This window comes from Passer montanus, unplaced genomic scaffold, assembly GCF_014805655.1.
Source record: "Passer montanus isolate IOZ18808 unplaced genomic scaffold, ASM1480565v1 scaffold16, whole genome shotgun sequence".
Taxonomy (NCBI): domain Eukaryota; kingdom Metazoa; phylum Chordata; class Aves; order Passeriformes; family Passeridae; genus Passer; species Passer montanus.
The window spans coordinates 125052-185999 of NW_024363160.1; the positions used below are offsets into that span (position 1 = coordinate 125052).

The following is a 60948-nucleotide window of genomic DNA, read 5'->3' on the forward strand; positions in this document are numbered from 1 at the left end:
TTTCCTAAAATTTTAATATACCTGATTAATGTCAATAAGCTAAGTCATGTATTCAGTGTTTTCAAAAGCATCAGAAAAAGTAAGCCCAAATAATTAATCCATTTACTTGGCAACTGGAATAAGGATAGGCCAGAGAGGTAGGTCAGATCATCATAAAGCAAATCTCAGTCCAGGCTCAGTCCGGAGCATGCTGCAAATTAAACTGTTTGCTTTGGCCTTCAGACATTTTCCAGCCATGTACCAGAAATGCAGATTTCAGTCATTTATCAGTCTTTTCCACTGAACTTCATCAAGTGAACTTCAACAACAAAAATAATCTTATTTCCACTCAGTCAGATTTTCTCATCCTTTATGTCAGGGAAACTGCTTGCCCAGTAAAGCATTCTACCATATGCAGCATCCTTCTCCTCACAACTCATATAGGGTCTGAAGACAGAAAAAACATTAACAGTTAAGCCATTATTATTACATCTCAGTTTTCAACTCACCACTGCAATAAATACATAACAACAACTGCAATAGGTAAATAAAAAAAATAAAAATTTTTAAAAAAACTAAGGAATTGACCTTGATTTTCATGCTTTTCATCTTGTACTATTCTGCTGAATAAAGATCTTGCATACTTTCAAAATGCAGACTCGGATTAAGATTCCCAAAATTGTTCTGCAGATATGAAAGAAAACTGACTTCTATGGAACTGCTTTTGGTTATCGGAAGTGAGGTGCTTGTACACAGCATGCTGCCTCTGCCAAACGCAGCTGAACCCATTTTTACAGAGAAAAAATTCTGTACAGGAATTTCAGACAATTACAAGTGAGTAGCGGTTTTAATTCTGAACATATTTAAAAGCTTAGAATAGATAAAATTACCTTATAAATGTCAAGACTGAAGAAATTATTCAAATCAAAGTGTGTTAAGTACAATTAGAAGTTTAGGTGGAATAAATGCACAGTGTGACACAAGAATGACTCACTTTCCTGTTTCACAATCTATTTTTCCTACCTTCTTGGGATGTGATTACAGATCTGATCTAGTAATGTTATTTTTCTCATCATTTCCCCAAAATTAGTCTAGAGCTACTAAAAAAAAAATAGTTCCAGAAGGGTCTGTTTGGTGGCTGAAGCCAAACAGAACCAACTCCTGTGAGAGCACACCTCTGTGCTCCCACCTGGTCCACAAAATCACTTCAAGAGATACCTCACAGCTGCATGATGACATAGCCACTCCAACTTAGTATCCTAAAAGTATCCCTCTGCCACAGCCAGGGTGCACCAAACTCAGAAACTGAAGAATTTGGTTCAACAAATCAGACATGGTTTGTCAGGACATTTCAAATCTTTCTTGATTCTTGCTCCTAAAACAAATTTTGAGTTTAATCAAGTTTCTGAGGAAAATACACTCACTTTCAATTAATGAACTTAATGGAACATTAACTTACAAGAATTGACTTAGAAAAGCCATTTTCCTCTTCTTTTTTTTTTTTTTTTTTATTCCATGGTGTTGTGAATAAAAGTTGTTCTAACTGACTCGGTCTCAAGATTAATTCAGTACTTCAACAATACTCCTCAGAAATTAGCTGTGGTGACAAAACCAGTACATATTGCATGTATTAAAAGGCTACTGAACTTTCTGATTGCAAAGGAAACATTTCAAGATCCTCATTGAATCACATGCACCTTCACTGGAAAAGAAGAAAAAAAAGAAAAGAAAAAAAGAAAAAATACTCTCTGTGAACTGCTGCTATCTACTGGAAATGAAATAGAAAGGCATGTGGTTTATATATGTCTAGATTAAGAGTCAAACCAAGGAAAATAAAGCAGCATACACCCTACAATACTACGCATAATATGTGCCTTGCTGACTTGATCTAATAAGAAAATAGTTTAGCTACTTGTGCTATTGCTTCAGCTAGATTCATAGACTGATTTGTCTGAACTCCTAGGCTTTGTGGGATTTTCGCGTTTGTTTTTTTCTTAAATGGTCTCAGATGGTTTATTCCCACATATCACCTTCTCATCACTTCAATAAATAATCTGTTACTTATACTAGGTAGTACAGTTCTTCAGTCTAGGAATATGCCTCTTCTTTTACAAGACCCGGAGCATCAAATGTTCCAGCACATGGCGGTGGTGACACTTCAAATACCAAAAGATGCACCTCACCAAACTCCAACTGTCACAAAGACCAGCATCAAGTTCAATGTTACCATTGAGGCTTCTTCTCTGAAGTCAGTGGAGAAAGACAGACACCTCCAGAGTATGTTTCATCTCTTCTGTTCCAGGAGAGGGAAAGCATTCGCTGGAAGTACCTGCCTCTCTCCTTCTGAGGTGACCAGCCAGTCCAGAACAGATAGCTAACCCTCCAACACCTTCACTTAAATGAGATGACTCCCACCCTGACAGCCTGAGGCTGTACCTAATTACCAAGAAAAAAACAGGGCATACCCCAGGATTTTGATTGTTAATCTGGGATCTTCCACAACTTTGCTTGGTTTTCCTTTCTGCAGAAATCAGAGGAATGAGATGAAAGGAGGAAGCAGCGCTCCAGGGTCACAGCCTGAGCAGAGCCAGGATGCAGTCTCTGACAGCCCCTCAATAAGATTAGCAATGGCAGCTTACAGCTGTACAACCTTTCACTGCTGGAGGTGTGCCTGCTCAGCGTGGTGCAGTGCTGCAGAGAGAGCCCCGAGGCTCCTTGGAACAAGCCAGTCCAGAAGCAAGGCAGCTGCCTTGACCCAGCCCTGTGCATCAGCTTTTCATCACAGCTAATTAGCTATTTTAATTCAGCACACTATCCTTGTTATAGGGGCTCTACACAGTTCAAAGACAGCTTGGTTATATCTTCATTTTAGATTTAGCCAGAATGCCTGGGAGCTCACACAGATTTAACTCGCTTGTACTTTTAAAGGTGGCTCTGCAACTAAAGGATTGGAAACACATTTTACCCACATGAAAATTTATTTTCTGGAGCACACTTCAGGCTCAAGGAAGATAAGGGAGGAGACCAGTACAAGGACAAGCCCTGAACTACAGGGCTAGAGACAGTCTACCAAAACACAAGAAAAAGATATTTCCATATTCAGGAACTTACATGACTCCAAGGTCAGCCTGTTCCTAGTACTTATAGGCTCAGATAAGCTTATAAATTAGAGGTGGAAAACAAGGCTCTCTCTCTTCTTTCAAAAAATTTTGAATGCTAAAAATTTCAATCACGTCTTACAACCAGGTATTATGCTTCTTTTTTTTCCATTTTGATCTATGTTTCAATTAAGAGGTTTTGAGAGGGCGGTCCCTTTGTGATCTCCAGCAATGACAGAGCCTTGGCTCCACAATTAGGTTGGGCATGGCTGAGGCATAGGCTCAGTCACCAGAACCAGTGAGTTCTGTGCAGTGTCCCACCCTGCACAGCTTGATTTCTTCCAAAAACTGGTATAAATAGTAAAATTACCTAGGACAGTCAGTGAAGTCAGTGCATAGTGATGGTATATAGGCTGTATGTCTTTCCCACACGTCATCTTTCTTTTGTCAGATTTAGCCTGCACATTTTTGGGGAAAGAAGGCTTCTGGCTCACAGTACACTGAAAGTCAACAGTGCAAAGAGTTTTTTTGCTATTTTTTTCTGAGGTAGAGTTAAATTTTTTCAGAGTGAGGGGCTATGTTAACAGTGTTGATAATTCAGGGATACTTTTGTTATTACTGATCAATGCCAAGGCTTTCTATATCTCTCCCACTGCCCCAGCAGTGAGCAGGCTGGGCATGCATGAGGAGCTGGGAGGGGAAATAGCCAGGACAGCTGACTCCAACTGACCAAAGGGATTTCTGATACCATATGACATTATGCTCAGCATAAAAAGCTGGGGGAAAGAAGGAGGAAGTGGGGGGATATTCAGAGTTGTGGTGCTTGTCTTCCTAAGTCACCATTATGTGCCATGGAGCCCTGCTTTCCTGGAGATGACTGAACACTTGCCTGCCTATGGGAAGTGGTGAATCAATTCCTCAGTTTGCTTTTCTTGTGTGCATGGCTTTTGCTTTACCTGTCACGCTGTCTTTATCTCAACCCACAGGTTTTCTCACTTGTACTCTTTTGATTCCCTCCCTCATCCCACCAGGGGTGAGTAAGCAAGAGCCTGTGTGGGGATTATTGCTGGCTGGGGTTGAGCCATGACATTTTCAGAGTATTCATGAGCAGACATCCAAATGACATGGACCTTAACTTTGATATATACATTTTCTCAGTTTCTGAGGGCAAGGAGCATTTTAATACATCTACAATATGTAAGGCCAAATGCTCCACTTCTACAGTCATGTTCATAGTGTGACGAAATGAGTTGTACATTCCTCCTTCTCATAACCTCCTGGGTAAAGGGAGATCTCAAAAGAAACAGATCCTCAGCATCACCTTTACAAAAGGCTCTAAAAACAGTGATGGGGACTGAGAGGAACAAAATATTTCCTGGCAGTCTCCAGCTAGTATAGAAGATATTACAAACTCATAAAACACTCAGCTTCAAGCTTCATATTGCCCCACCACCAATAATGGCAGCTGAACAATCCTCCTTTTTTCCTTTTCCACACAGCAGAAGAGAATCCATACAAGAAAGATTTGATCCGTTGTCTATTAGAAACAATAACAAAATTTGCTAGAGGTAGATGTGGGCTTTTGATGGTTCACTGAAGTTATTTCTGTGCGATAAAACTACCTAGCTTTGAATTCCGTATTCTAAACATGATTTAAAGAATCAGTATTCTTCCATGAGTTTCTGAGCACAGTAATTCCACATTCTGAAAGCTTCCATTTTCACCATCACAATAAATATACCAGACCCCTCACTGACATCCGCTACTGAATATGCATAAGACTTCAACAAAGTTTACCTTGCTGAAGCCCAATGCACTATGTCAATGAAATCCAAGTGCAGTTTATTTAGTACCTGTAAGAAAGGATTCTGAGGTATATCAGCATACTCTGACTCTCAGCCCAAACAAATTCAGTCACTGACTAGAGTAGTCTTGTCTGCTAACACACTCTTGGAAATAAATGTCAGGCATGCTTTCATCTACACTCAAAACTGAACCAAGTTGTCTAAAGGGACAATATACCCTTTCACATACCCACTCATCTAGAATGAAACACTTTCACCATGGTACATGAGATTGGGGAAAAAAATAAGAAACCAATTCAAACTCTGAGAGGAACTCTTTTTTTTGTTTTTGTTTTTAATTTACATATTTTCGCACATTACTCTCTCTGCCTTGTTTAAAATGTCTGATGGAAATTGGCTTCAGAGTTGATGACAGATCTTGATCTCATGGGACATAAGGAGACAACAGCTTGAGCTACAAATGAAAGTTCAATTAGAGTTAGTTACATCAAGCTTTAATTTTTAGTCACCCCACAGTATCAATCACACATAGTTTATACTGGAAAATAAACACCAAGGAACATGGGTTAAACATGATGTAACTAAAAAGAAGTAAAAGGAAGCATCAGTACCTTTCTAAGTAGTTTGGGGTGGAGGGGTGATTCCCCATGAGAAAAATAAATGTGTGTTTACTGTCTTCAAGAAGGATGCTTTACTTTACACAGAGAGTTGGTCCAAGTCAGATTTAACATACTTAGTCCCTGAAGGAAACACTTAGCTGCCCCAAATATAACTCAAAGTTTTTAAAACACAAATAAGATTTTTTGAGAAGAGATATACAGTTCGTTATAGTCCCTGTATAACTAAAATATTATTTCTTTGCTGTTTGGATAGTTCTAATTCTCACTATCCTCACATAGCTCCTACTAATCATTTATTGGGGAAAAACATGTGTTTATCAATTCATATTTCCTACACAATAATATGAATCCTAGCTCCTCAATGTTCAGGAGAAATGCCTAAGAGCAAGCATTTTGTTTATACAGAACTTGGTTAAAACTAAACATAATGCAATTGCCCATAGGTGATGAGACAGCTAAAATAATCTCCAGCTCCCTTCTGAGTAGTGGGGGGAGAAAAGGGATTCAAAATGAAGAATTAGTTTCAGATTTTAAAATGAAATTATGTGAGTGGTCCAGACATAGTGTAAACACCACAGAATGTTAAGCCAAACAGATAATTTTCTCCCCAGGGAAGAAAAAAGAAGTTCTAAATCAATGTTCAAGTATGGGATTAAGTAAGTAAAATTACAGTCTAACCTCTGTTCCACCAACTCCAATCATAAGCAGCCCAATTCTGCAAAGAAACAAGTATACTGCTTTCACACTGATTGCAATAAAGCCAACGTTTGCTAGAACTGCATCTTGGCTTGTTATTTATACCACGTTCACAGTCAGCATTGACTGGCAAAGACACCAGACCAGACCTGACTCCCAGCTGGGCTGTTTGGCTTACCATCAGTTTAGCAAGACAGAAACAGGGAAGAACTCACTATCTCCATTTCTCAGTAGTTTCTGACAGTAGCTGCTGACTCCTCCTTTGCGGACAGTGGGACAAAGTCATTCCCAATTTAATAGGATTACAGAGTAGTTTCACTTGCACCATGGTAGAATCATGATGAAATCAAAGAAACAGGCCATAAATGAATCCTTCAGTGTGATAAATAGGAACCTCAGCCCAAGCTCCAGACACACTGTGGAAGCAGAACTGATGTAGGTCCAGAGCGCCAGGAACAGCCTGAAGAGTGACACCAATGTGTGAAAGCGTTTGCGCAGACATGAAGAGAAATCCTTTCTCCAAAGAGAGCCCAGGTTAAAACAAAATGTTCTCACTGTGTGGTGATTATCCCAAGTGGCCTTGTACTAAACACCCTTCACAAACCATTTGTACCACTCAAGACTTCTGAACTCTCTTTCCTTGCAGGTGCCCTGTATAGGGTACAAGCACAGGCACACTCTCAGGCTGCTTCTTACCTTGAAAAACCTTCAGTCCATGATCCTGGTCCAGGAAAGGATTTAATGGCATATATTTATATATATATGTGCTCTTTTGAGCAAAGCTGTAAGCACATACTTAAACTTCTGATATAGTGGGATCTAAGTTATGTTTAAACACTCTGTAAAAGAAGCTTTCCCTAGAAGAAGAATGGGAGAAAGGATGAACTATCAACACTCCTCCTTCCTTTTTACAGACCGGGATGGACCAGTCAAAATGTTTATGGCAGAGCGCTTGGTACTAGTCTTGCTGTTGGTAAGTTTAATAATTTCAACATCAAAACATTTTATGTATTAGAAGAGTAATTTTAGCATGCAACTGGATAGAAGAGTAGGCAATAAGGTGAAATGCAATACTCCAACAATAAGAAACCATGCCTCCATCACTGAAAAAATGTGAAAACCAATATAAATGTTTTACTGTAACATACCCATTTTTTAATATTTGGACTACTGATCAGATAGAAAAAAAAAGCTATCAACAGACCAAGACTGTAAGAATTCAAAGTCATCATTAGGGTCTGCAAAATATTACTATGTTAAAAATTCTGAATTTTGATGCCAAACATCTGTACTATTGTGTGTCAAAAAAGTGAAACATTATTTTCTGTGTAGTATCTCAGGTGAACAGAGGACCACACCAAAGGAAATAACTGACAAAACCTTCCACGTACACAAATTAGCCCACAGACATACTTTTATTATTTTTATTTCTTGCAACCTGTTAGTAAGGTTTTTGATTTTAAAATAAATTGCTTCAAAACTTGGCTCCCTCTTTTCACTTCAAGAAAAATGGACAAGAATGGTTCAACAAAAATTCCTTCACATTCATAAAATAAATCTTCCCCTTCAGCTAGAATTCATAAAAGGACATTTTCCTTATGTCAAATTTTGCCACAAAAATGTAATTCTGGCTCAGTTACTTTAATTACTCTTCTCACCTGCTTGACCAGTTCAAATTATACAACTGACAAAACTGAGTCTTGTTAACTGAGCTGCAATTTATTTAGTTCAAGGGCAGTTGGGAATAGGTATCTTCCAGGACACACCCAAAGAAGAGAAGAAACTTTCATATTTTGTTGGGGAAAGCCAGACTACAAAAGTTTTAGAAATAATTAAACCAGGCAGGAATAATGTTCCATTTTGCCAGATGCATTCAACATTTTTAAACTGAATGGCAGAGTTGCATTGAGCTGCAATTTATTTAGTTCAAAGGCAGTTGGGAACAATAGGTATCTTCCAGGACACACCCAAAGAAGAGAAGAAACTTTCATATTTTGTTGGGGAAAGCCAGACTACAAAAGTTTTAGAAATAATTAAACCAGGCAGGAATAATGTTCCATTTTGCCAGATGCATTCAACATTTTTAAACTGAATGGCAGAGTTGCAAGCTCAGGATTTCTCCCTTGCTGCCTGCCAAGCAAGTCAGACCTTCAGCCCTTTCTTTTTACTTCAGTCTACTTAATGAATGGCAACACAACACAAAATCCCTGATTCAGTTCTGAGCCTATTTATAATCCATCAGTCTAAGAAAGAGAGTAGATCCTGAGTTTTTTTGCTAATAAGCTAAATTCAAAATAAGCCCATCTTTGTCTTTAATATACAGACATTAGCAGAGAGGTGTCATTTTCCCAGGATAAATAAAATAGAGTTTTTTAAAAACTGGTGAAGCTGCAGTGAGCTTCTACATAATATATCATCAAGTCTAAACATCAATGTTGACATCCATATTAATACTTCCAATTTTTAAAATCACAAATTATCACTTGTTTTTACCTCAAAAGAGTCAGTAAATGCCTAACACAAAATTCAGTTGCTTTGAAGACAGAGGTCAGAGGCATTACTCAGGTAAGAGGATGTACTAGCAAACTAGGTGAAAAAAAAATGTTAAGCTTAACCTAATTTCTAAAAAAACTTCATTACATGAAAAGATTTCCAGAATGAAGCATTTGTACTTTTGTGTTGGAAGCATGTCTTAGATTTGTTTGCCATGTCAGAGAACAGATAAAGAATGACCTCACAGAAGGGCTAAATGGCAAATTATATTGTGTTGATCTCAGAAAAGAGAGACAACAATGTTTAAATCTTTATTTCAGGCCAAAATTTCAGGAAAGCAGAGATTCAGACTTTTATTATGTACTTTTAGTGTCCTAAACACCTGAATAGTTCCTGTTCCACTATGGCAGGTTTTCACCTTTGCATTCATTATTTTCTAGCAAATTTCAAAATATCTAAAGTGCTCCCTATGTTCAGCCAAGACCAACAAGCAAGGCATATTTCAGATGGTGTTCTGTGCACTCAGAAGCTTTGCAAATACAGCTCATAGCTCACTATACCACGCTTACCTCTGCATAAGCACTTCCATTGACTTGAACAGATTTGTACCCAATTCCTCAAGGTCTGACTAAACAATGATCTCTAAAACACTCTTGAGCAGACCTCAGAGCTGCTTCCAGTTATTATTTTTTACCACCAGCAACTATTCTAGTACCCAACATTAACTTAAAATTAATTGCACAGCACCACAGTCAGTTAGTTATCTAAATAATACCTGAGGTAGGTAAGGAGTGAAGAATACACAGAAGAAATTCATCACCAATTCAGATGGATATCGAAAAAAAGATATAATCTCTAAGGGATTGCAAGAATATATAAGAACTTGGACCCATTTTGTGAGTTAATTATTTGGATTTCATTATGAACAACTTTCAATCATTTCTTTTTCTCATATTGATTAATTGGGTGGAGTGAACAAGACAAAACTTTTTAAATAGTATAAGTCTGTGCACAGAGCCCATGACCTAGTCCATAAAAATCAGTGATTTATTTTTTTACTTTTCTTGACAGAATTATTCCAATGACACACTCTAGCCAGCACACAGACCATCTGGTAAATTCTGTCTTGGCTAGCATCTAGGTGTGGATTTCACTGGTGAAACTCCCCACACAGATTTTTCTCACCATCCTCCAGCCCATGAGAGCAGCTCCAGCAACACAGCAGATCCCAGGCACAGGAGAGCAGATTGCATAGCAGACCCAGACCTGGCACTCGGCTTCAGGCAGAGCAGACCCGGGCAAGAGCAGCCAGCAAGTCACCATGAATGGACTGAGGAGCAGCAAATAAAAAGGGCAGGTTCAGAGCGAACAAAAAATGGGGTGGCTCTAGTGCAAAACCAGCACAGGTGGAAACTGATGCTGTTCTCAAGCCAGGCATTCTGAGAATGTGCTTAGAAATGTTGTGGAAGAGACCAGGAACCTTGAATGAATCTTGACAACTCATTGAGTAAATGACATATTTATTAGATAATAAGAGTAGCTCAAGAGCAGTAGGAGAAACATGCTGAAGGAATACTCCTCATGATCAAGAGCATGCGAGTAGAAGCAATAGGGAGTGGCTCCTTTTCTGCTATTTCAGCTTCCTCCCATGATAATTTTTTTGGGTCTTAGAAGCATTTGGATATTTATTCTCCTTATTTGATAGATGCAAAGACAGCTGGAGTTACAAATTCCTCTTATATACTGGAATTTCAATTTTGTGCCACACATGAGTGTAGAAAGCAAGTAATAATGAAAGACTTTGGGACATCTACTGTCAGTCAGAGCCTCAAATCCACTCCATTTGTACAGTAGATTGGTTTTGTTGCTTCTTTTAATTCAAGGGCAATAAAAAGTTTTCTTTTAGAATGAATAACAGGCAAGGCTTTGGAGCTCTGCATCCAAACAAGGCTTTAGCAGTGAAAGCATACACTCATTTTTTATTGTTGCTATTATTACTATCACTATTACTGTTATGTGATTTTCTTTCCTAAAGCTTTGGTACCTGCCTGAGTTCTACCCTTATCTATCATTGGAATAATTTATCAGTCCCATACCCATGGGAAAAGGAGAGGTTCTCTTTTCTTCTTCCTTGAATGTTATCTGCTCTAAGATAAAATATACCACCTGCTGTTTTCTATCAAATACTTATGAATAGGGAAAAAAATAACACTATATTTTATATTGTATGTCTTTGTGGATGTCACATACTTTTCTGTATAATATACAATTAAGCATACATACAAGAGAAACAAAACTAAAAATAAGGGTCATGATAAGACTGCTTTCCTGAGCAAAAAGAGTAGCAAATGTAGAAATAGGTCATTTTACAGAGGCTCCTGGCCCTACAGGTCTGCAGACAGGCTTCTAATAGGTGCTGGGAGCTCTGCTGCGAGTTACAGGCTAAGGCAGGGATTGCTGGTGTGATGCAAAGCCCAGCCCGTGCCACAGTGGGGATCCCAGCCCTGCAGCACCTGCACATGAGCCAGCCTTTGGGCTAACACAGCCTCAGGAGCGCTCACTGACTGGGATGCTCACCTCACTGCATGTGTTAATGGTGGATTTGGTGCTCTTGGAGGTTTTTCCCAACCTTAACTATTCTATGAGACTATGATACTATGATAGCAAAATGTCCACAACCCTCTGTAGCAGGAAAGAGAAACAATTTAACAGACACTTAAGCAAACTTGAAAGGCCAGAGTGATTCTAGGGCTGAAGAAATTTGACACATTCTGCACCCCATTTTGTCAGAGGAAACATGCTGGACCATGCTGAGGATGCAAGCCTGTGTCACCATACTTCCTTTAACATGCACAGACATGCTCTGGTCCCCTACAAACACCTGCTGGCACTGAGAGTCCTTGTGTCTGACATACCAGTGCCCCGGTGTCCTTGGCCAGATGTGTTTATTCCAGAAAAACTGCAATCTTGAAGAGAGTGCTGAAAGCATCCCATAATTTTCCCGTTAAAAATCATCCCCTCAGCAAGAGCACTTCAATAGCAGAGATCAGCACAACCACACCAGCATATCCATAGCAGCACTGTCTGGCCTAAAGTCCTGCACCCTGACCTCTCTTTCGTCTTCAGCTTCCACCTGCCTGAATTACCACCTTTCACTTTCTCTTACAGCTTTTTCCTTCAGCCTTGATCATCAATTTCCCTGCTGCACAAAGGATGCTGAGGCAGGGTAATGCGCACAAAGATTTATTAGCAGGATCCACTGCTGATGACACACATCGACTCTAATAGACAAAGTAATCTAGAGGGAAAAAACAAAAACAAAAGCAGAAAAAGGCAGAGAAAAGAACGGAGGGAGGAAAATGCAGAGAGGGGGAGAAAAAAGTCCCTGAAGGCCAGTCAATAAGGGCAGCCATGGGGTCCCAGGTGAGCCTCATCCTCTGGACAGTGTCTCCAGTGATGAGGAAGGAGGAGGACTCTTCCCCTCATCCCAAATGTTTCACTGAAACACACTTGAATTCCCTATGGACTGCTACTGCTTATGATGGTGTTAGCACAGACCAGAGCACACAAATATGACGTAAGCACTGTACTTCAACTGATTTTTAAGCTTTTTTCCACTTAGTGTTTACTGAGCATTTGGATTACTATTATCTACTTGTTTTCTCTAATATAAATTAAAGTATATTCATATTTTATTGATTGTAATTATCTCACAGTCTTTCCTAATATAGCTCTCAACTCCTACTGAGGTAGCAATGCCGAACTAGGCATCTGTCTGCAGATTAAAACAGAACAGAGCTTTCTGATTTCCAAAGACTGAAACCAGAATTTGTACCATCCTATCCTTGAATTAAACTAGTAGGCTCACTACATTTCTAGTTATCACAGGCAGGGCAGGTTTGTATACAAAAACAGACTCCAAACCAGCAGGGGTATCTCAGCAAGGAGGCCAAGGACTAAATGCACATGGTGAGTAAATTATCCTCTCATCTTCCAAACTGCTCCCTCTGGATGGCATTAATGACATGCATTAGTTGTGTGCACTAGCACAGAAAAAATTGAGGCATGTTTCTGAACGATTAATGATCACTTTATCAAGATGGAACAGGTGGACTACATAGGATGGCAGCAGCTAGACAAATAAACCAAATTGTCAAATAAACAATTTGTGAACTTAATTTTATTTCCAAGGATTAGCTCTAATCTCTCCATTTGGATTCTGTCCTCAGCTTCCATTACAGCAAGGTAAACTCACAATTGTTTGTGATATATGCAGCCTTGCTGAGCCACTGACCATGTTTCTCTGAATAAAGATAGGATTCAATTACTAGTATCCAAAGGTTAATAGGAGAAAAAAAAAGACAGAAAATTACTCAGAACGTTCCAGAAAATGCACTGAATGTCAAAGACTGCAATCCAAGCTGTTACTTTCTACCATAACATATGATTAGGTGACTAAATCCACCTATCAACATTACAGGTGCCTAAATGCACTGGGAGGCCACCACTAAACCTGAAAGTGAAGATCCAGAGCAGGACAAGACAAGGCAGACGAGCATAGGTACTCCAGCCCCTGAGAAAGTTACAAGTGATTTACTGACATTGGCATGGGAGGATCCATCCAATGGGAGGATAGTGGTCCAGCCCACAGGGCACCATCCCGGGAATCATGACAGGTAGTGACAGGCAGTGGGGCTTCCAAGCAGCCCACTCATTCCACAGATGAAGGGAAACAGGTCACACCTGTGCTTATCTGGAAATCCAGCCACGCAAAGCAGATGCCACTCCCCAGGAAAAGGGCCTGAAATCTCAGTTTCCCTTGATTCTTGTGTAGAAGATAACTTTCAGTGTTCCTTGACTCTTGTGGAAGATGGGTGACGATTCCAACACCAGACTGGAAATTAAGACCACCCTGTGTGTCCTGTGGGTTTCCTATATCCTCAGATGAAACATCCCACTGCAAGTGAATTCCAACACATGCTGGGGATGCTCCCTTCCCTTGGCTGCCAGTAGAGAAAGGAAGGAAAATTTCACATTAGGAAGATCAGATCCTCATTCAATGCTGGTGGCTTTTCTTATGTCAATTTCAAGACATTTCCACCCTTACTTAGAACACTCAAAATTCATTTCCAAAGTGGTGATATTTGTAAATATTGATCTCCTGGGTTTCTTCTAAACAACCCAAACTAAACCTGATACAGCAGTACTCCAGCAAATGAAAATGTTTAAGTGGTAGTATCTTTTGTATTTCATGAAGAATATATGAACTTCATTTGGAAAAAGGACAACAGGACAAAAAAATAGGTCAGAAGAATAATTTTAGAAAATTGGTAACAAAAAGGAAGTCCTTCAGCTCCCACAAAACCCCATACACACAAAACCATTAGATCTCACACTGTGGCAATGGAATAATTTGCCCTTTCAGGTACCTATAAAAAGTCCATTATAAAAATTTTAAATACACAGTACACTGTTAACTCAGAAGATTACTTGTGTGACATCGTAAAAAAAAAAAAGCTGTTATTCATTAAAACAATACAGAAAATGGGACAATTGATTTATATTCCAACATTACTAAAGCTTGGTATAAACCAGAAAGTATCACCCAGTTAGAAACTTTTAGAAAGAAGTCTTGGAAAAGAATAAACATAAAACCACTTCCAGCAAGCCTCCAGGTCCTACTGAGATGTGCACTAACCTTTGAAGAATCAATCTACACATAGTCCTCAGCCAAATTGTGCTAGTGCTTAAAACTAACACACCCTCCCTAAAACTGTGTGATTTAAATTGTCCTGGTTATCTTAAACTTCTCAGATGACCTCCTACTGCACAGCACCACAGGAGTGAATTGGTTTAAAGCACATGACATCCTCCAAGTACAAAGTTACTACCAGAGCCTTGTTTCTGACCCAGAAACTGAGACTGCCTTTTTGTTACAGAACAGATGGTAGCAGGAAATCAGCACTAAAGCACGCATCTTGCAACTGGCATTTAGCACTGTTTGTCGTTTCTAAATGAGGTTTTCCTCTAAATACATGCAACCAAAGCATTGTGAGAATTGCATTTTTGTCTTCTTATAGATTTGCAGGTTAAATATCTCAATATACCAGCAAAATTACTTTTTCTTCTAAATCTCAGGCCCACAAACTCACTCTGGGGAACAGGAAGTCAAGCTGGGTTTTTTCCATCTAAAACATTACTACCAGAAATAAAGGTTTCACAAGACAAATTTAACTCTCAGTTGTGCTTCTGTAAATTCCCTACTTTTAAATCAAGCTTCTAGTTTTGAACACCACATCAGGTTAATCTAAATCTTAGATAGTTCACAGGGCAAATATTTAGGTTTTGGAGTTGAGTTTGGAGGGCTAGAGATTATAGGAGCACAGCTAATGCAGGGACTTGGGACCCTGATGCATATTGTCCTATGAAGGGTCCCTGCTAGTGGTCAGGCCCACTCAGCACACTTCAGTCTCTGAGCATAACTTATTGCAATGTCTGCTGGTTAGTCTTCAAACTCCTTTAGACCTCAGACTCCCGACTCACACAGAATCACAGAATCAACTAGGCTGGAAAGTCATCTAGTCCAGCCTAAGTGATATAACACCACCATGTCAAGTAGACATGGCACTAGGAGCCACATCCAGTCTTTTCTTAAATACCTCCAGAGACAATAACTCCACCATCTCTCTGAGCAGCCCATTCCAACGCCCAATCACTCCTTCTGTGAAAAACTTTTTCCTAATGTCCAGCCTAAACTTTCCCTGGTATAGCTTAAGACTATGTCCTCTTGACCTATTGGTGGCTGCCAGGGAGGAGAAATTGACCCCCATGGGTTACAACCTCCTTCCAGACAGTTGTAGAGAGTGATAAGGTCTCCCCTGAGCCTCCTTTCCTCCAGGCTGAAGACCCACAGCTCCCTCAGCCACTTCTCACAGGACTTGTGCTCCAGACCCTACACCAGCTTCATCATCCTTCTCTGGACATGATACAAAATCTCAACATTCTCCCTAATATTGGGGCCCAGAACTGGACACAGGCCTCAAGGTGTGGCCCCACCAGTGCTGAGTATAGTGGAAGATTCACTTCTCTGCTCCTGCTGGACACACTGTTCCTGATACAGGCCAGGATGCCACTAGCCTTCTGCAGGGGACAGATGCTGAGCAAAAGCAGGCATACCCATGCTTACCTCTCCTTTCTAAATGAACACTCCACTCACACTAAAAATTTACACAGCTCACTTAGTATTCTCCTGCACTCCTCAGAGCTTGTGGGAAACTGCTTTAGCATTGGCTTGGGGTCAGTGAATTTGGCAAAGTCATTTTGGGATCAAGTGCAAGGTCTGGCCCACGCTGGCAGCACAGTCTAACCATTGCACTAAGTAGCATAAAGAACAAAGCTGTTTCATGGGCAAGCAAGGGAAACTATTGCCAGACCTGCCAATGTTGGACATTTCATTTAAACTAATTTCTAAGCCCTGTCTCCAAGTCTTTAGTAAACCCATTAGTTTTAGGCCAGCTCTAAAACACTGCAGCACAAATTCCAGAAAGCCCAGAAATTCTGCGGCATAACATTTTCACCAGTGAAATGCTTCCTAATAAAGCAGACAGTGTCTTGACTGAAGGGAGACCCAGAGAAATCTGGCAGACCTCCTTACTTATTTGGATGCATAAAGCTCCACAGCAATATCGGTACATTTCTGAAAAAGCTTATGGCAAGCCATGTTCATTTATTTGTTTGGGTCTACAGGTTCAAATTGCCTCAACTAACTGATTTGGAACTAATGCTATTATAAATATTTGTAAATGCCAGAGATTATCCTCTTGGTTGATTTTGTATTACTTTCTCTTCAATGCTTTAAAATGATACAGTGCTGTCCTATTTAAAAGTACTTTCTCCACGTACATGCAAATGCACCAAATTCAAGAGTTTCCTATTGTTTTCAAGTTTCTCAAATGGTGGCAAAAATCAGCAACCTGATTTCAGAAAAGAAGCTTCATTGTACTATCATTACATTCACTTAGGAAAAAAAAATTGCAATAAATAACTTTAGACTGCAGAACTGGTAATGTTAAGGTTCTTATTGTCTATCAGGGACCAGACATAATTGAACATGCAATACAGTATACACTAATGGTTTGCTGCAGTTTAACCCATCTACCCCAGTAATCAAAAGAGAAACATAAATAGACCAGTAGCATTTTCTAAGAGAAAAGCCAAGTGTTTGCTTTGAAAAGAACAAATTCTCCCCACTATTTCATCTCTAAAACCCCTTTTAGACAAATACTTAGAAAGGGAAAGATTATGAAAATTAATATAGAAATTACACAAAAAGTAAACCACATAATAATAATACAATCAATCAACACCTACCATCATATAATAGATGTGCTCCATTCATGTTTCAGTGCATATTGTGCTCCATTTTTATTTCTGAGTTTTAGGTATACTATACTTTGCTTGAAATATAAATAAAGAGGGGCTAGAGCGGTCTAAAGACACAAAATCAAACCTTACTTTAAGTACTAAAAATTGCACAGTTCTTGTGTACTTATAATCAGCATGACCCTTACTTCTTAGAGAATGGAGCTATATACAAGACATAACAATAGGAATTCATGTATTGAAAGTTTGTTCATTTTTCTGCTTTTGCTTCATTTTACATTCTTATAAAAAACCTAATAATCAAGGATTCATCTCTCTGTAAATACTTGATAGCACACTAGAACACAACATTCCCATTTTAATCCTAAAATAATGTGAGCAATAATCTATACAGCAGCCCATGTATTTTTCTGTCAGACCACTTAAAGAAAATCAGATTTTACAAAAGCAAAAAGTGGCACTGGAACAAAGAAGCAAAGAAATTACTTTGAAAGAGCACATCCAGAAAAGCATTTCTATAATTTTCATTGGTCAAAAAACTGCATTAATGTTTGGATTTATCAGTTAAGGACTAATTTTGGTGATAACACTAGATCCATTCTTTTAATAGGAGTCTCACCATTTGGAAAGGTGAATGAGGTAAAAGACAGAAAAATTAAGGGAAATAACTTTGAAATTATGTATTTACCAAGACCATCGAGTGTTCTGTATTGAGCAAAGCAACCTACTAAAGCAGCCTCACTCCAACACATACTTCTTCCAAACTAGACACAGCTTATGCAAATCTTAGCACTGACAGACTTTATTATGTTCAGAAAGCCACTATATAGTCCATAGTAATTCCATATCTATAAAATTTTCCCATTTGAAAATTATGTTTACATTGGCAACACTCCTAATCTAGATAACCAGATGTTAAAAACAGTTCTTTGTGAATACAGTTAATTCCATTCTAAAATACAGATTATATTATGATAGCAAAAGAAGTCTTTTCCTGGTATAATACATCTCTTCCTTGGAAGACGTGAGGGGTTTACCAGAAAATCTTTTAAAATTATAACAGAAAGCAATACTTCTGACATCCAAAAATCATAAATATGCAAGACACAAAATAAATTCTTTATTGTCGCCTTGTGAACGAATGAGAATATGAGGGTTTTTATATGCTGGATGAGTTCATAATATCTCCCTTATGGTTTATTTGAACTTTTCCAGAGAAGAAAAATTATTTGCCTGGCCACTTTTTATTACTTATAGCACAGATTAGAGAGACTCTTTCTTCCTCCCCGAGACATATTGCACGTCTCTGTCAATGTCTCCTGAACACCCTTCTTTTGTGGGAGTCTTTCTTCAAAAATGGCAAAGGTGACCTCATGCAGATGAGGGATGAGCTGCAACAAAAAAACCTTAAGCATCATTAGCTATGGAGATCACAATGTTTTAGGCAAACTACCAAAGATGAGCAAGCAGTTTGCTGGAATGTTCAAAGTATTCTCACCAAATGTAAGGAAAGTTAGTGATACATCTATGAGAAATGCATAATGCAGGATCAGCACAAATGCACACCATGCATACCAATTCAAATTGCCTTCCTAAATTCACAGAAGAGCACCTTCCTCATTTGTTTCTCTGTACAAGAATTGTTCTATACAGACAATAACTGATATTAAGAACTCTCCTAGGGCCGCTAGATTCAACATATTATGTAAATTATGGAATTCATAACTTTTCTCCATCTAAAATGCAATTATAACTCTTATTTGTGATGTAGCAACAGAAAATCCTTTCCTGCAAGGAGATGATCCTAATCAGGTTAACCTGAATTTTGACATTGATTTGCATAGAAAAAATATTGGGACTCTGACTACTTATGCATGAAACAGCAGTTATCTGCCTCCAAGACATTTCCTACATTGGTACAGATCTGTCACCTTGCATGACTCTCCAAGCTTCCAAATTGAGCTTCTGAAGTGGTCTAATTTTCATATCACTGTTCCAAAGTCAGCAGCTATTACCCATAACTAATATAATATGACAACACTCCTCAATGTCTCACTCTTCAAATGCCCTTAGTCATTTCCATCACTCAATATTTAGAATTATGCATGCTGGGAAAATATAGCTCATAAGTGTAGAGCCTCTTATGCACAAGAGATTCCTCTCAAACTTTTAGTCTCGATGTTTCAGAGGTAATATGAGCCCTGTGGATGCAACTTCTTCTAAACAAATACACAAAGCAATGTTTTCTTCTATGGGAAACATCCTTGAAAATATAATAAAAGCCATTTTGACCAAATTGCCTTCTGTTTGTCTGCCACCACAGTCAGTTCACATTAGTTAAGCCATCCAGTTGACCTGAATGCCAGCAACCCACTAGAGCTAATCCTGAACTCTGCAACCAATATTGCCAACACAGGTCTATATTACAGAAGCAGAATATGAAAAATAATGAAGTATAATTACTGCTTGTGTTCCTCAAGGTCTGTTATCCTACTGATTTGTTCTTTCTCTCCTAGAATCAAACATTTCTTTTGTGACAGTTCTTCTTCCATAGCAGAGTGAGTTAATATCCTAACACTGGGCTCAAGCACAAACAATCCAATTTTGTCACCCTTTCTCACATAAACAGCACTTTGTCATGTAAACAAATACACTGAACCTATAAGCACTTTTACCTGAAATGAGTCAGGTGACAGAACCGAACCCTTCCTATTTCGAGGGGGCTTAACCTGTAGAATACATGCCACCACTGCCCATTTGCACTGCTCTGGCAGTATAAAAGGACCTTGAAATGGGTGCAAATGCAAATTTCAGATGAAAACCAGCACTGTGCATGCATACTGCACAGTCATTAGCAAGGCACAGACTGTGAACGATGGACACAGGTGGTGCTCCTGTGCACAGCAGACAGACCACTGTGACTGATGGGCATGCATGGCTTAGTAACAGGAATAAAAGGAACCCAACAGTCAGTGCTCCACCTCCTTATCAGAGGTTCAAATGTCCAGATGTAGATCCTTGCAGAGAAAGAGAGGAAAGAAGAGAAAGAAGAGGAAAGAGTTGCTGCCCTACAGCAGCAACTCTTGGACCACCAGTGAGAGTCACTGAGACCACAGGAGCTTTCCTTGTGCTTTCTATTACAAACTTTATAAGTCTATCATAAGCACTGAGACATGACTGGGGCCCAAAGAAGCATGGCTTAAAACTCAGCATGAGAAAACTGTCATTCAAAAAAAAGTAAGCACCACCTGAGAGAACTCACTCTGAAGGAATTTAGCTCATGTTCTACCCACGATATGCAGGATTAAGTTAAGAAAGTTAAGCATGAACTAAGTAAAAGGCAGAAATGTAAAAGTGGGTTTGGGCAAAAAACTATCTCCTAAAAAGATCTGTTTCACATCACCTGACTTCTTGGCGCCTTAAAGTGAGAGTCAGCATTAACAAAAGCAACATTTTCCCTCTACCCTGAAATCTTGAGACTGTGATTTTGTCAGTCAGCTGAGTGATTAACTTACCTTTCCTCCATCGTCAAGTATTTGACAGGGTGTTATTTTATCAGTGCTAAAAAGCCCTGATGTGTCAGTCCATTACAGAGAGGTATCTGAGGGTAGAAATCTTTTCAGCCTGCAGAAACATGTACAGAAGTCTAGAGAAATCTTTAAAGACTTTTTAAAAGTAAACCAGTCAATTTCATGTACTTGACCAGTGCTAAGTTTTTACTGTCACAGTCCTTGAAAGCATCCTCTGCACGGAGGATAAAAAGTAAAGAGCATTTAATTGTATCAAATGCAAACTTACACGTGTCAATGTATTTACTCTGCAATAAACAAAGGTTTTGTGTTTTTTCCCAATGGAAATAATTTAATGGACTCAAACATATTGAAGTAAATTAAGTAGAAACAGAAGACAGTTTTCTCAGAACCAACATGAACCCATTTATTTAACAATATCTTTTTCCTTTTTTGGATACTAACCTAACTAAAGATCACAAATTTTGCTTTGCTTTAGTTTTAAGAGTTAGAAACAGGCAAAAATAGAAATGGCAAATTTTTCAGATTATGCTTAACTGAAAACATAGCCAAAGATCATAGGAAATGCAATCAAGAACAGAAGAATATTAAACTAAGCAAGCAGACAGCACATGTAATTAATTGGGGATAAATTTAGAATGAGACTAGCAGCAAAAAAGCCCACCCTGAACTCTCTGAAATCTCAAAACTTCTTCTGCTGAACAGGAAAATGCTAAGGCCAATATGGAGATAGAGAATAAAGAGAGCAATATACATGGCTAACAGTTAATATGACCATATATTTTTTGTAATAAAAAAGAAAAATTTGTTCTGTAAGTGGGACTAGTTAGTCAAGATTCAAGATTTTGCCTATAACACTTACAGTTCATAATGGAAGTAGTTTCTGGTCGCTAGGAAAAGGTAATTTTTTTAAAAAAGTGGAGACATTTCAGGTGAGATAGAAATCTAGAGTCTTAAATAACTATGAACAAGATCTAAAAGTTTTGGAAAATTGTCCTTTTTTTTCCTCAGTGTGATTAAATTCAGTTAGTACTAATCTTTCATTAGAAACCCTTTCTGAAAACAAATGATGGACAATTTATTACACATTGTTCCTTTTTTATTACTTTATAGAATAGATAATAAATTTATTGCCTTTTATTTTTTAAATCCTGTTGAAGGATTTAAAAGGTAGCTTGTTGCCCCTTTCAACACTGACTCACCTACAGGACGACAGCAATTTTGTCACCCAGGAGAAGTGCTTGAATTATTGATCTGCTCTCGGTGTGGTTGATCCTACATCTAAGTAAATATCCCAGCATTCATCAGCAAATCACACAGCATGCTCTATTCAGCACCTACCACTATATTATCTTTTAGGGACACCCACAGAGATTCCATTAGTCCTATTTCCAGCTTTTAAAACTTGCATTCAGAAACTTCTTAAATCTTCCTTTCCTCTGTGGGGATTCTCAAATTCAGATATAAGGCTTAAAGGAAAGCTCAAGTATGTTTGTGGAAAACCTGAGGGGAGATAACAGATTTTTTCAGACCACCCAGAGAGCTGGGATGCCTCATCCTTTTCTTTAACCACACTGACTAAAAATCACATATGACAATAGGAAGCTAGCACAGAAAAAGATAGTCTTCTAATTTCACACAGCTTTGTGAGAGCATTATTCTTTCACTGTTGTAAAGCAGAAGGAAATGGCACCCATACCTATTGCTCCTGAAGAAGATGTTGAGATATGCGTAGAGATTCACACAATTGAGACTGATGCTGCAAATTGCAAAACAGTATCTCACTGAAAAACATAATGAGCTATTTCAGGAAGCCAAAGTGGGAACAGAGAGTGTTTCAGTGCATTTATCTAAGCAATCACAATTCAGACTTCAAGGCAATAGAAGCAGTAAAATAAGTACCATCAAAGAAACTCACTTGTCTAGGTACATTTAATAAAAAAGGATGGATGTTGTCCTAAAGAAAGAGTGCTGATCTGTTGGTTGGTCTTCACCAGCATATTTTCTTCCCTAAGTCCTGGTAGTGGACAGGCTATATAATATTCTTTTCAATACAGAAAATGTGAATTCTCTGCAATACAGAAAGTACATACAGCTGCTAGGGGTAGAGGCAAAGATGGACCTTCACCCAGAAATCAATCATGTTATGGTTAGTTACCTCTTTCCTCATTAGCAGCACTGGCTCTAGAACAAACATCTGGTCCAGACACATGGATCTTTAACAAAACACGGCAATAATTTGTTTTTCAATTTCCCATAACATCCAAATATATAACCAAGAGCACAGCCCAGAGTAACCCTTCTGCTCTGCGTTTCCCCTCTGAAAATGAAAAAAAAAAAAAAAAAGGAAAAATAAGGCAAAAAAGAAAGCTCGAGGGAGGGCTCAAAAGCAGCAGCTGAAAATTTTCTATCTTGGCTGATAGAAATGTGATAGTTAGGTATCTAGGTCTGTAACACCCACTTCAAGAGATCCTGGTGCTAGTCTGGACCTTTGAACACATACAGCACACACATGCCACTGTTGACCTGTAATTTAACACTGAATTCTTAAGTAACATTTTCTGAGGGAGATAGAAAGTACTGGTTTTCCCATTTTATTGACTCCAGAACTGAAACAGACACTTCAACAACTAATTTGAGACCCTCAAAAGAAAAGTTATAACAGACAAGTTGTCACTGCAGGAAGTCATGGAAAGTCCATGCTCTTAAGTAACAGGAAACACTGCTTTCTGCCTTCAGAGTGAGTTTCATCACTAACATTTTCAGCATAAATACTTAACATTCACTAAAATGTCACATTTCCTATTTTAATTTTCTTTTTTTAACAGGGCAAGTATCCCCAAGAATACACAATACATCTTCTGTTCATCTCTGCTCTTAATCTTTTAGCTCTCATGGAACAGTTTAACCCATATGTCATTTCACTTGAGAGTTCTTGCATGCATTTCCTCTCTGGCTATACAAACAAAACTTAGACCCAGCCATGGATGAATTGGAGCCCAACATTTATGTACATGGAAACCTATGCAAAATGATCCAAAAAGAATCTCAAAGAAAGGTTATCTCAGAAAACTGAAGTCCTCTGAAAATACTTTTGATGAGTACAGGCTACTAGGGATATCCACTTTGAACATAACTTTGTTTAGACAGCTAAACAAAGGTAAGAAGAAGCCTTGTTCCTGAGTGGATAGGAAAGATGTGACAGTAGATGGCACAAGAAACCAGTCAGCAAAAAGGACAAGTTCTCCCACCACTCTGCATACTCTCTTAACTTTTTCCTAAAAGAACTGTCTGTCATGTTAACTAAAATCTTCTTTGCACAATGAATCCTCAACCACTGCTTTTTTCTTGGTATCAGTTGGGTGCTATCACTCCAAGCAATCTTTTTTAATGTAAATATCTAACAGGAATGAGAACAAAGCAATCAGTTCATACCAAATAGACCACTGAATAATCTCCTGGAGAAGACAACTTCAAACCACTATTGATATAGCTGGAAAAGGACTAATGATTTAGATAAGAAAGATGCTTTATGATATTGGCAATCCTTTTGCCCTCTACTTGCCCCTACTACAATCTTTCTAAAACTTTCATCAGGAAAGGAGGTTAAGGAAAGATGGCTTGTAATGCAGTATCAGATACAGTGCACCAAAAACTTCAGCTTCTAATCACATTTCATTTTTAATAGTCATCTCCCAGGTTATTTATTTTTCAGACAGCAGCTTAAGTTATTTGAACAACTTTGTGAGCAATTTCCTTTACCCCATTTCTTCAGATATTTGCAGTAATTTCATAGGTGCTACCTCTTTACATTATTTTCTAGTTCATCACTTTTACTATCATCTTGACTCAGAGCTCATTTCTTTGATGTACAATAATTTGTTGTGAGAGCACAGGATATCAAAGGACAGAAAGATCTTCATCATCTAATGCGCAGCATGATCTACAAGTCAGAAAGAAATAGTAAGGTTATTATTTATGCCTCCTCTCAACCATCTCTCTTGCACAATAGTCAGATTGCTACATTCAAATTACAGCACAAAATTCATTTCACACCAAAGAAGCTCCATCTAATACCAGGCAAGGAGCCTTGTGGTGTAAAATTCTGTAGTCTACATTGCAGAGAGTAAGAAAAGGCCAGCTCCCTTTGTCCCAAATTGTTCACTGCTCTTTAGATTAACCTGCAACACCACCCAGAACACACCATTCAGGTCCTATATGTAACATTTCTTCTTCCCCCCCCCCCCCACCCTGGTTTATTTTTGTTCTTTCCTATTTCACTTGTTCTTTTTGGTGGAAATCTGTTTTAGCCAATCAAGACAGAGCCTCTTTTCATTTCACTGTCAGTCCATGCCCAGAAAGGTAGTTGATGCAGGTTAGCCTGGGTTTTGGGCTGCATGCAGCAATGGTATAATGTACCTGTCATTCTAATTCATGAAGCTGAAAGATAAAAATCAGCATCAACAATAAAAAGTGCAACATCAGCTTTTGCTGTTCTCTTCCCTTTTGTGTCTATTTGTCTTGTTTGGTTCCCAGCAAAATGATATCAGAGCATAAACTTAGGGAAAACAACATCTTGAATCAATTCCAAGTATATTTTCTTTTTTCAAAACAAGACATTTGATAAAGTCTGTAATTCTACCTATAACATAGTTTAACTAGAAGAATTCCCTTTTAAAACCTTTTTCTATACAAAGGAAAACAATTAGGGGATGCTGATTAAATGAAAACTTCTTACTTTTTATTGTATTACATATTTTTACAGATTTTGTTTTAAAACGTAGCTTTAAAAACCCCACTTAAATTATACCTCAAATTTTCCAACTACTTTTCTTCTTTTTTTTCCATATGTTTATTAAAAGATCAAAACAATCTGCAGTGCCAATTGTGGACCTAATAAGCCAAGGTCTTCATGCTGAAATTTCACTATCATACAGTAAGTCAGAATAACACGAGACCATTTAGGAACACCTACCAAAGTAATACCATCAAAAATAAGAGGTTGGTTTTTTTTTTCAATTATGCCAGTACTATGCATTTGTGGGTATGTGGGTAATAATGACTGTAGTGGTAAAAGACAATATTGATTTCTGATTAAAACCTGACCATTCTAATATTGGCTTTGTCTCCTTTGAAATACCTGTGACAGTTCTGACAGCAAATCTCCATCTAACATTGCTTACCTTTCCTACATCCTCCCTTGTTTTTTGCCACCTTACCGTACACTTGCAACACCAGCCATTCCCATTACATTCACCCACAGCAATGTGTTCATTCACAAGGCATCCTAATGACTGCCTTCCGCATGAGCGCATAAAGGATATTATTCACTCATACAATTGTCTCATTTTCCCCTTCATTTAAAATTATTGAGTTTTGGGGAATGCTGCAATATGCCAGTAATCAGTTGTGTCTATGTTCCCAGGTGAAACTACCACTACTGCCTCTCAAATGTGGTACCCATGGCTCTTCTCCCCAGTCTTGGTGTGAGACCTGGCTGTATCCAACCAGCAAGCTGGGACCATCCCAACTTCTGCTTCCCTCCCATACTCTTACACTCACTGGGAAATTAGGCATGTGGGCAGTTCAGAAGGAAGGTATTGGCATTCCAGACCTGGAACCATGTCCAGATGACAGCAAGACAAGTGCAGAAAACACTGAGGCAGCCCTGCCTCAGTTTCTGTGATTGGAGGTTTCCTACCATTACTCCTCGGTGAGACTTGACACAGCTGAGATCTGCTAAGGCATTCCCTCCAGAGCTCCTCTCTCCTAAGAAAAGTCTGCTCCATGTAATCATCCATCATAAATAACTACTGTCTCATAATAAATCCTATGTCAAGGCCTCAGGTAAGTAACCAATTGATCTTCCTGTGATAACCCTTGCTCTCTCTTATCAACTTGTCTGAAACATTTTTTATCATCACTTGTTTCTTCCTGTTCAATATAAAGTTACAAATCCATCCAGATTGTGGAAAATAATCATGTGTTTCAATGTCTCTGCAAATGGTTAGCACACCTGTGTGCTCTGCAAGATAGCAAGAACAATAACCACTAAACAGTAGCCTCCACCCCTAGAATAGCCTGCAAATGTTAATGCTTAATTAACACGTCGGTGTGCAACATATCCTTTCATTGCAATTCACAAAGAAATGTAGAAATAGAGAGAGACCAAAAGGCTAAATAAACAGAAAACAACACAAAGTAAAGTTCTTCTGAATATGAGATTTTGTTCTTCTATAAAGCCAGAAGTCCAAATTATCTGCAGGGTTTTTACCATAAATTAAGTACACTATTTTATAATATTCATCTAAAACTAACTCCATATTGCTACTTCACAAGAAAAAGATAACAGTATGATTCTATCCAACCTTATATGTGTGGATGTCAGGTATAGCAGTATTATTTCAAACTCTACTTCTAACACAGAAGGTAGAGCTGCTAGAATTTTGGCTGGCTGAACAGAATTTGAGCACAATGCAGAAGCTTACTTAAGTGTGGCAGTACTGAACATTGCCACCCTGGCACTTACTGAAGCACAGGGTGTGCTCATTTCCATATCAATGCGACACATGTTTCTCCCAGACAAAGCTGTTTCACACCACTGCAGCTATTTGAACTTTGGAAATAAATGGAAAGGTTTCTGTGTTATTGTTAAAAAACAATGCAACTTATATCCTTTGTGCACAGGATACAGTTAAAGAACGCTCTCCTTTGTAGGGCTGTATTAGTGATTTTGGGTAAAAGCAACGCATTGTAACAGAGTTGTGTTGTGCAGGAAAGACAAGCATCACTTTAAATTCAGAACACAGAGTTGCACAAGTAATAGTGATGCCTTTCAGATTTAGAAGATTATATTCACTGCAACTTTGCTAGTTTGCTGAATGAGCCTATAGCAAAACCTGGGAATCGACAATAAAGTGAAATTTAAGTGATTTGTCCAAGGTCACAGAGAAACACTGGAAACAATTAACAGTCTTTCCCACTTGTGTGCCCATTCGTGTTTTAACAAGACCAAGTTTCTTCTCCTTACCCCACAGAGAAAGAAATACTTTTCAGACTGTCACAAATCAATACCAAAATACACTGTATTATACAAAACAGTAAGCTGTAGAGCATTAGGAAAGAAAAACAAAACCTTCAAGAAAAACTGTATCAAAGGACCAGAAGCCTTGTCACATCACATTAAAACCCAGGGTCCCATTGCATCCAAAAGGGTATTACTGGGAAAGAACCACATCTTCCCTGCAGCGAAAGCAAGAAAATGGTTCAAAGCTGTAAAACCAAGACCATTTAAAATCACTACTTTTAGCTAAGAGCAAACCAACTATTTTTAAACTCGAAGCTTCACAGCCATGTAAAGAACTCATTATTGTATGTGAAAATGACTCCTCAATCTAAATGCCTGTAATTCATGGCACAATACTTTTATTTGGATTGAAAAGAAAACATGTAGTCTACTAAATTAACAACAATTCCTTATTCTCTGCTCCCTGGGTTTTCCTTACAATGCTCTTTTCACAATGATTACAGGAAAGAAAAAAGAAGGCAAAAGGAACCTTATTCAGAAAAAAAAAAAAGTGTCAGAAAGTACATTCAAAGATTACTTGTCAACTTGCCACAAGTTGAATTATATTTTATCACGCAACAGCAAATGAGAACAATTTTTTTTTCCATACTCTTTGAAGAGTAGGTGCTTTTAAGAAAACAGAAATAGAAATGGGGCTGGTACCTTTTTGTTCTTCAGCAACAGCAGGATGGAGGGTCTCTAAGCCCACAAAATCACAGATGGGTTGCTGATGAAAGGACCCTCTCAAAATCACCTAGACCAGCCCCTGCTTAAAAGAAGGGTCAGCTAGAGCAAGTAGCTCAGGGCTGTGTCCAGTCAGGTTTTAAATATCATCAAACAACTACTTCTCTGGACAATCTATTCCAGTGTTTGATCACCCTAACAATAAAAACATGCTTTCTTATGTTCAGATGGAATTTTCTCTATTTCCATTTGTGCCCTCTGACTCTTTTTCCTGTCACTGGAAGCCACTGCGAAAAGCCTGTCTCCAACTTCTTTGCACACTCACATCAGGTATTTCTGCACATGGGCAAGGCATCCTTCAACCTGCTCTTCTCCAGGCTGAGCAATTCCAGCTGTCCATTTGCAGATGAGTGTCTGCCTGAACTTGGCATTGGTGAGGCTGCGCCTCAAGTGCTGTGTCCAGTTCTGGACCCCACTTCAAAAAAGACACTGAGGTGCTGAAGTGTGTCCAGCAAAGGGCAGCAAGGCTCATGAAAGGTCTAGAAAATTAGTTTTATGAGAAGAAGCTGAAGCAGCTGCGTTTGTTCAGTCTCAAGAAGGCTCAAGGGGCTCCTCATCACTCTCTCGGACTCCCTGAAAGGATGTTGTGGTGAGGTGGGGTGAGGGCCAGCCTCCTCTACCATGCCTGGAGAGAGAAGAACAGAGGGAACAACCACAAACTGAGATGGGAGATTCAGATTAGATACTAGAAAAATTTCTTCCACTGTTAAGGTAGTCAGACACTGGAGTAGGCTGCTGAGGGGAGGAGGAGGAGTCACTATCCCTGGTGCTCAAAAAGTTTCTAGAATTGGTGCTGGATTATCCAGTTTAGTGTTAGGTGGACAGTAGGACTAGATGATCTTGAAGGTCTCTTTTAAAATTGATGGTTCTACAATTCTATTTATCATTATCAGCAGTTGGTGATCATAACTACTTGTGTATTTTAAAGCTGAAGCAAGATACACCCAGCCAGGACAGGGGCCAAAAATACTAATGGTAAGGATGAGAAAGAGGGAAGAAGGAAGGACACAGTTTTCTAAGCATTTTAATAACTGCTACTGGCCAGAAGCAAATGTTATAACTCAGATTATTTTAAAGTTCACATTTATAGTTCATTCGTCTGAAAATTCTGCCCATAACATCCATGAGTTTCTCTACCCAGATGCAATCCCTGAGAGAAATGTTCCTTATAATTCAAAGTAGACCTAGCCTCTGGCTCACAGAAATTTTTTAACTCCTTAGAGACTTCTGCTTTCTTACTTAAGGACTCCCATCTAAGAGAGAAGCACAGCAGGCATACCTGAACAGAAATCTAAGTCCCATTCATAACTCAGTGAATTGCCCAGAATAATACACAACAGCTGAACCCCATATGTGAACCTGTTATTCCACAAAAACCCTATCAAGTCTACCTTTATTCCATGAATGGACCATTCTCATTATTGGAACCAATTTAGGTGTAACAGGATATTATGAGTAAGGTTAATGACAAGCACCAGAAGATACTACAGAGGTGATTACCAGGCCAGGAGTAATCAGTTAGGTGCCATAGAGCCAATCAGTCTCCTACACCTGAAATCATGGTCGGATCAAGTCTGAAATTCAAAACCTGAGCTAGAAACCATAAAGATCTACAGCTAATAAAAAATGGACTTTGGGAAAGCCTAGTCCTCAGCATTCTACTTTGAACACGGACTGCAGGCTTCCAGGAGCCCACACTGCACAGGCAAGGTGCCCCACAATGATTTCAAAGGAAACCTGAATACAGTCAGCCACAGAGCAGTGAATCACAGAGAGTCAGACCAAGCCTGCAAAGAACCAGCCCACAATAGAATCCAAATCTCATCTCTTACCTCTCCCCAAGTCCTTTCTGGATATCTGAAATGGTGCATTACAACCTCCCAAGTACAGGAGGTCTCAAAGGATGTGTGTGAAAAAGGTCATGGTTCTTTAGCTTTTCAAAAACCAAGGTCCTTCTGAACATGTGCTGACATCACACAGGCACAGGAGGTATTAAAACACAACATCCACGCACACTGATACACCCCCTCTGAAGTGGAGTCATTAGAATGACAGGACAACTGCTGAAAGTAGTTACCAGGATCACAACTTAGGATCTGGATGCCCACATGAAATTCCTGCCAGCACAAAATTCCCAGTTTCGATGATTAAGTCTACTTTCAAAACATCCAGCTGTACATTTCTAAAATTGTGCAGTTTTTAGAACCTGGAAGGAATTAAAGAATTGCCTTTAGAAGAAGCTCCATCACTTCTAACAGGCTCTACAGCAGAGAAAGAAAACTGGCTGTTTTGTCATAAAACAAATAACATTCTTCAAGTCACAGATTTCACAGTATCCTTACAGAGAAAGGTCCAAATCCCATTGGAATATAATGGAACTGAACACATGCATTCTAAACTACAATGGAATTTAGGTGCCTACATCCAATTGAAATACAATTAGATTTGAGTACCTAAATCCCATAACCTAATTGAAAGTCTATCCTCAGTGTTTCACAGGATCATGGGGGCAGGTGGGACTTTGAAAACATATCACATTATGACTCAACTAGAACAAAAGAAGCTGCATTTAACTCAATAAGATTATCTATCTCACCCTTCTCACCTATAGGATTATTTTCTTAGGTTTTATTCTTTTACAACAGAAGGTGGCATTGCTGAACTACCAGTGTTACACAATTAGCAGATCCTGCATTCTCCTTCCCAGCAGAGAAAGTGCTGGGAAATTCACGGAGGCTGCATAAAGTTCGCTTAATTAATAGGCTTTCCAGATTCTGCAAGCCCTAGCCCCTAAACAAGGTTAAATTAAGGTAGTGAGCCAGCCAGCAGGAGCAAAAATCATGGGTTTTCTTCTGAAGAAAAAAAAAAAAAAATCACACAGGATTACAATGGCTGCACAGATTTTGATCAGGCCTATAATACATTTACCAATACTTTGGAAAACTAAATAACTAGAAAATCTGGTACCACTATATGGAGGAAAAAAAATAATAAAAAAAAAAAGCAGTAACTACTTTCCACTGTTTAACACATTCAGCAACTGGTTTCGTCGTCCTTTCCCCTCGATAAAGGCGAATTGCAGGGTATTGCCACAGGGTGGCTCATCACCCTGCGATGCGAGTCTCTCTGCTTACACAAGCAGCCGGAGCAAAGCCGCTCTTCCTCCGAGCCGGATTGCCACAGACCGAGCACACAGGACGAACAACTGCAAAGAGAAAACCAGGGAGAGCACAGACCCAATTTTAATTCACCTTAGCCCTGCATAGCTTCTCTCCCGCCAGTGAGCCAGCAAGCATTCCTGATGATTTTGCGGGCGGATAGAACCGTGTGACGCGAAGGCAATGAGCCCGCATTCCTCAGCGGCCAAAAATCCCACTGACTTCCTTGGAATGTCCAAATGGCCGAGAAAATTCAGCCTCACGCCTTATTCCTATATTCCTGTTCACTGTGACAAAACTCTCTTCAAAGGGTATGGGATAGGAATCCTGTTCACTCGAGATGCCATTATGAAAACTGACCTCACTATCACCTCCGGGCTGGTAAAAATTTTGTGTTCACCTCTGCAATAAAATAATGTCACAAACTGTTAGGAAAGCAGACTAGCAAGCTGAAAAATATGCACTTTGAACTATCAAATGGTTCTAGATGTGAAAAAAATCCACTTCATACAGGTAGGAAACTCTATAAGTAACTATTTACAGTTAAATAAATTCAAACAGGAACATGTAACTAAATTATTGTAATGATCAAACATGATTAACTACTATAAAAAAAGTGAACAAGTGGAAATTAGAATTCTCTTGTTTCTAACTTTTTTTCTTTCTACTGCTCTACATTAATTTCATCCCAAGTAGGACAAAGTTTAAAGTTATTATATACTTAGCATATTTGGTTTGGTAGTGCAGTTTTCAAAATGTAATTTAATCAATTTCCTCAGATTTAATATGGCATTTTAAAAACTAGTACATTGTATCTTCCCAATACTACATACTTAGAATTGGATCCAAAAAAGTTCCCCATTGCATGGCTTCTGAACTATTCATTCACAAATGCTTTTTGAATGAATTAATTCTACTCATGATGAATATGAGCTACCCTGCCAAATCTGAGGCTATTTCTTGAAAGACTAGCATCCAGAATAACCAGTGAGTTCAAAATTAATTCCAGATGGCCCAGTGTGGTGCTGAAATAACATGACAGAGCAGGGGGGGGGAAAAAATACATATATATCACTGAGCACAGAATAAAAGATTCCCTAGCTTTGCAAGAATATAATCTAAAGGAAAGAATGACACTCCGGTGGTAACATCAGCCCCCCGGGCAGTGTTTACTGACACGGGCAATGCCCCAGGCGCAGCCCGGATCACCCCACAGCTCCTGTACCCTGCTTGTGTGCCCGTGCCCTGGAAATGTGCCGAGTTTATGATAAACAAGCAGAGGAGTTGTGCAGCACTAACAAGAGGTGCAGTATTTTCCAGAGCCATGAACACAGGAGAGACCTGAGGGAGTGGGTGTTGCATTCCTAAATTATGTATAAAGAACATAAAATGCACGAAGAGTTTTTTAACAAAACTTGTGTTCATCTTCTCCAGAGCATCACACTGCTGCTAGCACGTCACTATGAGACAGAGAGGTACTGATTTATTCCCACCGCTATTTGCGAACAGTGCTTTCCCACCACCCAGGAAACTCCCAGATCCCTTTCATCCGTGAAATTTCACGCGTCTCTCCACAACCACTCCCGTTGGCTGCCCTACGCATGCAACTCGCGGTTCAGCGGGGCTTTATGGCAGAGCTAGGTGAACCCACATTAAGAGCCCGCAGAGGCTTTCCTGTACCCAGGAACCGGGAATGCGGAGACCCGGAACCCTTGCGCGCCTTCCTTCCCCGCACTGTACCGAGACACTCAGAACTACAAATCCCACAATGCATCGCGCCCACGCAGCGGAAATTGGTGTCACGTTAGCTGGCAGGGCACGCCGGTCTTTGTAGTCCCTGCGCGGCCCCGCCCTTCCCGCTGCTCTGGGCAGGCCCCGCCCCCTGCTCCGCCCCCCGCGCGGGCGGGCCCGGCGGTGGCGCGGCGGAGCGGGGCGCGCGCGGCGGGAGCAGGTGAGCGGGGCCGCCGTGAGGGCGGGAGCGCCAGCTCCGGGAATTAGGGGAGCGGGCAGGGAGGGAGTGAGGCAGGGGGCAGCCCGGGCGGGGAAGGCCGGGGGAGTGGAACCTCGCTGCTGCCCGTCCCGCGCCGGACGCCGCCGGCCCCCGCCGCCTCCGCGCAGCTGTCGCAGCTCCCGCGCACCGGTGGGGAGGCGGCGGCACCGCGGGGTCCGGCCCCGCTCGGGCGGGACGGCGGGCACGGAACCCCCCGTTCCCCGGGGCGGGGCCCGCCGGGCCTCCAGGTGTTTCCTCGGCCGGTCCCCGCAGCCGTGCGGAGGAGCCGGGAGCGTTCCCGGGACCCCGCCGGTGTCACGGGCTCGGGGCCGCCCCTGGAGTTACGTAAAACGGCGGCGGCGCTCCCCGAGCGCGGCCCCTCGGCGGCGGGGCCGGGCCGGGCGCTGCCGGCCGGTCTGGTTTGGTTCTCCCCGGGTTCAGAACCGTCGGAAGCGGCGCTCCCTGACCTGCGGGTTTCGGGTGCGAGGTGCCCGCACTTGTTTCTGGTTCCGTAACAAACTCTTCGGGGCAGCAATTACTCCTCTGTGTGTCAGGTGTGATAAATAGTCCCGTCCCCCACCCCCCGTTTTGAGTCCATAAGCAGGTAACAAATGTTGTTAGGTAACTTGGCTGAAGTGGGCACAAAATGACTATTTAAAAAATCATGAAAGCTAAGTTTGGAAGTTGTTTCTTTATACCACTTGTTCTATAGTTGACTTTTCTCAGTAGCACTTAAATCCTAAACATCAGAGATCAGCTTGTCTGCATTGTCCAAACAGAGGCAGAATATATGTAACCAGATCGCAATAATATTGCATAGCTAAAAGTCTTCTAAATCAAATTACAGCTGTTAAGTATGGATTGTTTTGTTTCTAATCTATTATCCTGGAATCGTGTGGCTTACATCTTTCTCACTGAATATACAAGCCATTAGTTTAAAAAGATTTGGAGCTGCGATAGCTCCAAGCTGCAGGCAAACCCTTTTTAAGTGGTTTTATTACAGCCTGTTTGCTTCTCCCGCAGAAAGGGAGGTGGCTGCTGTAAACACCAGGATAAGTTGGTGTCACGCTGCTCTTGTAGCATGTGACAGCCGGGTTCCCGGGACTGTCCTATCCTGTTTCAGGTCTTGCAGTTCAGCGCTTCCAGCAAATGTTCTCTTCTCGTTCTTAACTCACACATGGGAATCAAACTAAACAAATTACCTGTCCCGAATAGGAAGCAAATTTCTTGCAGAAAGTCAGTTAAATAGCTAGACAAGAAAGTGCAGTAGCTGCGGAGTATCTCAGGTATCATGAGCAGTTTGTTCTTATAGTTGGTATTCTGCAATGAGTCTGCTGGTTCTGTGCAGGTGGGGTGGGAGCAAACTGAGCACACAAACCCTCCCTGCTGCGCCGAGGTAAGTAGGGAGTGACACGGTTTGTCTAAAAGGATTCTTGTTTTTTTCATGAAATTGTTCTCAGTTCTTTCTATTGGTGAATTGGCAGTAAACTATATTAGTAGATAAGGCTGGATTCCTAGGGTTGTGAACCTTGTTTGAGCATTGTATTTTTTTCTAAAATTTAATAGCCTTCATAAAATGCAGATTGATTTGATTTTTGAACCCTGTTGTAAATAGCTTACATACTTCGAAATTGTGATACTTCTACATTTGAAGATGGATTTACATGTGTATTTAGGAATATATGTGTGTTTGTGAGTCTGGTAATGTGATTTTTTTTATATTTCTTTCAACTTTTCTTACCAAAAAAAAAAAAACAGTTAAGTGAAGCTGTGTGCTACTTGGTCACTTGACCTGACATTTCTGTTACTCAGAGAAACTTTCCTGTTACTTTTTAAAGTTAGAGGAATCTGTGTGTGACACCGGTAGCATCAGCCCCTTTTATTTGTCTTTGGGCATTCTTACTGTGTCAGATTGAGTCAAGAATGGCTTTCAGAAGAAAACAGGGTGTCATCACCACCTTTATTACTCATTGACTCACAATTTGGGGTGGCCTTACAGAGTACAAAAGAGACTAAACCAGAAAATGTACCCTGGGAGCAGGCTTAGTGTAGAACAGCTGCTAATAAGCATGCAGGCAGTGGTACCAAATTAGAGCTGGTCTGAAATGAAAGCTGCTGAAGCACGTGCAGTGCAGGTGTTGGCCTCCCAACACCAAGGGCTTTATCCTCAGGGTGGTCTGTGTTGAGCTCTCTCGCTTGTCAAATTGGTGCAGCTGCTCAGAAATTCGTGTGCTGTTAAGAGTAATGTGTAATAAGTAAACAAGCTCAAGATAGTAAGTTCTTGACTGGCATTTCACTTTAAAGGAAGAAGTTCTTCTAGGAAAGACTGTTCACAACTATTTTAAGTGGTGAAAATGTCATTGTGGGGTTTTAGGTTTGGTTTGGTTCTTTTCATGAAGTGATCAACAGCACAAGGTTTTTTTGCATCTTAAGATTCCATTAACTCCTAGGTTGGCTTCAACAGACAGCCCCTGAGATGTGAGTTTATTTTCCACTCCAGGTTCACAGTCATGCAACAGAGGATAATCACTTTTTTCATATAGGTTTGATTTTTTTGCAGTCTGGACTCACTTAGGTTCTTTCTTTTACAGGAATTTAATCCTGTACCTCCCAAGAACATAACTGGGTGGTACATTGTTTAAAGGCATGCTCTCAATTCCTTATGCTTCCTTGGTAGTATGGAATAGTCACTGAAGTGGCAAGTGAAAAAGTAGTTACCTTTTCTAGTGTTTCATTTAGATATTGTTCAGAGAATGTTGCTTCACACCTTGCATTAAAGAAAAATTATTGCAGAGCTTATTGTTCAAGGCAGAAAATAGATTTTATTACTGAGATGTGGGTGAAAAGAGGGATTTAGATATGGTGTAGCTCCAGGAGAACATCTTGTCTCGGGGACAGGTGTGACTTGCTTCTCTCAGACAGAGTGAGGCTGAAGCAGGTCAGATGTCTGACACGTGGCTTCACTCCCACAACCAGGCACAGGACTGTGCTGCAACAGAAGCTGCTGGGTACTTCAGATCCCATCCTTGACCAGCTGAGTGAGTCAGCAGGGGTTTATGACACTGAGAGTTCAGCTCCCTCAGATGCTGCTGAGTGTCCAGCCTCATTCCACAGTGAAGCAGAGATATTCCGAAGCAATGACTGTCAGTTTGAAATTGTTCTCCTGGTCAAGTTAACTGAGTTCTCTGACAGACAGTGTGTGAAGATTTCCTGAGGTAGCTGAAAGGATGACTCAGTTTGTTCTTCCTTCACTCAAGGAATTTGTTCTAGAGAATTTTTCAGTCTTCCTCATGCTGGTTCATTTAAAATTTATGTTTTTATTCCTGTGCTCTAGGACTAATTTAGAGCAAGACAGGGAAAGCATCACTTCATAGTCACAATTAGGAATCTCATTTGGTTTCACTGCAGTAGGTGATTGATTGTCTGATGTGAATCAGGTTGGCGGTTTCCCATTTCACAGCTTCCTGCAGCCTCCTGGTTGATTAGTTTATTCCTGGGTAAATGGATCATGGCTCAAATCCTGTTAATCCAAAGAGGTGGCGTTTAATTTGCATCTTGTAAGAGCTCTTCTTTGGGTACCTTGTTAAAATGAGGACATGGTGCTTTTTTGGCAGTTTGATACTGCTGTCTTAATTTTATTTTGCTTTTTTTCCAGAAATGTATACACACACACCCAAAAGGCTCATTTGAAATGCTTTTGTTGAAGAAAAAATACTAAATTTTTTACTTATCTTTTTTTCTCTACACTTTATTTTTCCTATTTCAGTCTTCTGGAATGCAAAACTACCTACTGTAACAACCCTGCTTTTGATGTGCATGCTTGTAAAACTTAATTGCTTCAATTCAGACTCCAGAAAACGTGCACATTTTACATTGTGACAAATGTCTGCAGCATTATATACAACAGAGTTGTTTTGAAAAAATATTTTGCACTGAAAACAGATCCATTATGCTTCAGTGAATGTGTAATATGCAAATATGTTTTCACCTACGTTGTTTACTGTCATGTCTTTTGATTCATGTCATGTATATTGTTGCCTGTGTGTTTGGCTCACATAGTCTGCAGTGGATGTCTTACAGAACCAATTCTGAGAAAATCTTCTGTACTGTTTAGACGAAACAGTCACTGAAACTACTTTTTATATGCCAGAAAACCTGCTCACTCTTTGGATAAAACCAGATAACACTTTATTATTAAAGGATGAAAGGATTTTTCTCTTTTGTAATCTTGCTTTTTACCTCTGCCATTTTAATTTTAATAGTTGTGGAAAACAGAACTCTTGTAAAGCTGTCTGTCAAATGCTTGAGATATAACCTAAAAGCACCATTTTATATGAAGCCAGATTTTTTGTGAAAATGTTTTACCATCAGTACTGCTATGTACCATCTCAGAGCTAATACAGATTTTTTTTCCCAAAGCTCTGTTGCTTTGACTTAAAAATGACAGCAATATTTTCTGTCTTTAATTGCAGGTACTGTTCCTGAAAAGAAGAGGAAACATGGTTTACACGGTGAATGAAGCTTAAATTCCTGGACCAAAAACTGAGGGCTTGTTTTCATGAAGGATGGCAACACCATATGTTCCTGTTCCTATTCCCATTGGAAGTTCATCATCCAGCTTTACAAACAGAAACCAAAGAAGTTCTTCCTTCGGGAGCATTTCAACAAGCTCAAGCTCCTCAAAAGGACAGCTGGAGGACTCTACAGCTGATAGTTTTAAAAAGATGAGCGTGCCTGACCAGATTGGTTCCACATCATCTGCATGTAGCAGTCCCCTTGTTAGGACTAAGTTTACAGGTCTGGATACGTCCATAGAATACAGTACTCAGCCTGTAGAAGAAACAGAGCAGAATGAAGATTCCAGGACCTGGGAGGATCGACCATCCACACCTACTATTCTGGGCTATGAGGTGATGGAGGAGAGGGCAAAATTCACTGTAAGTTTTGGGCATAGTTGATCCTGTAATGACAAGATAGCAATTGAATGTGCTTTGAGTTGTCTTTCAGGATTTAATCCTGCAGTTCAGGGATGTTACCGGTTTAGCTTCAAAGTACTTCCTGACAGGAAAATACCATTCTTGTTGTACAGGTGGGACTAGCAAGCAGTCTTTCCTGTAATTGTGTATGTAGAATAGAAGGAATCAATTCTGTTTCATGTATCAGTTTCTGCTGGAAAAGTCAGAAATTCCTTGCAGCTACAATTCCTTGTGAAATTAACTTGAGTAAGTTCTGTGTAGTTAAACTTCTTGAGTAAAATGCAGTCTTCTGTTTGACATTAATGATAAGATGCCTTGACATTAGCCCTTTGTAGTTATAAGTAACTTAGAATATTTCTGTTATATAAGAAACATGTCGATTTCACCTTCTTGTCCAGCTCAGTTTTTAGTAAGAGGAAATCTGTTCTGCAAACAGACTGGGAAGTTGCTTATGCCATATCTTGTGCCAGAACAGCAGCTTAACTGGTTTGTATTGATTTTTCTCAAAGTGAAGTGTAGCTGGCAGTTCATTTTTTTTGCATGCCATAAATATATCCACTTCTAATGTACTTCTGCATTTGTTTTTGTGTGTGTTGTTGAAATATTTCTTTGAGATATTACAGCAGTGCTTATGGGATTGATGGCTGTTTGTTACTGATAATTAATTATATTACTTAAGATGAACAATATTAATCAGAAATAGATAAGGAGAAGGAAATAGCAGACAAGCTTTCTTTTTTCCCTCCTATCTTCTTTTAGATTAGAGAAGTGCAGAATCTTTATGGCAGTTAAAATAGTAATGAAATCAAGATCTTATAGCAAAAAGTTGAGTAATGATGCTTTTTAATTATTTGAGAATGATTCTCTATCTTTTCCTGAGATTTTCAGCTTCTAACATCTTTGTCCATGTTAGCATAAGAGAAGAGTTAAATTTTTTTTCATGGCTAAATTTAAAAAATTGTTTTAAATAATAGCCTTCAAAACCAAAACAACAGTTGATATTGTTATGTGTACAAGAATTATGAATGCCACATAATCATTTAGGTTGGGAAGGACCTCTAAGATCGAGTCCAGCCTTTGGTCACCCCGTTGACAACCAGATGATGGTACAAAGTGCCATATCCAGTCATTTCTTGAGCACCTCCAGGGACTGTGACTCCACCACCTCCCTGGGCAGCTCATTGCAATCTTTAACCATCTTTTCCATGAAGGAATTCTTCCTGCTGTTCAGCCTGGATCTCCCCTTGCACAGCTTGAGGCCATTTCCTCTTGTCCTGTCACTGGTTGTCTGGGAGAACAGACTGACCCCCACCTGGCTACAGCCTCCTTTCAGGTGTTTGTAGGGAGCCTCCTTTTCTCCAGGAGAAACATCTCCAGCTCCCTCAGCCACTCCTCACATGACTTACCCTCCAGACCTTTCACCAGCTTGTTGCCCTTCTTGTCTTTCTTGAAGACATAGCCAAGACAGAGTCCAATGTGCCTCTAAGGTGTTCTGTGTTAACAGTGACAACTTTCTGTCATTATTGTATGGGGAAGGCCAGGTCACAGTACAAGTGAAACATTCTTCCATTGTAAAATGCTTGGATGCATTTTTGCTCTTCCTGATTTCACTTCTATTGCTGAGCTGGTTTCTGAAACCACACAATTAACTGTTTGTTTTCAGTGGCATGTTCTGCATGCAGTTTGCTGTTGTGCATTAAAGCCAGCAGGTAATTAGTCCTAAGAATTTGAGTTGCTTTTGCAGTCAGTGGGATTTAGAAGACAGCGGAAGGCAGTGGAAAGCAAATTAAATCACTTGTAAAAGAGAGGAGACTCAATTGCTGGATTCTTTTTTTACTGTTGTTCACATCTCAGAGTTTCCAAAAATAAGAATCTTATTAAGCTGAATGATGTCCAAGCTTTGGGAGTTAGATATTAGTGCATGTTAGAGTACATGGTTGCTGAAGCTTATGGGAGAAAAAACCTAGGCTGAAAAATATCTCCTTGTAAACATTTAGTCTTAAATGAATTTGAGCTCATGGAATGTTCAATTAGCACTCTCTTTCTTTTTCTTTTTGCCAAGTAGAAATTATAATAAATGCTGAATCAGCCAGAGAATGTTGCCACATATGGGTGTATTTTCATGGATGATTTTTTATTTATACAATAAAGCAATTCATGATTGAGTGGAGTAAAATGCATTTGTTGATTTAATTTGTGATTTTTACCCAAGATCTTGTATGCAGGAACTGAGAGGTGTTTTTGTAATACTCTCGTTCTTACTCACTAATTGCAAACCTTAAAGCAAAGCCAAAAAACACCCAACCACCTTTTTTTTTGCTTTTTCAGAAAACCAAACATGTTTGTTTTAGGTTGCCCATAATTTTGAGGCCATTAATCACAAGTTGATTGTACTCCCTGTTACAGTTATGTTCACTGTAATTGGTGAACTTTTTTTTAAAGTTATCTAATGTTCACTTGGAAATTATTCCTTTTTTTTTCTTGTATACATGTTTAAACAATGCTTTTGCAGAATGTAGAGTAGAATTCAAGAAGAGAATACTAATTAGCAAGTAAATTCACACACATATTCCAAAGTTTATTGTTCTGTGTTTTATTGTGTACTAGCAAAGAATATTCACGATTTTGCATTTATTAATTTTATTTATGAAAATAAAACTTTTTAGTTTTATTGTTTAGTATGACAGTAAAGTAATAAAATACTTGAATGAGCATTAATACATAAAATACAAGGCAGAAAAATTATATTTTAATGCTAGTTTTGTAAGCATGTCCCGCAGCTTGAATTTTAAAAGCTAATAGCTTTTTCCTCTGTCAAAATCCATGACTTCACACATGATGTGTCTTGAAAGTGAAATTGTGTTTAAAACATAGATAAGTACTTGCTGAAAGATTGCTTTTGATTTGCACCATAGTTACCTGTAGTTTCTATAATTACCTGGAACTTAATATATTATGGAATACAAGATTGCTAGAAACAGTCTCAGACCTGTACAGAAGCTGGCTAGCACTGGGGTTATCACTTGTTGGGACTGCAGTAAGAAAAATAGACTTATCAGCTAAGACAACCTGCTGCGACTGCATGATGTACTGGAGAAGATTTTACCTCGTAACAGAATAGGAAATGTTTTAAATAGAATTTAGTAAAATAATGATCATTTATCATTGTGATTCTAGAAGTACCTTTTTCTTTCTTGTATTATATTTTTTACCTACAGACTGGGAAGAATAACCCGGTACACTTGTAGAACCTATCTTTCCCTACATTGGAGAGAGTAAGGTTATGACATTAGACACTCTTTAATGTTTTCTAGTTCAAGTTGTGTTGTTAGATTCATTGTGTTCAGGCATTGGAATATTAATCCTCCTAACAAGTAATTGTAGTATTATCATCATCATCATTGTTTTGTTTCTTCATCCATTTGCTTTTAAATAGGAGTATGGTACTGCTGTGCTGCTCTCTTGCTAAATCTAATTCAAATACCCATTACTTCAGTTACACAGTGATGGTATAATCTTTCTGGTGCAGCTTTCTAGTGAAATCATATTTGCCTGGAAAGACTAAACCTAATGTTCAAGACAAATGCAGTGGAGGATGTAATTTTATTCTGCATCATTTCTTCTTGTGAAGCAAGTCAGATGAGACATTTTCAATATCACAGTATTTGATTATTAACAGTCATCTTAAAAGTAGAGAGGCCTCCAGGATCAATAAGTAAAACTGTAATTTAGCAAAGTTTAAACGTAGATCATGGAAACACACTTCCCTTACTTTTTTGATAGCCAAGTCCTTTGTTCTGCTGGGCAATACATTCTTTCTTACAGGCAGAAATAGTTGTATGTATTTAGGAATTACAGGAACTCCTTCCTTAAATTCTGAAATTAATTTAAACTCTTTGTACTGATAATTGCTATTTGCATTTCTTTTACTCTAATTATTTATCCACGAGTTTTGTTTCATTAAGAAATAGAGAATCATTTTAGCCTTCCAGACAATGCAGTGTGAAGTTTTGCACATTTTTCCTATATTTCTGCATTTCCACCCAGGTATACAAAATACTGGTGAAAAGAAGTCCAGAGGAAAGCTGGGTGGTTTTCAGACGGTACACAGATTTCTCCAGGCTTAATGACAAGGTGAGAATTATAAACTGGTAAATTCTCAGCTATCTTAATCTCACTTCTTTCATGTCTTATGTTTTTGTTATATCTTCTAATTTTTTTCTGATTTTAATGCATATAAAACACGTACTGTATTAATGACTGGAAAAATATGATTCCTCATTTTTTCAAAGATACATTAAACAGCTGATGTAAAGAAGATGTAACAGCTTCATCTGAAGCTGTTAGTGTGCTTCAAACTTTATATTTATTCCTAGTTTATATGATAAAGGAATTAACTCTTCAATATTTATCCCCTGCATGGATATAGAACTAGGGGCTTGTATTCTCTTGTAAGAATATCCAGTAGTTATTTAGTTCTTTTCTGTGTAACAAACTCTAGTTTTGTTCATCATAAAACTGAAGTTTCATGAACATAAATATGTTTTTTGTGTGTTGGTCAGTCTTCAGTTGTTTTCAGTGTCTTCAAAGTTAATAGTGAAATACAATATCAGATCTTTAAAAATGGAGGAAACACCAGATGAATAGGAATTCTGGGCCAACAACGTAATAGTTTTAGAATACTTGAAAAAATACTTGTCTGTAAAGCACAGGGTTTTTTTATGGTAAATTTTATGATTGGTAAATAGTGTTCAGCTATCAAAAGTAGAGAAACAATTGCCCTTCTCATTGCCAGTTTAACACGCTTTCTGCTAGAATGTTCTTTCATGTTTCAACATGAACCTTATTTCTTTACCCATTGTGAGGGATTTTGTGTACAGGTTATCACTTTGGATTTGTGTGCCTAATCAACTAAGAGCTAAATTCAGATGATATTTTGAAAATGGACTTGAACTTAAAAATTTCTCTGTGTTCTTGCTTTGACCTATTTGAGTATCTTCTAGGCTACCTTTGAAACACCAGTGGTGTCTAAAACTAAATTGCTAAATGTGAATTAGTTTAGAGGTTTCTTTCTGAAGAAATTCCTGTCTTAAATACAGTCTATCTTAAATTAAGGAATGCCTTGACATTAGCAAAAGCCTAACTTCTTTTGAGACAATGATCTTGGTATTTCAACTCAGATTTTGGAAGTCAAGTCGTACAGCAGTTTGCATTTTCATCAGCTATGTCAGGTATAAGTCAAGAATTGGCTTACCTCCGTTGACTTTTAGTGTAGTTGTCAATGGTTTGAAACTTAAAATTCCAAAATAGTTTAGAATAAATATTTAAATTTTACACATAGTCTTTGCCATCAAATGCTTGGCAAAAATATTTGGCTTTTACCATTATTTCTAGGTATTAGTATTTCTGTTTAAAGGAAAAAATTACTATTTTTTAAAAATTTATGTCACTGTCTGAAGCTTTTTCACCATTCAGTACACATCTAAACCATTTACTCTTTGGTCTGTAAGACATTATACTTTTTAAAATAGAGAAATGTCAGCTCTAGGAGCTTAAACATACCACCATTCGGGAAATAGTAGAGAATTACAGAATAGTAACATAATAATAGTTTGAAAACACATAATGAAATGGCCAGTCTTAAGAACCAAGAAGTTCACCCTGTCTCCCCAAGACTGACTCACGTGATGTGTAGTGTGTCACATGGTGATGTAGGAAGGAGTAGGAAAGGTCCAAGCAAGCAATCACAGCCAGAATAAGTTATCTGACCCATGGGTTTTCTTGCTGTGTCTGAGGAGTGCTCAAGAAAGAATGCCCCAGGGCTGTGCTGTTGAAAGTTAGTCCACTGACAGCAGCTGAGTCTTACATTCTTCATCCACAAAAGGAGTAATCTGTGGGTAGGGGTACTCTCTCCTTAGAATTAAATTATGTGATCCATGTGACCAGACAAGTAAAGTAGAAGTACCATTAAGCAGAAATCTGTGTGGTTGAGAAGCTTTCTGTATAACTAACAGGAACTCATTTTGTTACATTCTATGGGTTCTGCCCTATTCAGATACATCCTTATATATAAGGCATTAATGATGACTTGGTTGGAGATGAAGGAACTTTGGAGGACCAAAGATAAACTTAAAGATATAAAGAAGGGTCTAATATAAAGATGGAATTCAGTAACAGGAAAACATACTTAAATAATTAAATTCAGAAATAAAGACCAAGGCTTTGACTGTAAACCATTCTGTAAATAAGGAAACAGAATTTATCATGGGCTATTTGAATAAACAATATTTGTGATGTTTAAAAAGCACCTCGTGCTGTAAAACAAGTTACATAAGCAAAGGTCATCCATTAATGTGGTTCTTCCTTCAGAGTGTGTAGAGAGATTCTATTTGAAGTGCAGTATCTGTTCTAAATTTTCTGAACTTAATCTGGTGAAAGAGAGGCCCTTTGGAATTTTCTGTCGCTGAAACATTCATACTAATATAATCAGTGCATGCAGAACATCTCTGACAGAAGTTGGCTAGATCCTGTATTGAGAAAAAATGATGAAACAGTTCTTGTGGCAGCTGAGATATCAAATTTTATAAAACCTATTTGCTTTTTCATGTTGGTTGTAAATCCTCTCCCAGATTTTTCTTTGTCAAGCATAACTTTGAAAAATTGTTTTTTATCAAAGTGTTAAAGTTTTTTTTTATTATCGTGCATATATTAGAAAAATAATTGGCACCCTTGGAGAGGTTCATTGTTGTATAATTTTATGCTTTTTTGTATATTTTATTTCTGAATTCAGAGAACAAGTCTGGGTATTTCTGGTGTCAGCTGTATCTCATTGCTATTTAAGTAACTCAGAAATGCAGTTTTGCATGTTACTAGGGGTTGAGCCATACTTGTGTATTGAAATGTTATTATTCTGGGTGTACAAAGATCTACTCTTTACAAGAAATATCTCATGCATAAATTGTAATTTATTCTTCTAGCCCCCCAAGAAAGACAAGTTGCAGAGTTACAGCTCTGTAATGGGGTTTTATTCTGTATATATGTATATGTAGTAGTTATTATCCCTGAGCACTTCAGAAGAAATACCACTGAAATTATTTTTCATTTGATACTTTTTGTTTTCAGTTTTCTTAGGTTTACAGACTCCAAGGCTTTAAATAACAGACTCAGACATTAAATAACAAAGCAAAGGTTTTCATTCCTATTTTTATGTGTTAAATTTGAGGAAAAATACAAAGCATTCTATTGCATAAGACAGCAAGCAACAGAGCTGTGTCCACAATTTAAGTTGTAATTTAAATTGTACTTATGGTTGAGACTTACCTTGTGCTTGAACTTAGTAGAAGTCAGAAATATCTTATAAATGTGAGTAAAGTCAGTGCCTGTGGCAAAATTAGTATTTTTCTCATTTTTGTCTGTAATTTCAATTTCAGCTGAAAGATATGTTTCCAGGCTTTCGGTTGCGCAAAATTAGTATTTTTCTCAAATTTTTCTCTTTTTTGTCTGTAATTTCAATTTCAGCTGAAAGATATGTTTCCAGGCTTTCGGTTGGCCCTTCCACCCAAGCGCTGGTTCAAGGATAATTACAATCATGACTTCTTGGAAGATCGACAGCTGGGGTTGCAGGCATTCCTCCAGAACCTAGTAGCTCACAAAGATATTGCTAACTGGTAGGTGATTAACCTTTGCTAGTTCATTTGTGGATTTTTTTCTGTCCATACTCCTCTTACAAAACTCCTAGACTCCAGCAGTGTACCTTCAGGCAGTGTGGTGAGGGATTTCAGTAACATTCATGTTCTGCATTTGGTCATTATGTGAATTATTCAGTGTCCCTTTAAATTAGTCCCATCTTAGCATAAAGAAAAGTGGAATTGCAGTATTTTGTAAAGGGATAACTAAAAGCTGTAATATTTAAAATGTTAGAATAATCCCATGTTTATTCCTGAAACACTTTCCTGATTTTAATTCAGAATTGATAATATTGTTAATTTATACTAGGTGTGTTAGGCTTTTATAATGGAGAATACCTACTCTGTTATTCAATTAGTTCTTAAAATGTGTATTAAACTACAGGTTTTTTATTGACATGACATGAAAATTTACAGACTCCTGTACTTAAGTAAATGTAAACTACAAATCAAGAAAGTCTTAATAGATTAGAAAACCTGATGTGTTTAAGCCAGCAAAGTGCAAATATTTCTTTCAACAGTATCTTTTTTTGTATAAAGTGGGGGATTCTTCCAAAGCAGGAAAATGAATAGAATGTAATTCTGACAAATGAAATGTAAAATAATCTTATTACGGACCAGAAGAGAATTTAAGTAAGCAATTTGCTAGAGGCAAAGCAGTTAGTTTTAAAACCTTTGCCAGGACCAGAAATAAAAAAGTTAAGGGTGCTATACTAGAGATTATTTGAGGAATGACTCTGAGAACCTGTCATCATCTGAAAACTTCATTCAAAACAAAGAGTAAGAAATGTTCTAAAGCAAGCCTAATTCTCTCAAGAGTTCTAAAGGAACAAAATCTTAAAATTCTCATGCTGTGGTGTGGCTGTGAGACCATATAGTGCTTTACTTTTTAGTAGAAGGGATATTACTACATTTACATGTTTTTATAAGACATCTAACTGCTGAGTCTGGAAGATAGGGATTTTTACATGAGTCAGACTTTGCTACTCCTTGTAGTAAAAAAAAAAACACCTCTCAAAGTGGTAAGCAGGTAAATAAAAATGATACCATGTTTCCTGTAGAGACAAACAACTAGTTATGACAGGGCTCATATAAAATGGTTAAAAGACAAGGGGAAAAGGATTGATGGAAATTTAGGGGTAGTACCAATAGAATGTTAGATCACAGTTGTGGACACTGATGTTCAGGACATCTTGAAATTTCCTGGGGAATGGAATAAACAATGAGATCACAAACTACTGTAGAAGGATCCTGAGGTACTGAGTGACTAACATCAATTTTTGTTTCTTGAAGTAGAAAGTGACAGTAAGTACACCCATACAGATATATGAACTCCGCTGGTTTTGCAACTTGGAAAATAACTATTGGTATTGATCCACTAGTTTTCTGAATCAGTTCAGTACTCAGCAATAGTCAAAAAGTTTCATTGAAATCATTAGAGGAACTTAAAAGGGGAAAAAGAAGTTATTGCTCTGGGAATCTGAACTGTACTTCCACATAGTTCAGTGCTAAAACACAGCATTCAGTCTCAAAGGAGGTGTCTGTTAGATGTACAGAGAAAACAAGCAAGAACAGATGAATCTGCAGAAAAACTTCCCTGCAAGAGTTCTCTTTAGTCTGTTGTCTTAGGTGAGCAAACAGGGCGTATGAAATCATCAAAGGGGAGAAGGAAGGTGAGTACAGAACATTAATGTTTTGATGATTCATAGTCATCCTGGAGTATGTCATGCTGAGTGGCAAAGCTTTGTTGTGAGATGTCAGAGACAAAGCTTAAATGGTTTAGAAAAGAAATGGGGCTCAGCTTATGAGTTTCTGTGTAAGTAGCTATTAAATATGATTATGTGGGTGAGGTATGCAACTGAGAAGTTTAAAAACTTCCTAATAATTAAATTACATAATAATAGGTGTGCTATAAAGAATCAATCTCATCCCTAAATGTAACTTTTGTTATGCTGCTGGAGACACACTAGTGAATAGAATGGACTTGCTTAAATAGATCTGAAGTCTTTATGTTTTCTATTGTTGCAGCTAGTTCAGCATTTCAACGGGCTAGTTTGTATCTTAGTGATGGACCCTATTGGACAAAATAGCGTTTGTCATAGTTTAATGCAAAAAACTCCAAACTGTAACTTTCAGACTGCATTGTTTATCAGATACAAAAAGGAATTAAAATGTTTGTGGAATCAGTTTGTCTTTTGGCTAATGAAGAGATGGTTAACTGAAATGGTTTGTAGAACTTTTGTCTGTGTAGGGCTCTGCATGAAGACAAAACTTTTTCATAAAAATTTTATAACCTATTGATATGGTTCTAATGTTTAGATCTATGGAAGGTCTGAATTCTTCAAGAAGTGATTAGAATGAAGGAGGTTTGATCCATCTAATATATTTACCTACTTACCAGAGAATAAATTTACTATTAATGGGAATTAATATTTGTACGTCACATGAGCAGTGGTGAGCATTTCACCCTGTTTTCTCCTTTAAAGCTCACCATTTACTTCTCCCATTCTGCAGAGAAGTCAAACTGCTTGGGTCAGACCTAAACCAAAAAAGGCGTTTTTCTTTGTAGAGAAGTCTGTTTCATATCTCTTTATACTTTATGTACAATATTGACAGTGGGAAATTTGCCCTTCAGGGATAGGAGACCTCATTTGGTATATGTATTTTTTAATTAAAATTAGATTCACAAAGTATTTTGAAGATAAAACAGAGTATAATATATGCAGGTGGCTAAATTTAGAGTTTGTGTTTTATAGACTTCTCATGTTTTATGTTGTATTGAAGATTCGTTGAAAGATCAAATTGAAATCCACCCACACAGTTAAATAGTGGTCAGGAAAATTTCAAGTAACTCATGATGTGGGAGAAAGAAGTTTAACCTGCTAAACAGAAGCATCATCTGGCTTTATATAGATGACAGAGCTGTCCTGTCTCCACCCTGTATAAGAAGCTTGGAAGGGAGGAACTCGGTCAGCTTGGAGTCAGGGATCCCAGGTGCTGCACTGCCCCTTGCTGCCCTCCCTAGAGCTGGCACTGCTCCTCCCTGGAGAGGGATGGCAGCCAGCACACGAGTACAGCAAGCTCTGTCACGGGACAGGAGAGATCCCTTTGGTACTTTGAAGGCAGAATCTTTCATTCAGGGATTGAAAGGAAGAGGTGTAACACATGGAGAGGAGGGTCAGAGCAGAATCTCAGAGCAAAGCTAGGCTGCAAGTAAATGTTCATGCCATCAGGTGCCTATTTTAGGAAAAGAAACAACAAAGTAAATATTCAGTGTATTTTAGATAAATGTTCTTTAGAGTCTTTTTAAAACTATAAAAGTGATGGTATAATAAATGATTAGTGTTTGAAGAAATTTCTGCTCATTTTGCTTGCCATACCTGAAGCTGGTTGATTGGAATGGTTAAACAAACAACAAAATAAATATTCAATGTATTTTAGATGAATGTTCTTTAGCATCTTTTTAAAGCTAAAATTGGTAGTATAATGAATGATTAGTGTTTGAAGAAATTTCTGCTCATTTTGCTTGCCATACCTGAAGCTGGTTGATTGGAATGGTAGGTGGATGAAAGTTTCCTTCCTTGTGTTTCTGCTTTGTGAAAATGTCAAATGCAGAATGATTGGAAAACAGAAAATTACTGCCTTTTGCCCTCACTTTTTCCATGGGATCCAGGTGGTAGGAAAAGATAGGAAATTAAGTTTGAATTCTAATTTTTCATTTTTGTGTACTCATTGCAGTAGGAGCAGATTTAAAGATTTATAATAGTGAGAACAAGCAAAACATTGCTCCTGAGGTACCACTTGCTAAATAATTGTGAGTACAGTGTTCTGATTCAAGGTTTTTCAAAGAAGAATGAATACAGCCGAGCAGGAAAGTCTTAAAAAGGTGGCTGAAGGGACATGTTTGGAGATGTTTACGAGTTCTGTGAAAAGTAGTCTAAATTTGGAAGACAGAATGAGACAGATGCTTAAAATACTGCCTAGTAAACCACAGGATTACACCTACTTCTTTCATCTGGCCTTTGCAAAACAATGCACAGAGGGGAATGGCAACTGCTACACAAATCCAAATGGAATGCATTAGTTTGAAATGTGTATTCAGAGATGGCTGTGTAGTAGATCCATGACACATTCCTCTATTATTTTATAACTTATTATTTATATAAAAATATACACTGTATATATAAAAATTATATAATGTGTATATGTCAATGGATCATGATCTTAGAAAAATGGACACAGGTGTAAATGTTGCAGTACTCGTGCTATCACTACCTGAAGATCTGCACATGGATTTTGACAGCATACTTTTTATCCATCATATAATACTAATTTCATAATAGTTATTTTTCTCCAGAAGAATTTTTCAAACCTTTTCAATACCAAAATTATAAACTTGCCAATTATCATGTAGCAACAGATTCTATGAAAATTTTTAAAAATCACGAAAAATCATGTTCTAAAATTGCTTACTCATCTTCATAAGTTACATTCTAAATACTGTCCCTAGTCAACACATACAACTGAGACTTAATAGTTTTTTAACCATTTATTTGTTATTTGTTGTGAATACTTGGAAGTAAATTTGAGGATGTAACTTTTTGTGTCACTTAAAGAAATACCTCTATTTTGTGATAATTTTTAAGTGTTGTTGCTGGTTTTGTACTTCCAGTAATTCACTCTCTTTTATTTGGTAAAGCCTTGCAGTGAGAGAATTTCTTTGTCTGGATGATCCTCCGGGTCCTTTTGACAGTCTAGAAGAAAGCAGGGTAAGTGCTAAGTAGTAGGATAGAAACAGAATGCAAAAAGCAGGTGTTTTTAGAATATTGTTGAATCTATCTAATGATACGGAATGAAACACTTTTAGATAAAAATCACAAAAGGATGTGTTTCTAAAATGGACGTAGGCTGATAATTGGTGCACACTGATCATCTTTGACTTCTGTACTTCATCCCTGTCCCAAAATACAGATCTTTTTTGGGCCATGGATGAAGTTTGCTTTGTAAAGCAGCTACTTATATAAGGCACCTACTGAATATAAGGAGAGATTTTATAAGTTTATATTCAGCACATTGTTACAGTGCTTATACCTTAGACCTCAGGTCTTGCAGGGAAATGTTTCTTGCTATAAAATCACAGAATCATAGAATCAAGGAATGGTTTGGGTTGGAAGGAAACTAAGAGATCACCTACTTCCAACACCCCTGTCATGGGAAGGGATGCCTTCTCATGTAATGAATGCAGTTAAATTATTAATTCTCATGACTAAAAATAGTGTTCTCACAGAAAACTAAGTATTGTCAAGTAGTGTTGTAAACCAGCAGCCTTTCAACATACATATGAGCACACTGAACAAATAATTACTGTGTGTTTCTGTCTGTTTTCTTAGAAATAAGATTTACTGACATGCAGAGCAGTATCAAGGTTGTCTAGAGCAGATGATCTTAGTTTTCTTACTTTATAGAATGTGTTTTTGAATTGTATATATATTGTTAGTCTTACAGAAATTATCAATGTTAAATGATGCTCATTCAACTAAATTTATATTTGCCAGTTTGTTTTGCATATAAGTAGGATTGCCTTGGTTCTTGTTACATTGCTACGTGCATGTGAAAGATTGAGTATCTTTTTAGTGTCACAAGCTCATATATGATTTCCATACAATCCCTTTTCATTACTGATATTCAAGCTGATGAAATTTTTTTAAATTATCATAATTATTTGTTCAGATAATTTAAAACTATTTAAATGCCATCTTCATTGAAATTTCAGTCATGCATGCTGTGGTGAAATCTATGTTCTTCTTCCACTGGAATTTAATCAAACCATTAATATAGCTGTGCTGTTGTAGTTCTAGCTATTTCCCATTTCTGTGAAGTTGTTGAGAGTGCTGTTATAAAATTCTTCAAGAGATACCACACCTTATTTATAGAGTGACTGAGGTTGGAAGGGACTTCTTGAGATCATCTATTCCAGTCCTCCTGGCTCAAGTAAGGTCAGCTACTGCAGGTTGCTCAGGTCCATGTCCTGAGCAGGTTTTTAATGTTCTACAGAGGAGACTTCACAGCCTTTCTGTCCAGCCTGCTTCAGTAGCTGACCACCAGCACAGTAAAATGTGCAACCTCTCAGGTCCCATGGATATTAATAGTAAGGTCCCATGGATGTTATTAGTATATCCAGTTTAAGTGCTCCCTGATCTAGTCTTTCCCCCCTGCAGGTGAGTTTGTCTTGACTTTCTTCTGGCTGCAGGGAAGGAATTACTCAAGGCTGTTTTTTCCAATCAACACAACAAGTCCATGGTTTCCCATCTTTTATTTTGTTGATGATGTACTTGTAGAATCCTTTTTTGCTTCTTTTCACATGCCTTGCCAGATTCAGCTCCAGGTTTTCCTTCACTTTCGTAATAATGTCCCTATAAGATTGGACAGCAGCCTTACATTCCACCTGTGTCATCTCTCCATGCTTTCATCCCTAGTAGCATTGCTTTTTATGTCTGAGCTCAGGAGACTCTTGCTCATCTACACAGCCCACCTGCAACCTTTGCTTGACTTTCTACTTGTTGAGCTGTACTTGCTGACTCTGCAGGTGGTGATCCTTAAATATGAACTAGCTCTCCTGGACCCCTCTGCTCCAAGGTGTTCTCCCATAGATTCTTTCTTTAAGCAGGTTTCTGAAGAGATTTGAAGTCTGCTCAGCCTGAAATCCATGGTTGTGGCTATGCTTTTTATCTTGCTTCTGATTGTTAGGAGATATCCTAAACTCCTGCATACTAAAAGCATCTATATCCATCCCTTACTGTTTGTTGCTTTTCTTTTTTCTTTCCCTGAGCTGCCTTATACAGGAAAAGCACCAAGGTTCATGTACTTATTCCTGGAGTTCATTTTTAAAAATATCTCAAAACTTAATTCTGTTTTGCCTTTCTATTACCATCCAATGCATTGCAGAAAAAAATCTTGTTTTCCTGATAATGGAAAATATGGAGAACTTCTATTTGGTTTATGTCTGTTCTGTTATCCCAAGGACTTGCCAAAACACATCTTTTCCAGGGGAGAGATACAGATACCAACTCCATTAGAAGCTGATTAGGCCAAGAAACTTAATCACAGAAGAGTAGGCAAAATATTCAGTGAATATTTTTTTTTTGGTCATATCCTTGGTAGTTGTTTCCACAGCTCTTTTCCCAGCCATCTCTGTTTCATGATCTGAAGAAAGAAGCAAAGCTGTCTCCTGGTTGTCCTTTCAGAAATTCAGGAAAAATTAGTCCAACCTGGGTATTAGAACTGTTCCAGACTCCAGGTGTCCAGCTGTCTAAAGAACAAGATAGCTCAGTACACACTGTCCCCTTTCTCAGCTTTGGTTCACTTTTCTGCTATTGCAGCATCCTTCAGAACATACTGATGATTTCTTTCTCAGTTTCAAACAGTGCTTGTGTTTGCTTGGGAAGCTCATACCCAGATTGCAGATAGAGATTAGTTTTTTCCAAAGGCTTTATTCTGTTCTCAAAACAATGAAACAGTTTTCAACACTTGTGCAATATTTTTATCTATTTTGGGTGTAGGGAAATTTTCATGTGCATACATCTAAAGATTGAAATAATAAACCTAATTATATTCTTTAGGAAATTATGTCCAATTTTCTGTTAGGGTATCAGCAACCTTGAATATTTTTACCAAGAGCAGAAAAATTTACTTAAGTGGCTTGGCTGAAATGGGATGACTGCTTAACCAGAGTGATAGCTAAAGCAATCACCATAAATGCTGTGTCAAGAGTGAGTTGCATGACACGTGTTCTTGGCTCTAGTAGAAATGAATAAAGATATGGCTTAACTCATGACTGGTATTCAAGTGCCTGTCAACAAAGATAAAGATTTGCTATCTGAGTCAATAAAATAAAATTCCATGGAAAAATTATGGTTATTGAATTGAAAACTCCTCATTTGTTTGTATTGTATAATTACAGGAAAACTTAACATTTTAAAGATCATGAGTCTGCTTCAGTTAAAGCAAAGGATAGTACATTCATTATGTTTGTGGCCTGTTTTAAAACTTTAGGACAAACAGTATCTTAAAAGCATTGCTCTTAATCGAGCTCGTATAAAATGTTTATACTCAGCAGACTCTGAGTTGGTGGTTAGTTGCAAGTAATAGCAAGCCAAGAAAGCCTCCCATGTGGGGTTCTTATTTATAGAGCACATGTAAATTATTAAGTCAGAGTTGCACATTACTATTGGAAGACTTGTGCTTTCCAGTAATAGATGAGGAGGCTCTGTGCCAGCTCTTCTGTCACTTCCTGCATTCAGAGGATGTTGCATTAGACACGGGCTCGTCACGTTGGGTTTTGCAATTGCTCACTGACAGATCCATCAGGGTGTGTGATACAGACATGCCATGCTCAGCAGAGAGCCAGCATATTTGTCATGGCTGAGTGGTTAGTGTTCACAGCATCCTATTAAAGGTTTTCAAAATATTTTTTTACTGTTCTTCTGATTGGTCATTATTTCATATTTGTCACAGGTGTTTGGTACAGAACTGTGTAGCTTTTTCTTTATCCTGGATAAGGAAAGAATATGTACTTAATCCAAATATTCCTTACATCATGGGAATATACTTTGAAACTGACTTTCAAGTCATGTGGAAACAAAACTTATGATGAGAAAAGGAAGCAGGAAGTTCAGTTTATGTTCCGTATAGGTAAAAAGGTTCAAAATCAGGAACTACTCTTTTGGCATCTCTCTCGTTGTGAGACAAACAATTGATGGTGGTGTCACACAACCAGCACCAAAAATGGAGGCAAGCGTCAGCACTTTATTACCCTACAGTAAAATTCATACCTTTCCTCTGTGAATTCCCACAGACAGCAACACTGACCCATTCCTCTCTCCACAGCTGCCCAGCCCACTCTTTTATAACACACATCCCTACTGGACACAGCTGTGACCTGTTAAGGGCAAGGCTGCTTCCACTCTCTGGTGATTAGTACAGCTGCAGCTCATCTGGGTGAGGTTGCCCACAGCACCATCTCCATTCTCTTACAATCCATTCTCCCACATGATATGATTAAAGTATTTGCATAGCAGTTCAGCATAATAAATTCATCATTCAAAGCAAAGCAGCCTTATTAAGATTTTTTTTAAAATTTACATAGCTTTTTGTAGTAATCAATCTGAAGACAAGCAGCTATAATACTGTTACAGGTTGATATTTCTAAGAGAAAAGTCAATAAAGGCAGTCCACTGAAGTTAAATTGAAGATGCACTTAAATTTGTCTTTTAGGCTTTCTGTGAAACTCTGGAGGAAACAAATTATCGCCTACAAAAAGAACTGCTTGAAAAACAAAGGGAGGTTGAATCACTGAAGAAATTATTAACTGAAAAGCAACTTCATATTGATGCTGTTGAAAGAAGAATTAGGTATGTAGAAATTTTAAGGGTTTTAGGATGTTATCTCCATGAAAGCATTTTCTGTGTCTAGTTTAGCTGTATCTTGGAAACCATTTTCCCTACATAACCACATACAAAGCAATATTTTCGGTAAGCTCTTTCTCATATGCTGGCTAAAAGCTATTTAGTACAAATGACTGAGAAGCTTGTCCTATCTTTTCCCTCTAAAGTAACTGTGATTGTTTCCTAATCCTTTAAGTCCTGTAAAGATAGAGCAAGATTTTGTTCTGCTTTTGAAATGCTGGAAATGTGAAATGCCCTGCTAGAGATGAGTGGGAAAATTGCTTTGAGTTATAAAATTCTGTCTGTACTCAAAGCTTTGACAGAGCATAGTGATCAAGCAGTTATATATCTGTAATAATTTAATTTTGTTCTGAATTGCTTGGAATGAGATGCTGCAAGCTCCATTTAAATAGCATGGGAGATTGTCCACTTAAACCCAAGGGAAAACAGTACCTGTCTGCTAAATTCTGTAGCAGGAGCTGAGGAATTGATGTTGTGTTGTCCAGTGTCCCATTAGAGCTGCTGAGTCAGTATTGCAGCATTTCCTCAGCAAAAGAGTGAATTCCTATGGTCCCATTGGAACTCCTTAGAATCATAGAATTATTTAGGAACCTTAAAGATCATCCAGTTTCTGCTAGACCAGGTAGTTCAAGGCCCCATCCAGCCTAGCCTTGAAGACTTTCAGGGATAGAGCAGTCACTTCTCTGGGCAACCTGTCCCAGTGCCTCCCACCCTCACAGTAAAGAATCTCTTCCTGACATGAGATCAGATGAAAAAAGATCCCCTCTGCATGTGTGTCAGACCAGAGGCAGTGAAGAAATTTATTTTAAAAAATTAAAATCTCTTTTATTTTAATACTGAATGGGTTGCTGAGTCCAGCATATCCAGGTTGACTAACAAATCACACCTTAAAATGTGAACTACCTTTGGAAAAGGCTTTAAATGCAATTATTGTGGTGACTCAAAATTCTGATCAGAATACCATATTCAGTTTGTTGCTTACTCCTGAAGGCAAATAAATACATTTGGAAGATCCTTCCCCTGTTTGATAAAAAAGTTATGACATGCTGCTGCCTTAAATAGTGAAATGGTCAGGAAAAATTAAATAACTTGCATTTGGCTAAAACATCATGGTAGGAAGTTCTGTGTGACAGAAAATTAAAGGCATGAATAGCAAAAAGGGACTTGATATTTTAGTGTATTCCCTGAAGATAGATTACATTTTTTAAATACTCAGACACACTGCTAGTTTCCCAGACCTATAAAATTAGTGAAAGTCAACCACATAGTGTCCAAAATCTTGATGAAAAATAATTTGTGACTTCTGGCTGTAAAAATAAACAAGATCACAAGTTTTTTTCAGTAAAGAACTTCAGCTTGTCTGATGGTAAATGAACCCAAAAGAAATGTCTCTATCTTTGGCTTTGTTGAAGTAGAATTTTTATTTGATGGCCTAGCAATAATTAAGCATCTTATGTCTACATGCTCTAAAGGCCAAGTACCTACAGTGGATGTGTGGCAGAAGAGGACAGGTCCTGAGACCTGCAGGATTACTATTATATTATTGCTGGATTTGGCTCAAACATAGGCTGGTGCTCATGTTATAGAGTGTTGCTAAGGCTTTACATAAAATGCATGCATTAAAATAAAATAATAACAACAGTAGTTAGAGCAGTTTTAAACAGGAAAGAAATACAGTAGTGTCACTTTTAACACAAAGTGGATCACAAGCTTTTGTTTCCAATTCAATGCTAAATTGATGTATGTTTTCCACATAGAGAAATGGTTTGGAAAAAAGGATTTCTTTGGTCAATCCACGTGACCATTTGTAGCTAAGCTAACTGGACCGTTATCTTGTGTTGCCATTAAGAAAAAAAATTGTCCTTATTACTAATGGAAAAATACATTGCCTTGAAACTTAGTGTGTGGTTTTGTAAAGTTACAGTGAGAAACTTGAGAAACGATTGAAGAAATCTTTTTGTCATCCTCCTGTCTTCCTTTTGACTATGCTTTGGTTATAATCCTTCCACTGTTCAGGCAAGATGTGTGTGGCTTAGTCTGAATGTAATTTTTTACCTTAAGTCATACTCACTTCTCTAGGACTTGAATTTTGAGAAGCTACTAAATTGTCATGCAACCAGAGAATGATGAAATGGCCCGGGTTGGAAGGGACCTGAAAGACCATCTAATTCCCAACCCCCTGACATGAACAAGGACACCTTCCACTAGACCAGGTTGCTCAGAGCTCTATCCAGCCTGGCCTTGAGCTTTTCAAGGGATGGGGTGTCCACATCTTCTTTGAGCAACCTGTTCCAGTGCCTCAGCACCATGCCAATAAAGATTTTTTTTTCCCCCTAATACCCAGTCTAAACCTACCCTCTTTCATTTTGGAGCCATTCTCCCTTGGGGGACAGTCCTGTCACTACAGGCTCTTGTAAAACGTCTCTGCATCTTTCTTTTAGGTTCCCTTCAGGTTCTGGAAGGCTGCAATTAGGTCAGCCCAAAGCCTTCTCTTTTCCAGGCTGAACAATCCAAATTCTCTGAGCCTTTCCTCATAGGAAAGGTGCTCCATCCCTCTAATCATCTTGGCAGCTCAGAGATTTGGAGGACTGAATTTAGTTCAGGAATAAGCAGCTGGAGCAAATGAACTGTTTAAATAGCTATCCAGTGCAAGCCCTGCCATCTCTGTACTAGTCAAAGAAACGGGGCATGCAGGAGTGAGACTGAAAGGTTACTTTCAGTCTTGTTGCAGAAGCTACCAGGGTTAAAATGAAACAAAAGAATTCTTCAGTGACAAATGTTTGCTGTATGGATTGGTGGTACTCTGTTCTTATCTGTTGTAGGGATTTATCTTTAGGAAAAATGACTCGTCAAATGTCAGGAGAAGAAAGTGAGTGCAGTGGTGAGGTGGAGTCTTCTGCAGTAGAAGCAGACCAGGGTACCCTGGGTGAGGACAGCTGGTAAATACTATTATTTTACTTGTATTTTAGTTATTCTTAAAGTATGTGTTTTGAAATGCTTAGTCTTGTATTAATTCTGCACAGCTGAGAAATTCAGCATTTTACTGGACCTCTCTGCTGCATAAAAGCCCTCAGGATAGATAATTTTAGATCTGGAATAAGTGACAAGTTAAAAAAGCTTTGTCAATGTTTTGTGGATTGTCTGCCTAAAATGGCTATAGAAAATCATACCAGTTTCCACTTATTGATCTGTCTTTGCAGCTCAGACAAAGAGAACCATGAGCCATGCTGGAGTGGCTCTTTGGCTGGAAATTCTGTCCCAGAGATTGAAGTTGCTGAAGTAGCCTATACCACGGATGAAGAATAGCTGAGCAGCAGCAGCTGTTACCTGGGAAAGGTTCATGTTAAGAGTGTGTCTGTGGGTAGGATCATAGAGTAGCTGTGAAGAATTCACAGCAAAGAGCAAGAATGCACATATTGAATGTTTACATAAATCCTTACAAATTATTAATGTAAGAAATATATCCAGTGCTGCTTTGATTTCAGTTTGTATCTAGCCTTTATATATTTAATATATTGAAGTCTAATAAGGGCTAAAATCAGCTAAAGTTTAGGTAGTGTGTATATACACAATTTGGCTGACTTTCCTAGCAGAATGACAAAAGTTTCGCATTCAATCATGGAACACATCTAACTCATATGTCATATATTGCCACTGTTGTGACACATTTGATGTGTTCATCTGTTTGGTATTTGTGTTTTCTTATAGCCATAAAATAATGCTTGCTAAAGTAAAAATGGACTCGTTTGTATAGGAATGGAGAAAATGTTTGTTTTCAATTCTAAAATTGAAGAAAGCTTCTCTGGAAGTTTTATGCAATGCAACAGGAAAACTTCCAGTACCAAGAGAAAAGCAGTTACACAATGGGATCATAGTTGGACGTTGACAAATGGTCATTTTTGCTGAAAGAACTGATCTGAGACCCCCAAAACACTGTGTATTTTCATCCCAAGATAGCATGCTGTAATACTTTTTGTTCAGTAATGCTGCTTTGAAAATCTGGGATATCTTTGTTATATACTTGTAACATGTAACAACAAAATCTGTAAATTTGCCTTTTACTCAGAACACTACCTCTTACCACCTTGCTAATGCATTCTTGTTTGTTTAAAAATATTCCAGATTATATGGAGGCTATTGAAAGACTTGTAAAGAAGCCATATTTTTTCCTGCACAGTTCATAACTAGATTGAATCTAGTTTCAGTGTATTTTTGTTTCAATATATTGTACACATGGGGATGTTGGTACCTATGTTGTATAGCCTATTTTTCAAAATGTATTAAGACAGGATATGCACTTTATAATTAAGACTCCATTGTGCCAAGTTCAGTTGGCTAATTGGTTGAGAAATGGGAGTTCCAGGGAGAGGATTATGTAGTGCCTTTTTGTATTTTACTTGTTCATTACTGCAGAATTTTGTTACAGTGCTCTGGGTCAGTTCTGTGGAATCTTTGATACAGCATTTTTCTGTTCTTCACTTATTTACTGAAAGTGCCTTGTTTTTATTATGCTTTTCCAATAGAAAGAATGCTGTTTTGTTTTTGGTTTTGTTTGGTTTTTGGTTTTTTTTGCCCTATACCACCCACATCGTTGTTTAATGTTGTCAATATGCAGTGTCTTTGTGCTGGAGTTTTCAAAGGGAGCTTTGTACTTCAGGCTATGCATACAATGACCTTTATGCAGAACTGTATAAACCTTCCTGGTGAAATAAAACTATGGACAAAACACCTGTCTTCTTTTTTGCATTATAGAGTAGGAAAAAAAAAACATTTAATGCCTTGTCTAGTAGAAGGATAAAATACTACTAGAATGAGACATTTCTTACCTCAGAGATTTCTTGCACTTACTCAGCCTTGGTCTGAATCCTATTTTTATCAAAAATTGTCTGCATGAAAATGAATGAGAATGCTGTGACACCAGAAAGCTTACTGTACTTCTGTTGAAGGTAAAAGTAAAAAAGGAACTGATTTTTTTTTAATATCCTGCATAAATCCTCATAGATGTTGAGTGAACTCAATAAAATTTTGGCACGTTATTGAAAATACATGAAAACTTGTGTCAGATGTCACTTATATATTTGAAAAGATCAAATGTAGTCTATTAAAATATTGTTAGGTTTACAAATATAAAAATTTTAAAAATATTGAAAAGGTGCTTGGATCATACATGCCTGGGTTTTCTAAAGTACAGCAGGTAAATCTGCAAACCTAGACATTAAAGAAAGTGTTAATATAATTTGCAGTTTAGTCATGAGAGGGCAA

The 60948-nt window shown here is 38.3% G+C and overlaps 1 protein-coding gene across 4 annotated transcripts; it reads left to right on the top strand.

Annotated features, from left to right (window-relative positions):
• The first annotated feature begins 33464 nt into the window (after positions 1–33464).
• SNX16 (sorting nexin 16) lies at positions 33465–60412 on the top strand. Of its 4 annotated transcripts, none has more exons than XM_039702881.1 (8): positions 33465–33522; positions 38034–38498; positions 42585–42671; positions 46056–46204; positions 50922–50991; positions 55496–55632; positions 58509–58625; positions 58887–60412. In XM_039702881.1, exons 2-8 carry the CDS (start codon positions 38127–38129, stop codon positions 58990–58992), a joined length of 1038 nt encoding a protein of 345 aa, XP_039558815.1. In that variant the 5' UTR covers positions 33465–33522; positions 38034–38126; the 3' UTR covers positions 58993–60412. The 4 variants fall into 4 exon arrangements, with proteins under 4 accessions (XP_039558815.1, XP_039558818.1, XP_039558819.1 ...); XM_039702884.1 differs by having other exon boundaries at positions 58873–59003; XM_039702883.1 differs by lacking the exon at positions 33465–33522 and adding an exon at positions 34211–34957.
• Positions 60413–60948: the final 536 nt, after the last annotated feature.

Bases quoted from the DNA above. Each gene is read 5' to 3' on its own strand.
- SNX16 (XM_039702881.1), top strand. From the start codon at position 38,127: ATGGCAACACCATATGTTCCTGTTCCTATTCCCATTGGAAGTTCATCA. The intron at 42,672-46,055 runs GTGAGAATTATA...TTTCAATTTCAG, and splicing joins TCTCCAGGCTTAATGACAAG to CTGAAAGATATGTTTCCAGG. The intron at 58,626-58,886 runs GTAAATACTATT...CTGTCTTTGCAG, and splicing joins ACCCTGGGTGAGGACAGCTG to CTCAGACAAAGAGAACCATG.